The sequence below is a fragment of the Rhinopithecus roxellana genome, chromosome 15 (genome assembly GCF_007565055.1).
Source record: "Rhinopithecus roxellana isolate Shanxi Qingling chromosome 15, ASM756505v1, whole genome shotgun sequence".
Lineage (NCBI taxonomy): Eukaryota > Metazoa > Chordata > Mammalia > Primates > Cercopithecidae > Rhinopithecus > Rhinopithecus roxellana.
Window position 1 is genome coordinate 31,528,409 of NC_044563.1, and position 60,948 is coordinate 31,589,356.

A 60,948-nucleotide genomic window follows, 5' to 3' on the forward strand; every position below is an offset into this window, starting at 1 on the left:
CAAGAAATAAATTTCTATCAGGAGAACCATAAACCACTGCAGATAAAAGGAAATACAGAATGTAACAAAGGTAGGTAATTACATAAAAAACATTAAGGGCTGTTTGGCCTTGGGGAAAATGTGACTCACTTGTTAAACATAGAGCACAGAGTAGAGGGTAAGCATATTCTTAAAATTTTTTGGTTTTCAGGGCAGCACAAAGCTATTATGTTTGGAAATAGACTTCTTTAAATATTAACCTTCAGCCTCCACCATTTCAGTAAATATGAACACACGCATTATCTTTCTCGGTCCTCTCCATAGCCCTTAGGAGGTTAGTATTACCATCCCCATTTTGTGAATGAGGTTACCAGGTCTGGGTTTTGCAGGAGCCAAGGCAGGGAGAGAAGGTGAGAGGTGAGGCTCCATAGGTGGGTCAGCAACAGGAGCCATGAAAGAGTTTTAAGCAAGGGATGACAGGTTTGGCTTTGAGTCATTTTAATACATGGCATGAGGAGTGAATTGGAGGGGCAAGGCTGGCACTTGGAGGCCAGTTTGGAGACCATTGTGTTTTCCAGAGGGAGGCATAGTGGGTGCAAAAATTAGAGATGCTCATTCTCAGGGTTGTGCAAGTGTCTGCTTAAATTTGTGTTCTTTCGTGGGGTAGGGGGCTAGAGGAGGGATAGCACTAGGAGAAATACCTAATGAAGATGATGAGTTGATGGGTGCGGCAAACCACCATGGTACATGTATACCTTTGTACCAAACCTGCACGTTCTGCACATGTATCCCAGAACTTAAAGTATAATAAAAATAAATAAATAAAAATAAAATAAAAATTTGCTTCCTTGCACCTAACTTGCCTTACCAGTTCCAGCTCGCTGAGAATATGAACTGCTGAATTTGTAACTGATCGTTTTCCTGTTAGCTGAGGTATTCGCCCTTATGCAAACCCTCAAGCTGGAGGGGTAATTACTAAAAATGAGAGCCTGTAAAATGCTGCTATACCCAACATATAGCAGCATACATAAACACACTTATGAGTATGACAAAAAGAGCTCATTTCTGTGGTGAGCAAGATGGGGTTGACTGCTCAGGATGAGACACTTGGGAAAGTGTAATGACAATGGGGGAAACAGATATGCTTTTTCTTCTGATGTGGGAACAAGTTTATCAAGAGAGATGGTGGCTCCTCAGTGTGGGAGGTAGCTCAGTTTTAAGAGCCAAGATCATGCAAAGGAGGACAGTGTTCATCCATGTGCAAGGCAGCCTTAGAAAGGAATGGAGTTGAAGGTTCTTGATATCCACTCGCGTGCTTCACCAGTGGTCTTCAAACGTATTTCCTTGGATGTCCTCTAAACAAACAAATCGCCAACCATAACAAAATCCTCGAGGATGAGAACAAACGGAGGTGAAGAACAGGAAAATTAAAGCCTCAAGGGCTGTTGTGAAAATTAAGTGAGAAAATGAATGGAAAGCCCTGTTAGCACAATGCCCACTGTTTTAGTTCCCTTGATGTTCATTTATTTCATAATTTCATTCTGAGCTATTTAGGGAATCTGATAGGCGATAATAAGAGCTATCATTTGTTGAACAATTACAAAAGTATAAGCACTTTATCTGCATTATTTAATCCTTACAATGACCTGTTTTACAGATAATGAATTGAGGCTCAGAGAAGTTAATTTAGTTGCCCAAGGGCATGCAGTTGTAAATGGCTTTGATGGATTTGAGGCCCAGTTAGTCTGACCCTAGCAGAGCCATGACATTAACCACTGCATCCTACTGCCTCTCCTGGCTTCAGAGCCACTGGATGAGACAAACACCTTACAGAGGACCTCACACTGAGCCCTGTTTGCCAGACTAGCACCTCCAGGGAGAAATTTTTCAGCCTTCCTGAGGAAACAATTTCATGTCTTGAAGTCTCTCACTGGGACTACTCTGAGAACATCTCTCTTCTGTCAAAACCTAATTGTTTCTTGCTTTTATTTCAACTCTGTGCAGCTTATTTAGTTGAGCTGGAAAAGCTTGAAATAATATGAAATTAAAATGTTATTTCAAAATACTTATGTCACCACTCTTCATCACAAACAGCTCCATCCTTTGGACTCATGGGCAACAGTGATTCATTTCTGACTTTCAAGATCATGCCCCAGTTGGTAAAAATAAAATGCATTTTGGGAGTAACAAAATAAAATTATTCATTGCCAAGGGACTGAGGCTCAAAAATCATTTTTTCTTGAATAGAATTTATGAAAAAGAAACTAGCTTGCTTTCCTGACAATTGGACACCTCTTCTTCGTGCTTTGTTCCTATTGCTGTGCTTTTTATTCATGCTGAAGTTTGAGGGCGGCTTTACATCCCGCACCGCCTCAGATATGTCTATTTGTAGCACCATATGGAATGCCAAATATTCACCAAACAACATATACCCAACTTTCATTATTGTACCTTCAAAAGAAGAAAAAGCAAGCCAGTTGTAAACAGCTTAGCTGGAATTAAGGCCCAGTTAGTCTGACCCTAGCAGACTCACTGCTAGGGTCTCACTGACACAAGACAGCAGATCCTTGACATTTTCAAGAAGCATTCCAAGACTCTGACAAATCCCTCAGAATGACGTATATGAGAATGTTTATATTGGAACCTAATTGCCCTCCAAATTACATTTTTATCAAAAGTCACATGTTTCCTATATACAACCTTACAATGTAATTAAGTAGTCATTTTTCACTGAAGGTTTAGCCTCCTCTTAATAAGCAAATCGGGGCTGTCTGGGCACTCACTGAAAGTACCATAAAGTCCTCTTTTCTCTTTTTAAGTGTACGGATTGTTCACATCAGACACCTGAGCCCTTTCTAACATTCCCTTCTTTAAAGTAACTTGAAGTTTGAATCTCTGGTCAACCACAATGACTTCTTCTTAGAAGTAAGCAGTCATTTTTCATGGTGACCATTTTTCATGGTGAGTAATCAAAGTAAGTGGTGTAAATGTGATAAAACAGAAATGGAAGTTTAAGAAAATAATTTATAATAATACTTGTTATAGACTGAATTGTATCCCCTCAACCAAAAAAAAAAAAAAAAAAATTCATGTGTTGAAGACTTAACCTGCAATGAGACTGTATTTGGAGGTAGGGTCTTTGGGGAAGTAATTAAGACTAAATGAAGTCATAAGGATGGGCCCTAACCTAATTGAACCAGTGTCCTCACAAAAAGGGGAAAAAATACCAGAGTTCTCGCTCTTTCTTTCTCTCTCTGTCTGCACACACACAGAAGAAAGCCCATGTGAGGACACAGCAAGAAGACAGATATTTACAAGCCAGAAAGAGGGCCCTCACTAGACATCCACCCTGATGTCACCTTGATCTTGAACTTCCAGACTCTAGAATTGTGAAAAAGTAAATTTCTATTGCCGGGGTGTCCAATCTTTTGGCTTCCCTGGGCCACACTGAAAGGAAAAGGGTGGTCTTGGACCACACATAAAATACACTAACGCTAATGACAGCTGATGTGCTTTTTAAAAATCTCATAATGGGCCGGGCGCGGTGGCTCAAGCCTGTAATCCCAGCACTTTGGGAGGCCGAGACGGGCAGATCACGAGGTCAGGAGATCGAGACCATCCTGGCTAACACGGTGAAACCCTGTCTCTACTAAAAATACAAAAAACTAGCCGGGCGAGGTGGCGGGCGCCTGTAGTCCCAGCTACTCGGGAGGCTGAGGCGGGAGAATGGCGTAAACCCGGGAGGCGGAGCTTGCAGTGAGCTGAGATCCGGCCACTGCACTCCAGCCTGGGCGACACAGCGAGACTCCGTCTCAAAAAAAAAAAAAAAAAAAAAAAAAAAAAAATCTCATAATGTTTTCAGAAAGTCTACAAATTTGTGTTGGGCTGCATTCAAAGCCATCCTGGGCCGCATGCAGCCTGCAGGCCGCGGGTTGGACAAGCTTGGATAAAGCCCTCTAGCCTGTGTTTGTTTTTTGTTTTTGTTTGTTTGTTTGTTTTTGCTGTGGCAGCTGTAGCAGACCAATACAATACCACTGGATAGACTTAAAATGATTATTTAACCAACAAAAGTAGGAAGTGGTGAGGGTTTGGAAGCAAAATCTGGGAGAAGTGAGGAAGTGGAGCATTGTAAGTGAGGTAATTACTCATGGGTTTTGGTGGTTGTTTTTAAAAAGCTTCATTTTTTAAATAGCAGTTTTAGGTATAGATTTCCCATATATCCTCTGCTTGCATACATGCACAGCCTCTCTCATGATCAACATCCCCCACCAGAGTGATACATTTGTTACAACTGATGAACCTAACAGACACATCATTGAGATCCCAAGTCCACAGTTTACATTAAAGTTCAATCTTGGTGTTGTACATTTGTGTAAACATTGGACATTGGACAAGTCATGTATCCACCATTATAGTATTATACATAGTAGTTTCGCTGCTCTGAAAATTCTCTATGTTCATTAAATCATTAATTAATTCATTATTCCCTCCCCCCAGCCCCTGGAAACCACTGATCTTTTTAATGTCTTTTTAGTTCTGCCTCTCTCAGAATGTCATATGGTTGGAATCCTACAGTATGTATGTAGCCTTTTCAGATTGACTTCTTTCATTTAGTAATATGTACTTAAGTTTTCCATCATGTCTTTTCATGGTTTGATAGCTCATTCATTTTAGCACTGAATAATATTACATTGTTTGCATGTACCACAGTTTGTCTATCCATTCACCCACTAAAGGACATTTTGTTAGCTTCTAGAATTTGGGAAGTATAAATAAAGCTTGCCAAAATAAACATTTATGTGCAGGAATTTGTGTGGACATAAATTTTCAAAATTTTTGGGTAAAAACCAAGATGTGCAGTTGCTGAATAGTATGGTTAGAGTATGTTTAATTTTGTAAGAGACCACCAAACTCTCTTCCAAAGTGGCTGTACCACTTTTTGCACACCCATCAACAATGAATGGGAGCTCCACATCCTCATCAGCACTTGGTGTTGTCATTGTTCAGGATTTGGGCCATTCTAGTAGGTGTGTAGTTGTCTCTCACTTTTTTTTTTGCTCCACATCCTCATCAGCACTTGGTGTTGTCATTGTTCAGGATTTGGGCCATTCTAGTAGGTGTGTAGTTGTCTCTCACTTTTTTTTTTTTGGAGACAGAGTCTCACTCTGTCGCCAGGCTGGAGTGCAGTGGTGCAGTCTCAGCTCACTGCAGCCTCTGCCTCCCAGGTTCAAGCAATTATCCTGCCTCAGCCTCCTGAGTAGCTGGGACTACAGGCGCACACTGCCACACCCAGCTAACTTTTTTGTATTGCTTTAGTGGAGACGGGGTTTCACCATGTTGGCCAGGATGGTCTTGATCTCCTGACCTCGTGATCCTCCCACCTCGGCCTCCCAAAGTGCTAGGATTACAGGCGTGGGCTACCATGCCTGGCCTGAATATGCTTTCATTTCTTTAAATTGCAAATTCTCTTGGAATACACATCATGTCTGAAATGTGTGCATTTTTTCTGTTTGATTTTCTGTTTATGGTAACACCTAAGTAAGCTTTTAAGTTGACTAAATGGCACACCATGTCTTAAATAATTAACACATAAGAGAAGGTGGATTTTAAAAACTTCCTCAAGGAATACTTATGCAAAGTGAATTATGAGATTTTTGTTAAAGATGTATGATGAGGCAGATGCAAGATGCTCTGTGACTACTACAAACAGATAGAAAAGTTCTTTAAAACTAAGAAACGGGCGGATCATGAGGTCAGGAGATCGAGACCATCCTGGCGAACACGGTGAAACCCCATCTCTACTAAAAAATACAAAAAACTAGCCGGGCGAGGTGGCGGGCACCTGTAGTCCCAGCTACTCGGGAGGCTGAGGCAGGAGAATGGCGTAAACCCGGGAGGCGGAGGTTGCAGTGAGCTGAGATCCGGCCACTGTACTCCAGCCTGGGCGGCAGAGAGAGACTCCGTCTCAAAAAAAAAAAAAAAAAAAAAAAAAAAAACAAAAACTAAGAAACGGAAAGGCCCAGATGTCATCCACAAGAAGTAAACTAACAGCTAAATGGGGAGTAGGAATTGATGTGATAACTGCTCATGATGATATCAGGATTGAATATACACTTTAGATGCTGAATTTATATTGCCTTTGTGAATATGGAGGCTACATTCATCGGTAGGGAAGGGGAAGTTGGAACTCCCTGCCTAAAGGTAGAAGCCTGCATATGTGCTATCAGAGTGAATGGTGGAAGGCAGACTAGTGGCATGAGTAATGATATAGAAGCTGCTCATTCATCCGGCACCATGGATGGAAAAATAGAGTTACTGACAAGAAACTGGAAATCAAGGACAGCTCATGTTTGGATGTAAGGCCAAATTCACAATAATCGCAGGGTATGGAAAGCCTAAGCTGAGAAACAAATTTAAAACTCATAAGAATGGTAATGGCCAAATATCTTGGTCAGATTCTCTAGTAACAACTAAATATGTGAAAAAAAATACTAAAACAACTATATGAAGGCCCTGTAGAAATTGAATAGGGGTCCACCCTAAAAATACAGCAATTACAATTGGTGTGATTTGGGAGTTTGAGACATTTCCAATATACATGAAACTCAAGGGACAAATGTCAGGGCTTCCATCAAAAGGAACAAGATGATGTCCTTTGTAGGGGTATGGATGGAGCTGGAAGCAGTTATTCTCAGCAAACTAAGGCAGGAACAGAAAACCAAACACTGCACGTTCTCACTTACAAGTAGGAGCTGAATGATGAGAACACATGGACACATGGTGGGGAACAACACACACTGGGGCCTGTTAGGAGTGGGGTTGGGGAAGGGGGAGCATCAGGAAAAATAGCTAATGGGTGCTGGGCTTAATACCTAGGTGATGGGATGATCTGTGCAACAAACCACCAAGACACACATTTATCTATGTAACAAACCTGCACATCTTGCACAGGTTATCCTCAGAACTTAAAATAAAAGTTGAAGAGAAAAAAAAAAGCTCAGGGCTTGTAGAGTGACAAGAAAGTTAGGGGGGAAATTGCAGGGGAGAGAGAGGTGCAGAAGGGATGAATCCTAAAATATGAATATACACCGAGCCAAAATCCTGTGCAGACAACTGAAGTGTGCATGTGTTGGAGGCCTCAGAGAGTCCAGCTAAAAAGCAGCAGGAGAAAGTTGAAGAAAGTGGGTAGAGATTTCAGCTGATGCCCACCACAAGGGACATCAAGGCTAACTTCCTGAAAGACCAAAAAAAGAAAAACAAAACTCTTCAGGGAAACATAAAATCTCTCTCTAACATGCCACTATAATGTCCAGTAGGCAATCAATGAGCAATCACTAGACATACAAAGAAACGGATAAATATGACCCTCTACTCTACAGGAAAATCAGGCAATGAAAACCAGTCTGGAGATGACCTAGATGTTGCAATTTGCAGACAAGAGAATTTAAAGCACAACTATTGTAAATATTCTAATATTTTAAAGGAAAATATATTCAAAATGGAGGAACAGATGGAAAATCTCTGCAGAGAAATAGATGTTATTTTAAAAATCACACAAGGGATAGATGGGACTTCTGTAATGATGACATAAGAAGGCCAGGCGCGGTGGCTCAAGCCTGTAATCCCAGCACTTTGGGAGGCCGAGACGGGCGGATCACGAGGTCAGGAGATCGAGATCATCCTGGCTAACACTGTGAAACCCCGTCTCTACTACAAAATACAAAAAACTAGCCGGGCGAGGTGGCGGGCGCCTGCAGTCCCAGCTACTCCGGAGGCTGAGGCAGGAGAATGGCGTAAACCCAGGAGGTGGAGCTTGCAGTGAGCTGAGATCCGGCCACTACACTCCAGCCCGGGCGAAAAAAAAAAAAGAAGGTCACACAATTCCTCTTAAAGATAACAATTATAAAAACTGGACAAAATTATTAAAAACAACCATTTGAAGGTACTACAAAAAGTTCAAGTGACAGGCAGGCACTTGTGAAGAGTTTACTCTTGAATGACCAATAATGTATCAGGTAAGAAATGTGAGTTTATGGCTGTTTCTTCTTGGAGCTCCCCAACTTTCCAAGCTCTGGTGAGGAACTAACTATGGCAGCCTTGCTATGTGGGAGGGACACATAGGTTTCAGAGAGGTAGAACAGCTGAAAATTTAAGAGGGAAATTCTGGACACTAGAGCACTACAGAAAGACTGAGATTTAAAATCTGAATATAAATGTTGCCAAAATCCTTGGCTTACCACTAAATATGCAAATACAAGGCAGCCCTCGGGGAGGCGGGCTTAGCAAAGTAGAACCTGGGAGCCAAAATAATTGAGCGCAGAGGTCTGACCACCACGGCTGCTGAAGCCCGTGACAGCCTAACTCTCCCACTGATTACAACTAAAAACTCTAAACCAAATTCTAAAAGCAACTATTTAAGAACTCTCAAAAGTGAAAAAAAAAAAAGGCCGATTGTAGAGGTGAGTCAAAACTTGGAGAAGTGATACTCTAAGGAGTAGCACTCCTAGGTTCAGGGGTGCTTTTTCCTTTTTTCTCCAGGTTTTGCCCCAGTTGCCGAGCAGCATGGTACAGCAGTAGTGTAGATAGTTAAAATTTCAATCAAAACTCCATAATTCTGGCCAGAGAAACCTGATAAGGGGCCTCTGTGGGCTGGAGGAGTATAGTGTGTGTGTGTGTGTGTGTGTGTGTGTGTGTGTGTGTGTTGGTGGGGGGCGGGGGGACGTGCCCTGAGGAGGAGAGAGTCTGGAAAGGGGACTTATTTTTTCGAGACGGAGTGTCGCTCTGTCCCCCAGGCTGGAGTGCAGTGGCGCGATCTCGGCTCACTGCAAGCTCCGCCTCCCAGATTCAGGCCATTCTCCCGCCTCAGCCTCCCGAATAGCTGGGACTACAGGCGCCCGCCACCACGCCCGACTAATTGTTTGTATTTTTAGTGGAGAAGGGGTTTCACCGTGTTAGCCAGGATGGTCTCCATCTCCAGACCTCACGATCCGCCGCCTGCCTCGGCCTCCCAAAGTGCTGGGATTACAGGCGTGAGCCACCGCGCCCGGCGCAAGGGGATTTGATTCTGTATGTGAACCTGGTATTGGTCGGCTGAGGAAGGGTCCTAAATGCCGATAGGACCCCAACCCCAGCCCACGGTGTCCAGACTCTTGACAGCATCGCAAGAAGGAATTCAAGGATGAGTCTGAAAATAATGAAAGTGTGGAGAGTTACTGCAAAGTAAAAAGTACACACTTAAGAAAGGGGAGCGTGGGTGTACTCGAGAGAGAGAGAGAGATGCACAGTTGGGTTTGAGGTTTCTACCTTTATGGATTTCTTTAACTAAGAAGTGGAATATTCATGAAGATTCCTGGACAAAGGTGAAGATTTCTCGAATTGTGGTGTCACCCATTTTATACCAAATGTGAGTGTTCCTGGAACTGTCATGATGCTGGTGGTTGTGTGATTTAGTTTGTTAATGAGCATATAATGAGGTCCTGGGAGAAAACTAGGTCAATCCAGTACCATACTGGGTATAGCTGATCTTAGCCAGCTTGGCCCACACCCTGATTTTCAGGATCTTATTGGCCCCTACCTTAGGCAGCTATTTCAACAAGTTCCCTTTTTGTTAGTTATCCGAAACTGCTGTCTGGAATTTTCTGTTCTCCTGCGACCACCATGTATTATTCCTGTCTCAAATCAGCATAGGTCCTGGGCTTTCCCAGAGCTTCACATGCGTGGAACAGACTCATAGAAACACAGCAAAGTCGCCCCGCGCAGTGGCTCATGCCTGTAATCCCAGCACTTTGGGAGGCTGAGGCGGGCGGATCACCTGAGGTTGGGAGTTCGAGACCAGCCTGACCAACATGAGAAACTCCGTCTCTACTAAAAGTACAAATTAGCCAGGCGTGGTGGCGGGCGTCTGTAATCCCAGCTACTAGGGAGGCCGAGGCAGGAGAATCGCTTGAACCTGAGAGACGGAGGTTGCAGTGAGCCGAGATCGTGCCATTGCACTCCAGCCTGGGCAACAAGAGGGAAACTCCATCTCAAAATTAAAAAAAAAAAAAACACAGCAAAGTCATTGAGAACTAAATTAAAAATTTAAACCAACACTCAAGTCTCAGACTGGCCACTGAGTGGCACATACATGAGATAAACCTGAAAGAGCAGAGCAAAGATTTGAAAACTGAACTGTTATTGATACCGCTGGTCAAAATAGAAGAGACAGAACTTGTAGTCTAAACTGAAGTGGATCAATTTCCTGCTAAAATGAAAAATCAACATTCTTTACAGAATTATAAAGGGGTTCAAGTCTAAGCAACACAATATTCAAAATGGTTAGGATACAATCCAAAATTATATGACGAACAAGGAACCAAGAAAATGTGACAGATTTTTCAAGGAAAATTGACAGTCAGGAGATGCCAACCCAAGGAGGGCCCAGATATTAAAATTATCAGGCTTTAAGTAAGCTGTTATCACTATGCTTCATGAGATAAACATGGTCTCACTTGAAGTAAATGGAAAAGTAGATGTGCTCATCAAATAAAAACTATGAAAAAAATGGAAAATTTCAAAAATGAAAAATAAAACATGTGAAATAGGATATTCACTGGATAGGCTAAAGAGCAGAATGCTTATGACAGAGTAACAAGTTAGTAAACTTAAAAATAGATTTTTTAAAAAATTATTTAATTAGAAGAACAAAAAGGAAAACCTTGACAAAAAATAGCGATATAGGAACTTACAGGACGACATCGAAAGGTCTGATATACATCTCATTGGAGTCTAAAAAGTACAGAAGAAAGAGAACATGACAGAAAAATACTTGAAGAAAAAATACACCTGAAAACTTCTCAAATCTGGTAAAAAACGTCAACATTCAGGTTAAAGGAGTTCAGTGAAATTCAGACAGATGATATTCAAAGAGGAAAAAAGCCTGGGCATATCATAATGAAATTGCTGAAAACCAAATATTTGAAAAAAAAAATCTTGAAGTAGCTACAGAAAAACAACAATTCAAATGAATGAAGATTTCTCTTAGAAATCATGGAGGTCAGAACACAGTAGAATAACAATCTTTTTTTTTTTTTTTTTTTTTTTGAGACAGAGTCTTGCTTGCTCTGTTGCCCAGGCTGGAGTGCAGTGGTGCAATCTCTGCTCACTGCAACCTTTACCTCCCAGGTTCAAGCCATTCTCCTGCCTCAGCCTCCCGAGTAGCTGGGACTACAGGGACATGCCACCACGCCCAGCTAATTTTTGTATTTTTAGTAGAGACAGGGTTTCACCATGTTGGCCAGGATGCTCTCTATCTTTTGACCTTGTGATCTTCCTGCCTTGTCCTCCCAAAGTGCTAGGATTACAGGCGTGAGCCACCATGCCCAGCATCCCCCCCCCCCCCCGCTTTTCTTTTCTTTTTAAGAGACAGAAGCTTGTTATGTCACCCAGGATGTAGGGCAGTGGTATAATCATGACTCATCAAAGCCTCTAACTCCTGAGCACAAGTGATCCTCCCACCTCAGCCTCCCGAGTAGCTGGGATTACAGCCATGTGCCACCACACCCAACTAATTTTTTAATTTTTTGTAGTGATGGTGTTTTTTCGTGTTGCCCAGGCTGGTCTCAAACTCCTGGCCTCAAGTGATCCTCCCACATCAGCTCCCAAAATGCTGGGATTACAGGTATGAGCCACCGTGCCCAGAATAGCTTTTTTTATTTTTTAAAACAGGGACTCATTCTGTCACCCAGGATCGTGTACAATGGCGTAATCATGACTCACTGCAGCCTTGACCTCCTGGGCTCAAGTGATTCTCCTGTAGCAGGACAAGCCACAGACGAAACCCCTCAGACACCGAGTTAAAGAAGGAAGGACTTTATTCGGCTGGGAGCTTCAGCAAGACTCACATTTCCAACAACCAAGCTCCCTGAGTGAGCAATTCCTGTCCCTTTTAAGGGCTCACAGTTCTAAGGGGGTCCGCGTGAGAGGGTCATGATCAATTGAGCAAGCAGGGAGTGAGTGACTGGGGGCTGCATGCACCGATAATTAGAACAGAACAGAACAGGACAGGGATTTCCACAGTACTTTTCTATACAATGTCTGTAATCTATAGATAACATAACTGATTAGGTCGGAGGTCGATCTTTAACTACCAGGCTGAGGGTGTGGCGCTGGGCTGTTGCCTGTGGATTTCATTTCTGCCTTTTAGTTTTTACTTCTTCTTTCTTTGGAGGCAGAAAAGGGGCATAAGACAGTATGAGGGGTGGTCTCCTCCCTTATTCCCCCCACTTTGAGAATCTCACTCAATAGTGGGACTTCTCACTTTCATTCTCACTACCCATGTCTTCTTGCAAGATAGATTGATAGTGATTCATATAGTACACTTGCGCTAAAGCGTTTTGGTGACCTAAGGTAGTGATGAAGCTTTTTATCATTTGAAGAAGTACAGGTAGCAAACAAGGGAGCAGTCAGCAGGTTCCTATTACTATTATGACTCTTATTATAAGAGTTTTAAATCCTCCTAGCACTGGGAACCATTTTCTAAACATGGCCCCAGGATCAAATCCATGCCTAACTTGCACAGGCACATGTGCCAGTTTTGTCATATCTCTAAGTATGTCCTTAACTACTTGCCCTTGATCAATTTTGTATAAACAGCAATTAGTAAGGTTAAATTTCCTACAGACCCCTCCTTCAGCTGCTAGCAAGTAGTCGAAAGCCAGTCTGTTTTGATAGATAGCATTTCTCATCTGAGTTTCTTGCCAGGCCAGAATAGTCAAGGATCTGCCGTCCTTATTAGTGATTATTTCTAAGACAGCTTGTAACCATGTGGTTCGGTTGAGCATGTAAATGGGGGTCCAGTATCCCCACGAGCCGTCTTGTGCCTAAGTACCAGGCCTATAATATTGTATGATTCTCTTAGGGGGCCATTCATCATCTTTCCAATTTCCTATAGCTATGATTCTCTTTTCACGGGAAGCATAGACAGGGAAGCCCAGGAGTTCGCCTGTCTTTAAGGGCAGTAGGAAGAAAGATGGTTTAATAGTGCCAGTAACACAACTACCTGCCCACTGGTTGGGTAATTTGGCATAAGGTCTATGCCACCATATCCAGTATAATCCAGTGGGGGCTGTCCAGTCCCCGTGGGACTCCGGGTGGGTCCACATGGTTTGCAAATTTGGGAATTTACGAAATGAATTTTCCTCAGTGTGGTGTGAACTCCACTAGGTGGCTGTTTCTGTAGTGCTATTATACAGTTTTTGCCCAAGGCAGCTGAGTCTTCCCACAGGAAGGGTGAAGTCCTTCCCCACTCTTGCTATACAGTATTGTGTAATGATTGAGGCTTTTAGGACCTAGAAGTTATCAGGGTGATTCTTTTGAGCCAGGAATTCATCAGGAACTGGGTCTGTAGGTACTAATTTTCGGGCTTCCCATGGTCATTGATCTTCTGTTACAGTTCTTCCACACAGATAACATGAAGTGACATTGAGAGACTGGGCTACATGCTCGGCTAATTGCAAAAACAAATCTCTTATTTTTCCTGGAATTTCCGGTACTGGAACATTCAGTTCTTCATAGAAGGTTTGAAATACTGGCTCAAGAGAGCGTTTATAAACTTCTCAAACCACGATATTTACTCAAGGATCTAGTCCAGCCCCATCGATTTCTAGGGTTACATGCTCCTCTTTTTTCCAGCGAGGATCAAGGGGGTTGGTTATTACTAGTTCTAAGGGGTTACACTGACCACTGGTGCAGGAAGGGCCACTTTTCCTTTTCTGAAGGTGGACAGGATCCTTTTCATTTTTTATCCAAGTAGCCTAAATGACAGAAGACCAGTATCCACATTCATTTATTTCCATATAGGCCTAATTCATGACAAATGTACTTATTTTCTGCCATAGAGCCTCTTTCCTAATTAAGAGAACCACATCCTATTCCTGACTTACTACTATTAATGACAGCACAGGAATCAAACTTCAAGGTGACTTATTTGGGCACCCCTTTCTTGTTGTTTGTTTTAGCTAACACTTTACTCGTATCACTTATGAGCCCTTACCAGTCCTCAGTCCTTAATCTTATTTTAAAAACTGTGGTCATAGGAGGCTCAGATGGGTCATAACACACATCAGGTTGGCCAATTCCTGGGCTATATGCCTTTTATAGAATAACATTATACAAACAAGTTTTTTTTTTTAATTTTTTTTTTAAATTATACTTTAAGTTCTAGGGTACATATGCATAACGTGCAGGTTTGTTACATATGTATACTTGTGCCATGTTGGTGTGCTGCACCCATCAACTCGTCAGCACCCATCAATTCGTCATTTATATCAGGTATAACTTCCAATGCAATCCCTCCCCCCCCACCATGATAGGCCCCGATGTGTGATGTTCCCCTTCCTGAGTCCAAGTGATGTCATTGTTCAGTTCCCACCTATGAGTGAGAACATGTGGTGTTTGGTTTTCTCTTCTTGTGATAGTTTGCTAAGAATGATGGTTTCCAGCTGCATCCATGTCCCTACAAAGGACGCAAACTCATCCTTTTTTATGGCTGCATAATATTCCATGGTGTATATGTGCCACATTTTCTTAATCCAGTCTGTCATAGATGGACATTTGGGTTGATTCCAAGTCTTTGCTATTGTGAATAGTGCCGCAATAAACATACGTGTGCATATGTCTTTATAGCAGCATGATTTATAATCCTTTGGGTATATACCCAGTAGTGGGATGGCTGGGTCATATGGTACATCTAGTTCTAGATCCTTGAGGAATCTCCATACTGTTTTCCATAATGGTTGAACTAGTTTACAATCCCACCAACAGTGTAAAAGTGTTTCTATTTCTCCACATCCTCTCCAGCACCTGTTGTTTCCTGACTTTTTAATGATTGCCATTCTAACTGGTGTGAGATGGTATCTCATTGTGGTTTTGATTTGCATTTCTCTGATGGCCAGTGATGATGAGCATTTTTTCATGTGTCTGTTGGCTGTATGAATGTCTTCTTTTGAGAAATGTCTGTTCATATCCTTTGCCCACTTTTTGATGGGGTTGTTTTTTTCTTGTAAATTACAAACAAGTTCTTTTTAGAGTCCCGGTACACTTATAATAACCACAAAATAATAGGACTGTGGCAACTTTTTGTCCTACCTCAGTGACTTGATGTATACATTTTTTTTTTTTTTTCTGAGATGGAGTCTCGCTCTGTCGCCCAGGCTGGAGTGCAGTGGCCGGATCTCAGCTCACTGCAAGCTCCGCCTCCCAGGTTTGTGCCATTCTCCTGCCTCAGCCTCCAGAGTAGCTGGGACTGCAGGCGCCTGCCACCTCACCCAGCTAATTTTTTGTATTTTTAGTAGAGACGGGGTCTCACCGTGTTAGCCAGGATGGTCTTGATCTCCTGACCTCGTGATCCGCCCGTCTCGGCCTCCCAAAGTGCTGGGATTACAGGCTTGAGCCACCGCACCCGGCCTGATGTATACATTGAGAACAGCCCTCAGTCTGAGGAAGGTCAGTTGAAGTCCTTACTGTAAAAGTCCAAATTTTAAGGAAAATGAGTCCTGCGATAAGTTTTCTCATGCTTTGGCTGTACGTGGACCAGTCAGCTTCCCGGTGAGACTGGAGTAGGGCTTGTTGTCTTTTTCACACTTTGCAGGGGCTGGCAAAGCTGCTCCTGTCCACGTATAGCTCACAGTCTACTCATGTTCAAGGGTGGTCTCCTTGAACCTGTGGGTTGGGCCCACTGGAATAAACTGAGTCCAATACCTCTACACAGTTATGTTCAACTGGGCTCTCTGAAAACAGGAGCAAGGTGGCAGGGTTTAGGGTGTTGCAAACTTCAGTGGTTATGCAGGGATTTTCACATAGCGAGCTTTGGTACTTGGTTAATCTAGCATTTGTTAACCAATGATGTCCTTTGGTAGTCATTAAAGTTACCACAGCATGGGGGGGCCTTTACACTCAGGTTTTGCCTAAGGGTTAGTTTATTTGCTTCTTGTGCTAACAGGGCCGTTGCTGGCAGGGCCATTAGACATGGGGGCAAGCCTTTGGAAACCCTGTCTAGTTGTTTTGAGAGATAGGCCACTGGCCTTGGCCAGGGCCCCACAATCTGGTTAAAACTCCAACTGCCATTTTTTTTTCCTCTTTCTGATGCAGAGTGTAAAGGGTTTTGTCAGGTCAGGTAGCCCCAGGGTTGGGGCCGACATGAGTTTTTCTTTTAACTCACGAAAAGCTCTTTACTGTTGGTTGTAATAGATGTAGTTTATTCAATCTACATTTTTATTAACTGTTACCTACCAAAATATTGACTCAAATCCTGCAGCTGTTTGATTTCAAGCTTTAAATTGATCTGGTATTTCCCATGGGAATCCAATTGCATCTAAATAGACGTGAGAGTCGAAAGACCCATAAGGGTCTTCTCTCACTTTCCCTGTCTTATTTTTCCTCCCTCTGGTTGACGAAATGCCAGAGTGAAAGGGATAGCCAATTGGACTAAAGTATAAGTGCCACTCTGTTATTCGGCAGAATGCCCAGTAAAGGTCCACCACGATACTACCACGCATCCACTCAGGGATGAACAAGGGCTGACTGATTGATAAGCTGTTGAAAATTCTTAAGCTCACTCCATCCCTTCAGGTCTCCAAGGAATGCTAAGTTTCCTCCCTGTCATGAGAGACACGAAGTGAACTTAGTGTTGGGAGATGGAAGCTGGATGGCCCTTGGGGGCTGACCCCCAGGGTGCTGGACTTCGGGATATTGTAGAGAGAGAGCTTGGCACGACTTGTTAATCCAGGCTGTAGAATCCTGGAAAAGAGCTACTATGCAGCCCATGCCTGGTCGACTGGAGGACCACCCTCGTGGAAAGGGGACAGTCTGGGCCTCTGGCCTGCCGTGTGCACAAGCATAACAATTGCTTTTGTTTAACATGCGGATAGAATATTTGATCCCTTTCAACCAGGCATTTACATCTTGGTATCCTGTCTTAATTGCCAAAGTTTGTTTTAAGTCTTTAACTTTTATGATCCTCTAGTAAAATGAATGTATGATTTTAGGAAATTACAAAAACCAGTTGGTGCAGTCCATCCTTGCTCTTTAGTGGTCCACAGAACATTGGACCAACTACAGCATAAAAGCTCTACATTGAGGGGCAAGACTCCTGGTTGACACTGGAGCCCTTGTCAAAATTTCCCCAGATTAAATGGTCCTAATTTACTAATGCCCAGTCTGAGGAGAGTCAGGAGGGGCAGAGATGCTTTTCTGAAGTAGAGATCTCTCTTGACTTGGCAAGTCCCCACAGGGTATAACAAGGCAAGCATTAAATGCAGTAGTTTGAGGCAAAATTAACGTAGTTATGTTAATAACCAGATGGTCGGCAATAGAGTGAGGAAAGAGGAAAGAGTAATAGAATAGATGAAAGAGTTAAATTTTTCTTAGCTTTAGTTTGGTAGGGTTTTCCCCTGGGACTGTGGCCAACGACTCTGGAGGGGGTGGCACTTTGACTCGGGTGTGATGAGTTCGTCCCTTTCCTGCTGCACGAACAGCAGTCTCGGTGGGTAGCAGCACAAGATAGGGTCCTTCCTAGGCTGACTCGAGTTTTTCTTCTTTTCACCTTTTGATGAGAAGGTGATCTTCAGGCTGGTGCTGTTTTACTGGAAATTGTAGGGGTGGTGCATGTGCTAAAAGACTTTTAGTTTTGAGGGAAAGGAAAGTGGAAGATAAACTAAGTATACAATTTCTAAGAAATTGACCTTTTGTTTTAAATGTGGGGACATCGGCAGTAGACTTTATAGTCCTTGGTGCCTTTCTACTGAGAAATTTCCTTTAGCACCTATTTTTATTAGTTTTTAGGTCAAAGAAGCCAAACACCTTTTATATCTGACGATGCTTCCTGTATGATTTTTATACCAGATAAGCTAAAGTTCACCTTTATATTACTGTACTATTAATGTTAAACTTAATTTTAATAAAACTTTGTAGACATATTTATTCAATTTTTAATGTCAGACCATAAGGTAAGATTTTTATAGATTCTTTTTAACCTTTTATAATCTTTGTTAAAGAGCACATTAGTGCTTTGAGAAAAACCCGTTGTGTTTTTACTTTAATGTCCAGTTCACAGAAAAACTGGATGATACCCCTTTAACTTTAGCTAATATGGTTACACACAGAATGTTCTTTATAATTAATGTTTTAAAACTTGCTTAAACTTTCAAAACAATAATTTTTTTAACCTTTTAATTGTAGGTAAAAATTTACATTCTTATGCCTCCTTATAATCCTTTTACCAAAAGTATATTTTACTTTCCTCATACACCTTGCACATAAACTGTTTTTTCAATTGTTTTACATTCAGGAGGCCTAGTTACTTTTAAATTATACAACATTTCTTGCATAAATTCTTTTTTTATAATTTTTTTTCTCTTTCACGACTTTCATAGACAATTCTCTGACTTGCCTCAACTTTCTGACTTATTACAAACCTTTCTTTAAACAGTCAGTTAATTTATTTCAGGACAGGAATTTACCATATAACATTCTTTTTACATAAATTCTGCCCACTGCCCCTTTTTTTCCCTTTTTTTTTCTGAAGATAATAACCATTCTTTTCCAAAGCGAACTTCCTTTATGTCTGTGGACCTGTCCTGGCTTCCTTCTGATGGCCAACCCACCTCTAATGCTGGCCAGTCTATTTCCCACAAAGTTCTAAGTTTTCCTGGTGTCATAGTAACACTGTAATCTCCCTTAAATACTTTCTTGAAATTTTTCAACGTAGTTCCTAGTGGGGTGGGCTTACTTTGTGCCTGACCCATGCTTCTTTGAGACAAAACACCACGCTTATACCACACACCCCCCACAAAAGAAAGAACGGGTCAAAAGGGCACACACACACTTTTACAGTTTATACCAAACCAGAATCAACACCAAAATCAGAGTATCAAGAAATCCAAGCCAGGTCAAAACCAAAACGAAAGTATCAAGCAATCCAAATCAAGTCAAAAACAAAAACCAAAGTGACGGTATAGTCACACCGCGGGTGATCAAGCCATGCTTCCACTCAAATGGAGTGGGCAAGTTCCAAAGACCAGTCTTACCAAGTTTCAGATGTCCGGACTCCTAGTGCCAGTTCCTTCCTGGTGTTCAGCCACTGCGTTGATCCTCCATGGGGGCCTGCCACGCGCTGCTCTGGCGAGGTGTTCCACCAGGGCAATTGCCTACCCAGGAGCCCTCTCAGGATCAGCTCAAGCTGGCTGGAGTCCCCAGTAGGGATGCTCCACAGGGCAGGCCTAAGCCCCCTAAGGGGCTGCCTCCACCATCCGTTAATCACCTCGCTTCCTGGTTCGGGAACCAATAAATGTAGCAGGACAAGCTGCAGACAAAACCCCTCAGACCCTGAGTTGAAGAAGGAAGGGCTTTATTTGGCCAGGAGCTTTGGCAAGACTTACATCTCCAACAACCGAGCTCCCTGAGTGCACAATTCCAGTCCCTTTTAAGGGCTCACAACTGTAAGGCGGTCTGCGTGAGAGGGTCGTGATCCATTGAGCAAGTTGGGGGTATGTGAAATCCCTGTCCCTCTAATTACCAGTGCAGCGGTAATTGGGGCTGCCTGCACCGGTAATTAGAACAGAACAGACAGGACAGGGATTTTCATAGTGCTTTTCTATACAATGTCTGTAATCTATAGATAACACAACCGATGAGGTCAGGGGTCAATCTATAACTACCAGGCCCAGGATATGGCACCGGGCTGTCTGCCTGTGGATTTCATTTCTGCCTTTTAGTTTTTACTTCTTCTTTCTTTGGAGGCAGAAATTGGGCATAAGACATTATGAGGGGTGGTCTCCTCCCTTACTCCTCCCTTACTACCAGGTAGCTGGGACCACATGCATGTGCCACCACACCTGGTTAATTTTTTTATTTTTGTAGAGATGAGGTCTCCCTATGTTGCTCAGAGGTCTTCCTGTGTTGCTCAGGCAGGTCTCCAACTCTTGGGCTCAAGCAAACCTCCTGCCTTGGCCTCCCAAAGTGCTGGGATTACAGGCAAGAGCCACCATGCCCAGCCTAGGATAACATTTTTAAGATTCTAAAAGACTGTCAACCAAGAATTATATGCATTCTTCTAAAGTGAATTACTGAATTTAGTATGGTTGCAGGATAAGAATTGTGTGTATACAGATAAGATTTGTCTCAAGAATGCAAGGTTGTTTTAACATTTTAAAATTAATTAATATAATTTACCGTACTTGTAGAATAAAGAATAAAGGAAACCCACATTATCATCTCAATATATAAGAAAAAATCATTTGATAAAATTCAGCCACTCATTCATTAATACTGTAAGCAGTCTAAGAATAGAAAGAAATATGTACTACAGAAAATTTATGACAGACATGATACTTGACAGTGAAAGTCTGCATGTTTTCTGCTTAACATCCTAAACAAGGCAAACATATCCATGTTCACCACTTCTTTACTATCGTACACAAAAATATAATTAGTGTCCTAAAACAAGGAAAAGACATAAGTCATATATATTAGAAAGAAGTAAGACCATTTTTATTTGCAGATGACATAGTGATGTACATAGAAAATCCTAATAAATCTACAAAAGAAATCTACTAAAATGAATTACTGAATTCAGCATGGTTGCCGGATAAGAGTCCAATATATTTTTTTTAAGTTTTCTATATCTTGGATATACAAGAAGTAATGAGAAGTACCAGAAGCAATAACCTAGCAAATGCCCTTAGGGGCTGACAGAGGAAAGGAACTTTAATCAGACAGTAATTAAAGTGAGAAAAGGAGACTCAGCAAAACTTTGCATAAAAAGGGAGAGAAGAGTTTCCAGCTTCCACTAGAAAGAAAATCAAACATCTGGCTAATAAAATTGATTTGCATGTATAAGATCTAAAAATGCATACAGCATTTCTGAGAGACAGAGCTAGAAAGCTCTTCCTTTGAAGTGACTATGTCTGGGTAAATTACCTGTTTTCTACTAAGAGCTAGGTAGCTCTTCCTTTGAAGTGGCTATGTCTGGGTTAACTACCTGTTTCTCTACCCGAAAGCCTCTGATCTCTAGGATCTGGAAGTGTTACTTACCTAAGAGGGAAATTGGACTCTAGTTTCAGTTTCACTGAGGGACCAATTCTATGGCTATCAGAGTAACATCAAAGTATGAGACAGACTTCAAACCATGTCTTCTTTTCCTGAATTCCTCAGCCAAATCAAGAATATAAAAAGGGCTCAGATTTGGAGGAGAAAATTTTTTGAAAAAAAAAGTTTGTAGAGAGCTGTTACCTATTTATCTCCCACTCCCTCTGAGAGATGAGAAATGTGAGTTTCTGTTTTCTTAATTTCAAGTAATGAAGGAGCTTCCTTGAGATTCTCTGTCCCCTGGAGTCCAGGGACACTGTGGACTTGTGTCTGGTCCAGGTGCTCATAGGAGGTAGGATAAGGACTGACTCACTGCTTTGGTGGTATAGCAAAGAGAAGGCTGCCATGCTAGAACTGCCTGCATTGCTTTAGTGTGTCTGAGGAGAGAAGAATGCCTGAGTGTTCTCTGTGAACAAGATGTCAATCACATGGAGAGAGAATAGAACTAGAGAATAGACTCTAGCATGCAAACCACAGTGGAATGGATCAGTAGTAAAAAAGAGGCCAAGGGCAGAGTGTTCCTGGAACACTGATCAAATGCATCCCCTTTGTTTTGAGGATTATGGCAAGAGGTCCTTGGAGAGCCTCTGTAGAGCCACTGAAAATACCCATAAAACAAAGTTAGCTTTAACTATCTGCCCAAACCAGAAAGGATGAAGTCACCCCACCAAGTTAGGAACTCTTAACTCTCTTCCCTCTCTTTGACTCGTTTCTCATTGAAGATCCAAACAGAAGCCAAAGAGTTAAAGTTGTGATGAGGGATGTCAGAGTAGACACGAGTCCTACCCCTAATTCCGAGAGTAGGAAACTGCCACAAATGTTAGCAAAGTGGGGGAAGATTTCGCTTTAGATGAAGATTGAAGTACTGACTCTTGTACCTGACATTTTAATTTGTGAAATAAAAATTTGAAACATTTTTTGATGTAAAGTTCTATTTATTTAAAAGTAAGCAAAACAAATTGTCATAGACCTTACAACATGAAAAACATGATACATGAAAGAAAAAATTAATATATCAGACTTTATTAAAAGTGAAAACTTCTACTTTGCCAAAGAAACTGCTAAAAGAATAAAAACACAAGTCACAAATTGGGAAAAAGTATTTGCAAAACCCACCACTGATAAAGGACTTTTGTCCAAAGTATGCAAAGAACTCTGACAACTCAACAGTAAGAAAACAAACAATCCAACTAAAAAGTGGGCAAAAGATCTGAACAGCTCATCAGAAAAAATATGCAGATGGAAAATAAGCATATGAAAAGATGCTCAGCACCATCCATTATTAGGAAAATGTAAATTAAGACAAAAATGGGATACATTACATACCTATTAGGGTGGCTGAATTCAAAATATTGACCATGCCAATTGATGGTGAGGATGCAGAGCAACAGGAACACTCATTCATTGCTGGTAGGAATGCAAAAATGTAACACCCATTTTTGGAAGACAGTTTGACAGTTTCTTACAAAGCTGAACATAGTCTTACCACATGATTCAACACTTATGCCCCTAGGTATCTACCAAACAAATTTGAAAATTTATATTCACACAAAAAATAGCAAGTGAATATTTATAGGAGATTTATTTTAAAATGTCAAAAACTGGAAGCAATCACTATGTCCTTGAATAAACGTAAATGGGTAAACAAACTGTGGTACATTTATACATTAGAATACTATTCAGTCAAAAGAAAAAAAGAAGGAATGAGATGTCAACCTGCAATGATGGATGAATCTCAAATGCATATTGCTAAGTGAAGGAAGCCAGTTTGAAAAATCTATATACTACATTATTCCAACTATACAACGTTCTGGAAAAGTCAAAACTATATTGATAGTAAATAGATCAGCGGTTGCTAGGGGTTCAGAGTGGAGGAGTAAGGTGAGTGCTGAATAGATAAAGCACAGGAATATCTTTTAGGGTAGTGAAACTATTTTGTGTGATACTCTAATAGTGAATATAAGACACTATGCGTTTGTCAAAGCCCATGAAGCTTTACAAAACAAACCTTAAAGTATACAAATTTGAAACATCATTTTAGGAGGTCTCATTTAGGAGGTCCCTGGATGGATCTCAGGATAGATTGTAGATAGAACAAAATAATCTAACTGTATTATAATCATTTAAAACAATATCATTGAAGGGGATAGATGATGAAGTTGCTAAATTTGGAAATTATAACTTTCCAAAAGTAATTTTGGAAATGGAACCTGTAAGACTAAAAGCAAAAAGAACTGCACATATGCATAGTACTCTAGTTAACAAAGTTGTTTCTCACAGGAGTATGAGTTAACTGTTCTGCTATTGCTGTAGATGTATATTGGAAGTGAACAATTAAGTAAATGGATGGCAGATGATGTGAGCCATGTTTCTCACTGCCAGAGTGGGAGTTTAGAGGAGGTGACAATGATCCCTTGCCAATGGTGTAGAGTTGAAGATGTCAATATGAGCTCATAATTAATATATATATATATATAGATGGTTACATATACATACACAGAATATACACACATATATTTCCTTGATCTGCCAGCTGAGAGGTCCTAGAAGTAATGACACCCCAGTAGCAATGAACACAATCAGCACCCAGATCTTGATTTCTAAAGTCATTTTCCAACAAAAGAAACCAGTCTTCTTGGGGAAATAGCTGATTTTAGGACTAGAGCAAGAAATATATGAGATAAGCCTGGAGCATCTCATAGCTCAAGAAAGTACTGAAAAACCCCCCAAAACAAAAAACAAAACCCACATTGATGGAAGTATGTCAGCAGATACAGGAGCTAACTCAAGGAGCTCCTCACAGCCAAAGCTGGAACAAAATTAGCAAAATTCAGTAGTATTGAATTATAACCAACAGATAACATAAATATCCACTAGTGTCTACTGATACAAAAAGTGACTGAATAAATAAATGGGAGAAGAGACAAATCTGCTGTGTAGCAGAATTCCAAATAATTTGTGTAGCTACTTCACCTTCAAGAAGGTGGAGCATAACTCCACTCCTTAAATGTAGGCTGAACATAGTAACTTCCTTCCAAAGAGTACAGTGTGAAAACTGGAATTGGTGGGGAGAGTAACTTTACAATGTATGATGGTTAATATTAGGTGTCAATTTGATTGAGGGAAGGCTAGATGGCTGGTAAAGTATTTTCTCTGGGTATGCTTGTGAGAGTGTTTCCAGGGGAGATTGACATTTTAGTCAGTGGACTAGGAGGGGAAGACCCATGTGGGTACCATCCAATCAGCTGCAAGCATGGCTAGAACAAAGCTGGTGGAAGAAGGTGGGATGAGTTTGCTTCCTGAGGCTTCTGGCTCTCTTTCTTCTTCTTGAACTGGACACTTGCTTCTGTTCTTGGACATCAGATTCCAGGCTTTTCAGCCTTTGGACTCTGGAACGTGCACCAGTGGCTTCCTGGGGGCTCTCTAGCTTTTGGCCACAGACTAAAGGCTGCACTGTGGGCTTTCCTGGTTTTGAGATTTTCAAACTTGGACTGAGCCACTACCAGCTTCTTTCTTTCCCCATGCAGATGGCCTATCGTGGGATTTCACCTTGTAATAGTGTGAGCCAATTCTCCCTAATACACTCCCTTTTATATGTGCATATATCCTATAAGTTCTGTCCCTCTGGAGAACTCTGACGAATACATGGTGGAAAAACCTGAGAAACAGTAACTTAGCCAGATTTTAACATCAATAGTGACAATTCATGTTTTGATATAATGTGATAAAAATAGCACTTTACTTCTGTGGTCTTTTTCCCTAAAAAATCCAAAACCCCACCTAATCATGAGAAAAACATCACGCAAATCTCAGTTAGGGACATTCTTCAAAATACCTGACCAGTACTCATTCAGACTGTTGAGGTCATCAAAAGCAAGGAGAAGTGGAGAAACCATCACAGCTGAGAGGAGCTTAAGGAGACATGAAGATTGAAATGAAATGAAATGAAATGAAATGAAATGAAATAAAATAAAATAAAATAAAATAAAATAAAATAAAATAAAATAAAATAAAATGTGATGTACTAGAGGGAATCCTGAAACAGGAAAGGGACCTTAGGTAAAACCTAAGGAAATTTGAATAAAACATGGACTTTAGTTAATAGTAATGTATCAATATTGGTTCAATATTTTGACAAATATGTCATACCAATGTAAGATATTTATAATAAGAAAAATTAGGTATGGGATATAGGGAATTCTCTGAACTGCCTTTGCAACTTTTCTGTATGTCTAAAACTATTTTAAAAGATAGAAGCTTATTTTTAAAAGTCATTTAGTCTGTCCACCTTCATCTAGGTATGGGAAAAGATTACAGAATGAACACATTTTTAAATTATGATGCAGTCAAAAAATAAAGTTCAATAAAATCACAAAACAATTCATTTAAAATTCAGGGGCCCTGACAGGCAAATGTTAACTTATTCAGCATAATACCTGTGCATGCATACCACTTCCACAGTACTTCTATAAAAAACAATTCTTGCCAAATATGAGCTCATAGGCAAAAGTTACAAAACACACATGGAAATTCACACCATAAAAGAGATTTAACAATTACAACAAATTGGAAAATTTGTAGTCAAGAAATGATAGAAAATAGTTCAATCTCTGAAGGACTTAGAAAATGACTTACCTGTTCAAAGTCATAAGAAGAAGGAATAGTGTTCATAATACAAAGAGAGGATATTAAGAGAAAAAAGCAAACATATTTCAAAAAGAAATAAGCAGTCACACCAGGAATATAAGAAAATAGTCATTTGGGCCAGGGACAGTAGCTGACACCTGTAATCCCAGCACTTTAGGAAGCTGAATAAGGTGGTAAGTCACTTTAGCCCACGAGTTAGAGACCAGCCTGGGCAAAACGGCAAGACCCCATCTTTACAAGAAACACAAAAGTTAGGATTCCCTCCGAGATGGCCAAATAGGAACAGCTCCAGTCTACAGCTCCCAGCGTGAGTGACACAGAAGATGGGTGAATTCTGCATTTCCAAATGAGGTACCAGGTTCATCTCACTGGGACTTGTTGGACAGTGGGTGCAGCCCACGGAGTGTGAGCTGAAGCAGGGCAGGGCATCAGCTCACCTGGGAAACAAAAGGGATTGGGGAATTCCCTTTTCTAGCCAAGGGAAGCCATGACAGACAGTACCTGGAAAATTGGGACAATCCCACCCTAATACTGTGTTTTTCCAATGGTCTTAGCAAATGGCACACCAGGAGATTATATCCTGTGCCTGGCTCAGAGGGTCCCACGCCCATGGAGCCTTGCTCACTGCTAGCACAGCAGTCTGAGATCGAACTACAAGGTGGCAGTGAGGCTAGAGGAGGGGTGCCCACAATTGCTGAGGCTTAACTAGATAAACAAAGTGGCCAGGAAGCTTGAACTGAGTGGAGCCCACTATAGCTCAAGGATGCCTGCCTGCCTCTGTAGACTCCACCTCTGGGGGCAGGACATAACTGAACAAAAGGCAGCAGAAACTTCTGCAGACTTAAACATCCCTGTCTGACAGTTTTGAAGAGAGTAGTGGCTCTCCCAGCATGGGGTTTGAGATCTGAGGATGGACAGACTGCCTCCTCAAGTGGGTCCCAGAACCCCGAGTAGCCTAACTGGGAGACACCTCCCAGTAGGGACCAACTGACACCTCATACAGCTGGGTGCCCCTCTGAGACAAAGTTTCCAGAGGAAGGATCAGGCAGCAATATTTACTGTTCTGCAATATTCTCTGTCCTGCAGCCTCTGCTGGAGATACCCAGACAAACAGAGTCTGGAGTGGACATCCAGCAAACTCTAACAGACCTGCAGCTGAGGGTCCTGACTACTAGAAGGAAAACTAACAAACAGAAAGGCATAGCATCAACATAAACAAAAAGGACATCCACACTAAAACCACATCTGTAGGTCACCATCATCAAAGACCAAAGGTAGATAAAACAACAAAGATGGGGAGAAACCAGAGCAGAAAAGCTGAAAATTCTAAAAATCAGAGCACCTCTTCTCTTCCAAAGGAACACAGCTCCTCGCCAGCAACAGAACAAAGTTGGATGGAGAATAACATTGACGAGTTGACAGAAGTAGGTTTCAGAAGACGGGTAAAAACCAACTTCTCTGAGCTAAAGGAGGATGTTTGAACCCATTGCAAAGAAGCTAAAAACCTTCAAAAAAGATTAGATAAATGGTTAACTGGAATAAACAGCATAGAGAAGACCTTAAATGACCTGATGGAGCTGAAAACCATGGCACAAGAACTACATGATGCATGCACAAGCGTCAGTAGCCAATTCAATCAAGTGAAAGAAAGGGTATCAGCAGTTGAAGATCAAACAAATGAAATGAAGCGTGAGGAGAAGTTTAGAGAAAACAGAGTAAAAAGAAACGAACAAAGCCTCCAAGAAATATGGCACTGTGAAAAGACCAAATCTCCATCTGATTGGTGTACATGAAAGTGATGGGGAGAATGGAACCAAGCTAGAAAATACTCTTCAGAATATTATCCAGGAGAACTTCCCCAACCTAGCAAGGCAGGCCAACATTCAGATTCAGGAAATACAGAGAATGCCACAAAGATACTCCTCGAGTAGAGCAACTCCAAGACACATAATTGTCAGATTCACCAAGGTTGAAATGAAGGAAAAAATGTTAAGGGCAGACAGAGAGAAAGATCAAGTTCCCACAAAGGGAAGCCCATCAGATTAACAGCAGATCTCTTAGCAGAAACTCTACAAGCCAGAAGAGAGTGGGGGCCAATATTCAACATTCTTAAAGAGAAGGATTTTTCAACCCAGAATTTCATATCCAGCCAAACTAAGCTTCATAAGTGAAGGAGAAATAAAATCCTTTACAGACAAGCAAATGCTGAGAGATTTTGTCACCACCAGGCGTGCCTTACAAGAGTTCCTCAAGGAAGCACTAAACATGGAAAGGAACAACTGGTACCAGCCACTGCAAAAACATGCCAATTTGTAAAGATCATCAATGCTAGGAAGAAACTGCATCAACTAACAAGCAAAATAACCAGCTAATATCATAATGATAGGATCAAATTCACACATAACAATATTAACCTTAAATGTAAATGGGCAAAATGCCCCAATTAAAAGACACAGACTGGCAAATTGGATAAAGAGACAAGACCCATCAGTGTGCTGTATTCAGGAGACCCATCTCACATGCAGAGACACTCAAAATAAAGGGATGGAGGAAGATCTACCAAGCAAATGGAAATTGAAGAAAAGCAGAGATTGCAATTCTAGTCTTTGAGAAAACAGACTTTAAACCAACAAACATCAAAAGGGACAACCAAGGGCATTACATAATGGTAAAGGGATAAATTCAACAAGAAGAGCTAACTATCCTAAATAAATATGCACCCAATACAGGAGCACTCAGATTCATAAAGCAAGTCCTTAGAGACCACAAAGAGAATGAGACTCCCACACAATAATAATGGGAGACTTTAACACCCCACTGTCAACATTAGACAGATCAACAAGATAGAAAGTTAACAAGGATATCCAGGACTTGAACTCAGCTCTGCACCAAGCAGACCTAATAGACATCTACAGAACTCTCCACCCCAAATCAACAGAATATACATTCTTCTCAGCACCACATCTCACTTATTCCAAAATTGACCACATAGTTGTAAATAATGCACTCCTTAGCAAGTGTAAAAGAACAGAAAGTATAACAAACTGGCTCTCAGACCATAGTGCAATCAAATTAGAACTCAGGATTAAGAAACTCACTCAAAACCACACAACTATATGGAAACTGAACAACCGGCTCCTGAATGACTATGGGTAAATAACAAAATCAAGGCAGAAATAAATACATTCTTTGAAACCAATGAGAACAAAGACACAACATACCAGAAACTCTGGGACACATTTAAAGCAGTGTAAAGAGGGAAATTTATAGTACTAAATGCCCACAAGAGAAAGCAGGAAAGATCTAAAATCAACACCTTAACATCAATATTAAAAGAACTCGAGAAGCAACAGCAAACACATCCAAAAGTTAGCAGAAGTCAAGAAATAACTAAGATCAGAGCAGAACTGATGGAGATAGAGACACGAAAAACCCTTCAAAAAAATCAATGAACCCAGGAGCTGGTTTTTTTGAAAAGATCAACAAAATTCATAGACTGCTAGCAAGACTAATAAAGAAGAAAAGAGAGAAGAATCAAGTAGAAATAATAAAAAATTTAAAGGGGATATCACCATTGATCCCACAGAAATACGAACTACCATCAGAGAATATGATAAACACCTCTATGCAAATAAACTAGAAAATCTAGAAGAAATGGATAAATTCCTGGACGCATACACCCTCCCAAGACTAAACCAGGAAGAAGTTGAATCTCCGAATAGATCAATAACAGGCTCTGAAATTGAGGCAATAATTAATAGCCTACCAACCAAAAAAAGTCCAGGACCAGATGGATTCACAGCCAAATTCTACCAGAGGTACAAAGAAGAGCTGGTACCATTCTTTCTGAAACTATTTCTAATCAATAGAAAAAGAGGGAATCCTCCCTAACTCATTTTATGAGGCCAATATCATCCTGATACCAAAGCCTGGCAGACACACAACAAAAAAGAGAATTTTAGACCAATATCCCTGATGAATATTGATGCAAAAATCCTCAATAAAATACTGGCAAACCAAATCCGGCAGCACATCAAAAAGCTTATCCATCACAATCAAGTTGACTTCATCCCTGGGATGCAAGGCTGGTTCAACATACACACATCAATAAACGTAATCCATCACGTAAACAGAACCAAAGACAAAAACTGCATGATTATCTCAATAGACGCAGAAAAGGACTTTGACAAAATTCAACATCCCTTCACACTGAAAACTCAATAAACTACGTACTGATGGGACATATCTCAAAATAATAAGAGCTATTTTTGACAAACCCACAGCTGACATCATACAGAATGGGCAAAAACTGGAAGCATTCCCTTTGAAAACTGGCACAAGACAGGGTTGCCCTCTCTCACCACTCGTATTCAACATAGCATTGGAAGTTCTGGCCAGGGCAATCAGGCAGGAGAAAGAAATAAAGGGTGTTCAAATAGGAAGAGAGAAAGTCAAATCGTCTCTGTTGCAGATGACATGCTTGTATATGTAGAAAACCCCATCGTCTCAGCCCAAAAACTCCTTAAGCTGATAAGCAACTTCAGCAAAGTCTCAGAATACAAAATCAATGTGCAAAAATCACAAGCATTTCTATACACCAATAACAGACAAACAGAGAGCCAAATCATGAGTGAACTCCTATTCACAATTGCTTCAAAGAGAATAAAATACCTAGGAATCAAACTTACAAGAGATGTGAAGGACCTGTTCAAGCAGAACTACAAACCACTGCTCAATGAAATAAAAGAGGACAAAAACAAATGGAAGAACATACCATGCTCATGGATAGGAAGAATCAATATTATGAAAATGGCCATACTGCCCAAGGTAATTTATAGATTCAATGCCATCCCCATTAAGCTACCAATGACTTTCCTCAGAATTGGAAAAACCACTTTAAAGTTCATATGAAGCCAAAAAAGAGCCTGCATTGCCAAGACAATCCTAAGCCAAAAGAACAAAGCTGGAGGCATCATGCTACCTGACTTCAAACTATACTACAAGGCTGTAGTAACCAAAACAGCATGGTACTGGTACCAAAACAGAGATATAGACCAATGGAACAGAACAGAGCCCTCAGAAATAATACCACACATCTACAACTATCTGATCTTTGATAAATTTGACAAAAACAAGAAATGGGGAAAGGATTCCCTATTTAATCAATGGTGCTGAGAAAACTGGCTAGCCATATTCAAAAAGCTGAAACTGGATCCCTTCCTTACACCTTATACAAAAATTAATTCAAGATGGATTAAAGACTTAAATGTTAGACCTAAAACCATAAAAACCCTAGAAGAAAACCTAGGCAATACCATTCAGGACGTAGGCATGGGCAAGAGCTTCATGACTAAAACACAAAAAGCAATGGCAACAAAAGCCAAAATTGACAAATGGAATCTAATTAAATTAATAAGCATCTGCACAGCAAAAGAAACTACCATCAGAGTGAACAGGCAACTTACAGAATGGTAGAATATTTTTGCAATCTACCCATCCGACAAAGGGCTAATATCCAGAATCTACAAAGAACTTAAACTAATTTACAAGAAACAATCAAACAACCCCATTAAAAAGTGGGTGAAGGATATGAACAGACACTTCTCAAAAGAAGCCATTAATGCAGCCAACAGACACATGAAAAAATGCTCATCATCACTGGACATCAGAGAAATGCAAATCAAAACCACAATGTGATACCATTTCACACCAGTTAGAATGGCAATCATTAAAAAGTCAGGAAACAACAGGTGCTGGAGAGGATGTGGAGAAATAGGAACACTTTTACACTGTTGGTGGGACTGTAAACTAGTTCAACCATTGTGGAAGATAGTGAGTGATTCCTTAAGGATCTAGAACTAGAAATACCATTTGATGCAGTCATCCCATTACTGGGCATATACCCAAAGGATTATAAATCATGCTGCTAAAGACACATGCACATGTATGTTTATTGCGGCACTATTCCCAATAGCAAAGACTTGGAACCAACCCAAATGTCCATCAATGATAGACTGGATTAAGAACATGTGGCACATATACACCATGGAATACTATGCAGCCATAAAAAAGGATGAGTTCATGTCCTTTATAGGGACATGGATGAAGCTGGAAACCATCATTCTCAGCAAACTATCGCAAGGACAGAAAACCAAACACCACATGTTCTCACTCATAGGTGGGAATCGAACTATGAGAACACTTGGACACTGGGTGGGGAACATCACACACCGGGGCCTGTCATGGGGTTGGGGGAGGGGGAAGGGATAGCATTAGGAGAAATACCTAATGTAAATGATGAGTTAATGGGTACAGCACACCAACATGGCACATGTATACATATGTAACAAACCCACACGCTGTGCGCATGTACCCTAGAACTTAAAGTATAATAATTAAAAAATAAAAAACAGTAAGAAAAAAGAAAAGTTAGCTGGGTGTGGTGGTACGTGCCTGTAGTCCCAGCTACTCTGGAGGCTGAGGCAAGAGGATCGCTTGAACACAGGAGGTTGGGGCTATGGTGAGCCATGATTCCACCACTGCACTCCAGCCTGGGTGACAGAGCGAGACTCTGTCACAAAAAAAGGTGACTTGAATTTTTTAAAATGCAATAAGTAGTAGACTCGATTCAGCTAACGAGAGAAGAAATGGAATAAAAGATCTCCAGAAATTATGTGGATGTACCACAGAGACATAAAGAGATGAAAAATATGAAAGAGAAATTAAGAGTCAAAGGAGATCTAATAGGAAGCTCCCAAAAAATGACAGTGTTTCAGAGTGAGGAACAGAGAAAATGGGGATAGGCAATTTATATGGTTTGGATGTTTGTCCCCTCCAAATCCCATGCTGAAATGTGATTCCCAATGTTGGAGGTGGGGTGTGGTGGTAGGTGATTGTATCATGGGGATGAATCCCTCATGAATGGTTTAGCAACATCACGTTGGTGGTAAATGAGTTCTCTCTCCATTAGTTCATGCACGATCTGGTTGTTCAAAAAAAATCTGGGACCTCCCTGCCGCTCTCTTGCTCCCACTCTTGCCATGTGACATGCCTGCTGCCTGATCCCACTTCGTCTTCTACCATGAGTAAAAGCTCCCTGAGGCCCTCACCCCAAGCCAGGCAGATACCAGTGCTAAGTTTCTCATAAAGCCTGCAGAACCATGAGCCAATTAAACCTCTTTTCTTAATAAATTACCCAGTCTCGGATACTTCTGTAGAGAAACACAAAAATGGACTAATGCAGTGATATTCAATATGATAATGTCATTTTATTTTTCAGAACTGTAAAATCCATAAATCTTTAGAGGATTATAGAGTTCTAAACAGAATAAATAAAAACAAATGTACACCCAAATACTCAATAGTAGAAATTCAAAATGTCAAAGATAAAATCTTAAAAGCTACCTACAAATGAACCTGAAGAATTTTATGTCAAGTGAAATGAGCCAGGCACAGAAAGACAAATACTGCATGATTTCATTTATATGTGGAATCTAAAAAGTTGAACTCATAGAAGTAGAGAGTAGAATGGTGGTTACCAGGGGCTGGGTCATGCCAGGAGGGAGGTGAGAGAAATGGGGAGATGCTGGTCAAAGGGCACAAAGCTTCAGTTAGCTAGACAGGATGAATAAAGGCTGGAATCACAGGACAATGACTACAGTTAGTAATAATGTAGGATATACTTGAAAATTACTAAGAGTAGATCTTAAATGTTCTCCCCACTAGTAAAATGATTATTTTATGAGATGATGGGTATGTTGACTATTCTGATTTAATCATTTCACAATGGATATTTATGTCATAATGTTATACTGTACACCATAAGTCTATATAATTTTCATTTGTCAATTATGTCCTAATAAAGCTAGAAAATAAAAAATAAGATAAAATAAAAAGGAAATAATTTTTCCTACCAAGGAAAGATATTCCAACAGCAGATTCTGTATCACTAATAACAGATGCCACAAACAATAAAATAAGGTTCTAAAAGTGTGAAGGGAAAATGACAGTCAACTTGCTATTTATCACACAGCTTAACTAATATTCCAGAGTGAGTGCATAGTAAAGTGACTTTCAGACTTTCAAACTCTGAGAGTGATTACTTCCTATAATCTTTGCTATAACTAATACATCAGACTGGTTCCTTTTTGATATTCTTTCCAACGGCTTTCTTACATTGTAGAGGCTGGAATGCTTTTAAAAAATGACATATCCTGGCCAAGCGCGGTGGCTCAAGCCTGTAATCCCAGCACTTTGGGAGGCTGAGGCGGGCGGACCACAAGGTCAGGAGATCGAGGCCATCCTGGCTAGCACGGTGAAACCCCGTCTCTACTAAAAATACAAAAAATTGGCTGGGCGTGGTGGCGGGCGCCTGTGGTCCCAGCTACTCGGGAGGCTGAGGCAGGAGAGTGGCGTGGGCCCGGGAGGCGGAGCTTGCAGTGAGCCGAGATTGTGCTACTGCACTCCAGCCTGGGCGACAGAGCAAGACTCCGTCTAAAAAAAAAAAAAAACCCATACCCCTTCTCTCCCACCTGAGGTCACCAACATCCTGAATTCAGTGTTCAAGATTCATTTGTCTTCCTCATGTTTCAGCTGAAGATCTTAAATTCATGACTAGTCTGAAGACAGTGTCTCCAGTGGACTAGAAACAGAAACAAAGAAGGAGCTATTAATATCAAGCACTTGTCCTAGTGAAGTAGCAGATAGCTTCTTCTCTGCAAGAGAGGTTATAAAACCTCAGAGAGGAGACTGGGCCCCAGAGTTTTCTCACATTAAACATATCATTGTTTTTTTTATTCTTCCAAAAATGCATATAGCATTGCATGTATTCCATTTCTTCCTTCCCTAACTACTCCTTGAAATGAAAGAGAATTGGGGGGTGCACAGAGATGCAGAAGATGATGAAGTAAGATGCTAATGATCAGGACTAGGAGGCTGGCAGCATCCACCTGCCACCTTTAGGCTACACTCTAAGCCACGCATGTTTCACCAGTGGAAGCTCCAAGACCCCCAGTCTTCTCAGATTTCTCCCTGAATCCAGACACCCCAGAAGGACTCCTATCACCATAGAGGTCTGTGTAGCACATCACAGCAAGCTTAGTAGCAGTGAGGGTTTAGTGGCGTTCTACCTGTGCTACCTGAGGACCTTGAGGCCTAGGCTGGCTGTGGAATGGCAGTTTTCCTTGGCAACCTGCCACAATCAGTGATGTAGTTTAGATATTTGTCCCCTCCAAATCTCATGTTGAAATTTGATCCCCAATGTTGGAAGTGCGGCACGGTTGGAAGTGTTTGGGTCATGGGGACAGATCCCTCATGACCAACTTGGTGCCATCCTTGTGGTAACGCATGAGTTCTCACTCTGTTAGTTCCTAGGGGAAACTGATTGTTAAAAAGAACCAGGCACCTCCCTCTTCTCTCGTTTCCTTCCTCTCATCACGTGATGCCGGGTCCCTTCACCTTCTGCCATGAATGGAGCTCCCTGAGGTCCCTCACCAGGTGCTGGGGCCACGCTTCTTGTATAGCCTTCAGAACTGTGAGCCAAATAAATCTCTTTTCTTTATAAATTACCCAGTCTCAAGTATTCCTTTATAGCAAAATGGACTAAGACAGTCAAGCAGGCTTCAGCAACTTGGGAGTCACTTAGAAGCTTTTTTGGAAGACAATTTTAACGAGAATTGACCTCACAAAGCAGCCATAGATCTTGCCTGTACTAAAATGATGGATTCCTTGGCCACTGAGCTGCAAGAGGCTTTGGAGCTCATCTAGTCAAGCATTTCCCAAAGTATGTAACTCAAGCACTAGTTTTTTAGGATGGTTGATAGATTTTACCCAAAAAGGTGTCTCTTAATCAGGGAAATTTGGGGAATCCTAGATTTTTTAAAAATTAAGATTCTATTCTACATACCTTCTCAGAACCTAATCTCCAAGAGGATAGCCTTTTCCCAGTTTAGCTGTGCATGATCTTTAGCAGGTTGCTTAAGTTAGCTGAGCCTCTGCTTCCTCATCTGCAATAATAATGCCCACCTTGGAGGACTGCTGTGAAGGTGAGTGAGATAATGAGCTCTGAGGCATTTAGCACGATACTGCACATAGGCAGTGGTAACAAATTCTTAGTTCCTTCTCCTTCTCCTACGCCTTTCATTTTTCTTTCAAATTTTCCTCTAGGCTTAGCAAATTACCCCTATTTACACCCTTCTGTGAAATTGTTTGAAACTAATTTCCTGAACTCTGAATGGCATCAGGTAATTATGTATGTAATGAAGGCTTACCCAGCTTACCTCGTAGGATCATAGGATCCCAGGCTACAGTGGGTAGCATGGTAAACACAGGGAATGTGGTGTGCACTGCACACTGCCAAGTGGGAGAATTGCTCTCAAGGCTTGAGTGGTAGCTTTGCCTCATCCTGAGTCACTGAGGAACAGATGGAGTCCCAGGTTAAAACATGCAGCACAGATTTATAACTACAAAAGCGGGAACTTGGGCAGCTGATCAATGGAAGAAACACTAGACAAAGAGGCAGAGGTTTCTCAACTGGCTATTTAATTTCTCAGGGCTTGAATCTCAGCATCTGTAAAATGCAGGGTTGAGTAGATATTCTTCATGCTCCCTTCCTCTAATCCCTGCTGACCCCATTTTAAAGGTTACCAGTTGTGACATAATTGCAAGTCCAAGAGGCACAGTCCATACACCTGAAGTAAATTTTATTGGGATGAGCAATTTACAATAAAACACTTTACAGCACATTGGAAAAACTCAAGTTTCACAAATTTTACATTCACAAATACCAGTCACTTTTTGCTCAAAGGCACACAGGGACCTTTGGGAAGGGACAGACCTAATGAGCCATCAGTGGGTGCTCTTTTTCTCTGGGACTTGGCAGAACTGAAGGTCCCTGACTAACAGTGGTTCAACTTAGGTTTTTAAAAATTTTGTGGTGATGTGAAAGCAATACACATTCAGTAGAAACCATACTTCGCATATCCATACAACCATTCTGGTTTTCACTTTCAGTACAGTACTCAATAAATTACATGAGCTATTCAATATTTCATTACAAGATAGGCTTTGTATTAAATGATTTTTCCCAACTGTAGTCTCATATAAGTGTTCTCAGAACATTTAAAGTAGGCTTGGCTAAGCTACGATGTTCACTAGGTTGAGCGTATTCAATGCATTTTCAACTTCCAATATTTTGGACTTATGATGGGTTTACTGAGATGTAAGTCAAGGAGCTTCTGTATTCCTAGACACTCTCAGAGAGGAGTGAAGTGCAACATCCTCCATGCTTCCCAGAGCAGGACAAACCTTCTGTATCCCTGCTGTCTTGTCTCATTCTGGTTCATAGAATTTTGTTGTGTTTTTTTTTCGAGACAGAATCTTGCTCTGTCACCCTTGCTGTAGTGCAGTGGTATGATCTCGGCTCACTGCAAGCTCCGTCTCCTGGGTTCACACCATTCTCCTGCCTCAGCCTCTCTAGAAGCTGGGACTACAGGCACCGACCACCACGCCCGGCTAATTTTTTGTATTTTTAGTAGAGACGGGGTTTCACCGTGTTAGCCAGGATGGTCTCGATCTCCTGACCTCGTGATCCGCCCGCCTCGGCCTCCCTAAGTGCTGGGATTACAGGCGTGAGCAACCGTGCCTGGCCGGTTCATAGAATTTCTATGGTAGCTTTCAGGTGAAACCATTAGCTACTTCTCGACACACTACAGAGACAATAAGTACAGGCGCATGAGCCATTTGTCCTGAAAAGTCCATTTGGGGATCCCTGTGGGCTTAGAAGACGCTCTCTGCCCAATGAAAGTCACGGTTTTGCCCATAATTCAGTAAGTGAGTTTTCAAAATTTTGTGTCTTGAAAATTTTCAACCATCTTCATAAATAGAAACTAGGATAATGAACCCTCATAGTTCATTACAGGGAAGCAGATGATGTGACCAGGTTCAGTTTCAGTTAACAGCCAAGAGGTCTAAGTGACAAACTCTCCCTCAAACCTTAGTTTCCTACTGAGCTCATATCCATGCTTTGCTTTCAGAGTTTATCTGGTGCTCGAAGAAAACCTGAAAACAGTGTGTCAGTAGCAATTGTTTAGAGCAGGTGAATTAAGCTCGATTCTGCCTGACAGGTCTCTTTTCTGGGTGATACAGTGAGTCACTCAGGACCAGATGGAAGGTGATAAAAACAATCAGTCCCTGGAATGAGATTTCTCTGGCAAGTTAGACCTTTGAAGGATGCATAGGTTTCTGTAAGTCAAAGTGACACCTGAACCACTAAAATGATGTTGACAGTGAATCTCCTTTTGAGAAATGGTGTGAAAAAACTCCCATTATTCAGACAACACAGCAAAATGCCTTTCTAGACAGCTCCGGAGGATGAGGTGTCTAAGCACAATTACTTCCAGCATATTGGAAAGCCTGCTCCTCATCTTTTGTGAAAACAGAACAATGTTTCACCACCTCTTGTTTTTGCGCAATAGCAGGAGAGGAGGAATCATGCCTCCTGGTTGAGTTTGATTCCCTGGTTCATCGTGAGGCTGTCTCTAAGGAGGGGCATGTAAGCCAGGCCCTTCCCACCACTGTCTACGATAGGGGGCAGTTCTGTCTGCATGGTGACAGGCTTCACCTTGGGTTCTTCTCACCTCTTCTTCAACTCTTCTGGTGGACACCCCTGGGAAAGGTACCCCTGTTTCTGTTAATCGTTACAATCTAAATGAAAAAGTATAAATGAAAAAAAAAAAAGGTCATGCACACATGCACACAGTCACACACACAAAGGAAAACATTGCAAATAGAGCCACAGCATGTTCACAGATGTTATCACAAATGGATGGGATAAGAGAGTGATTGTGTGTGTGTGTGTGTGTGTGTGTGTGTGTGTATGCTTTTCTGAAGTTTTCTAAGTGGTAATAATAAGTGCCCTTTGTTTTAAGGAACCCAAGTTGGTCCTTTCTTGTCTGCATATTGCTAGACCACTGAAGACTTCTGATTCATCATGGCCCAGTGACTCCAGAAAGTGAGGCATAAAAATCTCCACACCCACTCTGGCTTGCTGGCATTTCCCTGGCCCGTGTACCTGTTTCAAGCAGAGCTCTGTGCATCTGGGTCACCACACCCAAAGTATGATGCAGGTCTCCTTTGGGATGCTTAGCAGTAGGAAGGGTTGTAAGGCAGCAGCTGCCCCACAGATGGAGGCAGTTGAATGATTCAGCCCCCATCTGGGCCAAAGTTGTCCTCGTTCCTCTTCCTCAGAGATCCAGACTGCTGTGCCTCCCAGTGTTTCTTAGATGGGAATTTATGAACACATGTCTAGTTGGTGGTGCCTTTTAGTTTTCACATCACATGGGGCTAGGAGGCTGGACAGTTTTCTAGCAATTCAAGAGTCCTACAGCTTCTGCAGGAGTGTGTTTCCAGCACTCTGAAGATCATGTGTGAGAATAGGTTCTCTTTCCCTGCCTCAGGTGGAGACAGACCCCTCCTACTCCCTCTTCCCAACCTCCTCTAACTCATTGTCACAATGGGTTCCACAGATGACAGATCTGTCTTACCAGACTGGAGTTGGGAGGTGGGCAGGAGGTTATTGGCGAGGGGAGCCCTCTGGCCATCATTCTTCTCTGTCCAGGCCACTCTGAAGGAAGGAACTGGGGAGGGTGGCCTGTCCTCCTGAGGCTTGGGAGGTCTTTGACACATGCTCAGTAATGCCTTTAGCTCAATCCTGAAATTCTCATTCAGCCAGCAGTATATGAAGGGGTTATAGCACGTGCTGCTCATGGCAAACCAGTGGAAGGCAAAGTAGAGGGCATTGTTGGTGCGGATGACTTTGCTGGACAGTAGGAGGACGTAGCAGTTGAGGGGGAACCAGCAGAGGGCAAAGAGGACCACCACCAGCATCAACATTTTGATGGTCTTCTTCTTTTTGCGCCGCAGGGCAAGGTACTGCTCTGTGGTTACATCGCCAATCATGTTACACAGCCACAGTTTCTTGGCCACACGAGCGTAGGCCACAGAGATGATAAGGAGGGGCAGGATGTAGAGCAGGATGAAGGTGGCCAAATCCAGGTACTTCCAGAAGAGGTCAGCTGGCTCAGGGAAGTCTGGCAGGCAGAGGGAGCGCACAATGTCCTCACTGGGGGCAGGAAGTGGGGAGGGGGACAGAGGTAACAGAAAGGAGATATTATGGAAATATATCTGGAATATATGTGGAAAGTCTTCATCCCAAGAAGCACTGGCCTCTCCTTCCACTGGGCTCCTGGTACATCCATCTAATATAGCACTTTTGATGCTGTAGCCTAATTATCTGATTACATTTCTGCCTTCCCTACTAGGCTGGGAATTGCATAGAGGTAAAGAATACACCTGAATTTCTCTGTGTTCTCTTAATCTTGTACAATTCTTAGCCCATAGTAGAGACCCAATAAATATTTCTTGAATAAATGAATGAAATGCTCATGTTCCCAGATTGAAAAGTAACTCATCCTTGAGGAAATCCTAGAATTTCCTATTGTGCTACTTCCCCATTTTAAAGGGAAAACTAAGGCATAAAGAAAAGAAATGATGGGTCTTGAGCATATGAGTGGTAAAGCCTGAACTAACATCTCTTCAGCCGTTCATAGAACAAGTATTTATTTTATATGGAATGTACCCCAGTCCTCTTCAGCCTTTTTAGGAATATCCATGTGGCTTGGTGCTCTAGTTCTATGTGCTGGTGGTCATCACTAACAAAAGAGAGAGGAAACTTCCTTTGCTTTTGTTAGGGGGAAATAAAAATAAGTCCTCTATGTGGAAAGGTAGAAGGGCAGCCTGGATGTTGGGGGCCTGGGCATGTGATTCATTTCAATGTCCTAGAATTCCTGGAGGGGGCCTTTATAAATTAGTTGAAATCCACCTTCTGGGCTTATTTCTTTTGACCTTGCTTTTGTCACAGGAGTGAGTGAGGGTGTGTGTGTGTGTGTGTGTGCGTGTGTGCGTGCTGCAGGTGGGGTGGAGCATGGCTCCTGTGACAGACACTCCCTGGATCCCTGCAGAGCCCCTTTGCCAGTCTGGAGAACCAACCCCCCAGCAAGAAACAGCTGGCACCTGTGATCTTCTAGGTGCCTAGGACTCCCCTAAGGGCACCCAAGGCCCTTCCCACGATTCAGTACAGCCATAATTGGCTGGGAGTTTCCAGTTTTTCTAGGAAACACCTGTAACAAAAGACTGAGAGATGGAGAAATAGGAAAGCCCAGTTACCTGGCCTCAAGTTGAGGCCAACTCTGCATTTTCAGTCAGCCCCAGAGCCTCCTGTGGGGCAGGGACAGCTTCCCCTGAAATCACACCCTTCCTTAGTCTCTCCCTGGTCCCTGTCCAGCCTCTGCCACTCTCTTTCCCATTGCTCTTGGGAGCACTGTCTCAATTAGCCACTTGCAGGTGTACCTGCCATTAAGGCAAAACCTGTCTCTAAGGAAGCTCATCTAACACAACAAATGAAGCCCGGCAGGGTGGCTCATGCCTGTAATCCCAGCACTTTGTGAGGCCGAGACGGGCGGATCACCTGAGGTTCAGGAGTTTGAGACCAGTCTGACCAACATGGAGAAACCCTGTCTCTACTAAAAATACAAAATTAGTCAGGCATGGTGGTGCATGCCTATAATCCCAGCTACTCGGGAGGCTGAGGCAGGAGAATCACTTGAACCTGGGGGCCAGAGGTTGTGCTGAGCCAAGATTGTGCCATTGCACTCCAGCCTGGGCAACAAGAGCGAAACTCCATCTCAATAAATAAATAAATAAATAAATAAATAAATAAATAAATAAATAAATAAAAAGCAGGAGTTACAATCCTAATCTCTGATAAAAGAGACTTTAAGCCAAAAAATATCAAAAGAGACAAAGAAGGGCATTACATGATGGTAAAGGGATCAATGCAGCAAGAAAAGCTAACTATCCTAAATATATACACACCCAATACAGGAGCACCCAGATTCATAAAGTAAGTTCTTAGAGACCTACAAAGAGACTCAGACTCCCACACAATAATAATGGGAGACTTTAACACCCCACTACCAATATTAGACAGATCAATGAGACAGAAAATTAACAAGCATATTCAGGACTTTAACTCAGCTCTGGAGCAAATGGACCTAATAGACATCTACAGAACTCTCTACCCCAAATCAACAGAATATACATTCTTCTCAGCAGCATATCACACTTATTCCAAAATTGACCACATAATTGGAACTAAAACACTCCTCAGCAAAAGCAAAAGAATGGACATAATAACAATCTCTCAGACCGCAGTGCAATCAAACCAGAACTCAGGATTAAGAAACTCACTCAAAACCACACAACTCCATGGAACTGAACAACCACATATGAAATGACTACTGAGTAAATAATGAAATGAAGGTAGAAATAAAGATGCTCTTTGAAACCGATGACAATGAAGACACAACATACCAGAATCTCTGGGACACATTTAAAGCAGTGTGTAGAGGGAAATGTATAGCACTAAATAAATCCCCATAAGAGAAAGCAGGAAAGATCTAAAATTGACACATTAACATCAAAATTAAAAGAACTCGAGAAGCAACAGCAAAAAAATTCAGAAGCTAGCAGAAGGCAAGAAATAACTAAGATCAGAGCGGAAATGACAGAGATAGAGACACGAAAAACCCTTAAAAAAAATCAATGAATCCAGGAGCTGTTTTTTTGAAAAGATCAACAACATAGATAGACCACTAGCCAGACTAATAAAGAAGAAAAGAGAGGAGAATCAAATAGATGCAAGAAAGAATGATATAGGGGATATCACCACTGATCCCACAGATATACAAACTCCCATCACAGAATACTATAAACACCTCTACACAAATAAACTAGAAAATCTAGAAGAAATGGATAATTCCTGGACACATACACCCTCACAAGACTAAACCAGGAAGAAGTCAAAAGCCATAATAAACCACTAATGAGTTCTGAAATTGAGGCAGTAAGTAATAGCCTACCAACCAAAAAAAGTCCAGGACCAGACGGATTTACAGCCAAATTCTACTAGAGGTACAAAGAGGAGCTGGTACCATTCCTTCTGAAACTATTCCAAACAATAGAAAATGAAGGAATCCTCCTTAACTCATTTTATTAGGCCAGCATCATGCTGATACCAAAACCTGGCAGAGACACCACAGAAAAAGAAAATTTCAGGGCAATATCCCTGATAAACATCAATACGAAAATCCTCAATAAAATAGTGGCAAACTGAATCCAGCAGAACATCAAAAACCTCATCCACCACGATCAAGTCGGCTTCGTCCCTGGGATGCGAGGCTGGTTCAACATATGCAAATCAATAAACATAATGCATCACATAAACAGAACCAATGACAAAAACCATGATTATCTCAATAGATGCAGAAAAGGCCTTCGACAAAATTCAGCACCCTTTCATGCTAAAAACTCTCAATAAACTAGGTATCAATGGAATGTATCTCAAAGTAATAAGAACTATATATGACAAACCCACAGCCAATATCATACTGAATGGACAAAAACTGGAAGCATTCCCTTTGAAAACCAGCATAAGACAAGGATGCCCTCTCTCACCACTCCTATTCAACATAGTATTGGAAGTTCTGGCCAGGGCAATCAGGCAGGAGAAAGAAAGAAAGGATATTCAAATAAGAAGAGAGGAAGTCAAACTGTGTCTGTTTGCAGATTGTATATTTAGAAAATCCCATCGTCTCAGCCCAAAATCTCCTTAAGCTGATAAGCAACTTCAGCAAAGTCTCAGGATACAAAATCAATGTGCAAAAATCACCAGCATTCCTATATACCAATAACAGATAAACAGAGAGCCAAATCATAAGTGAATTCCCATTCACAGTTGCTACTAAGAGAATAAAATACCTAGGAATACAACTTACAAGAGATGTGAAGGACCTTTTCAAGGAGAAATACAAACCACTGCTCAACAAAATAAAAGAGGACACAAACAAATGGAAAGACATTCCATGCTCAGGGATAGGAAGAAACAATATCATGAAAATGGCCATACTGCCCAAAGTAATTTATAGATTCAATGGTATCCCCATCAAGCTACCACTAAGTTTCTTCACAGAATTGGAAAAAACTACTTTAAACTTCATATGGAACCAAAACAGAGTCCACATAGCCAAGACAATCTTGGGCAGGAAGAACAAAGCTGGAGGCATCATGCTACCTGACTTCAAACTATACTACAAGGCTACAGTAACCAAAACAGCATGGTCCTGGTACCAAAACAGATATATAGACCAATAGAATAGAACACAGGCCTCAGAAATAACACCACACATCTACAACCATCTGATCTTTGACAAACCTGACACAAACACGCAAGGGGGAAAGATTCTTTATTTAATAACTGTTCTTGGAAACACTGGCTAGCCATATGCAGAAAACTGAAACTGGACCCCTTTTATACAAAAATCAACTCAAGATGGATCAAAGCCTTAAACTAAGACCTAGGATCATAAAAATCCTAGAAGAAAACATGGGCAATATCATTCAGGATGTACGCATGGGCAAAGACTTCGTGTCTAAAACACCAAAAGCAACAGCAACAAAAGCCAAAATTGATAAATGGGATCTAATTAAACTAAAAAGCTTCTGCATAGCAAAAAAAAAAAAAAACTATCATCAGAGTGAACAGGCAACCTACAGAATGGGAGAAAATTTTTGCAATCTATCTGTCTATCTGACAAAGGGCTAACATCCAGGATCTACAAAGAACTTAAATAAATTTACAAGAAAAAAAAAACCATCAAAAAGTGGGCAAAGGATATGAACAGACACTTCTCAAAAGAAGATATTTATGCAGCCAAGAGACATTTGAAAAAATGCTCGTCATCACTGGTCATCAGATAAATGAAATCAAAATTGCAATGAGATACCATCTCATGCCAGTTAGAATGGCAATCATTAAAAAGTCAGGAAACAATTGATGCTGAAGAGGATGTGGAGAAATAGGAATGCTTTTACATTGTTGGTGGGAGTGTAAATTAGTTCAACCATTGTGGAAGACAGTGTGGTGATTCCTCAAGGATCTAGAACTAGAAATACCATTTGACCCAGCGATCCCATTATTGGGTATGTACCCAAAGGATTATAAATCATTCTACTATAAAGACACATGCACACATATGTTTACTGCAGCACTATTCACAATAGCAAAGACTTGGACCAATCCAAATGTCCGTCAATGATAGACTGGATAAAGAAAACACGGCACACATACACCATGGAATACTATGCAGCCATAACAAAGGATGAGTTCATGTCCTTTGCAGGGACATGGATGAAGCTGGAAACTATCATTTTCAGCAAACTATGACAAGAACAGAAAATCAAATACCACATATTCTCGCTCGTGAGAGCTGAACAATGAGAACACATGGACATAGAGAGAGGAACATCATACACTGGGGCCTGTCAGGGGGTGGGAACTGGGGGAGGGACAACATTAGGAGAAATACCTAATGTAGGTGACGGGTTGATTGGTGCAGCAAACCACCAGGGCACGTGTATACTTATGTAACAAAACTGCATGTTCTGTACATGCATCCCATAATTTAAAGTATAATAAAAAAATTTAAACAAAAAGACAAACCAGTGACCAACAACAACAACAATAACAAATGATAAAAATCACTCTAAAAGGCTGGGCGCAGTGGCTCATGCCTGTAATCTTAGCACTTGGGGATCCCAAGGTAGGCGGATAACCTGAGGTCCGAAGTTCGAGACCAGCCTGGCCAACGTGGTGAAACCCCCGTCTCTACTAAAAATACAAAAAATTAGCCAGGCATGGTGGTATGTGCCTGTAATTCCAGCTACTTGGGAAGCTGAGGCAGGAGAATTGCTTGAACCCAGGTAGCGGAGGTTACAGTGATCTGAGATCCCGCTATTACACTCTAGTCTGGGCAACAGAATGAGACTTTGTCTCAAAAAAAAAAAAAAAAAAAAAAAAGTCACTCTAAGATCATTCATTCATTCAGTAAATACATACCAAGAGCTTGTTATGTGGAGACAGTAAGCTCAGTGTGGGGATCACCGAGATAACAAAGAAACAGGGCCAGTTCTTCCCAAATTGACACTGCAGCAGGGAGATCACCTAATGAACCAGTTGAAGTTTTAAAAAAACTGTGTGTTGAAAGAAAGACGTTCTCATTCAGTAGAGCATAAGATAAACATGTACAGGAGGTAGGGGAGATAGAGAAGCCTGCCTCAGGCTCAGAATTGCATGCAGGTTTTGTTTGTAGACAGTGTGAGCGGTTTACACCTTTTCAACAAGGCCTTAGTGATTGGGATCTCAGGCTGTGAGTATAGCACCCTGGTGACAGATGCTGATAATTATTGCTTTGTCCTTGCAGAGAACCCGGAAAGAGAATAAGTGAGAAGCTAAAGAAGAGAGAAGGCAGACAAAACGTAGAGGACAGGCATGGACCAGGAGGTAACAGGATGGGAGCGAGCCAGAGAAAGACTCAGTGAGGCAGGTACTAGTTACTCAGAGAGCTGTGAGCTCCTGGGGGCCTCAGGTATCCCTTGGTCGAGCCTGACTCGGGAGAAGACGCGAATCACCAGGCAGATCCCTGCGAATTCATCTCACCTGTATTTGAAGGTAAATAATTTCTGGCAGATAGCATGTGGGAGTGAAAAGAATGTAGCCATGGTCCAGATGACAGCGATGTAGATGACACCCTTTGTGATTGAGATCCGGGGTTTCAAGGGGTGCATAATGACCTGGAAAACAAGCAAACCGCATCATTAACTGAAGACGTTTTGAAACAAATCAGAAATCTGGGCCAGGTGCAGGAGCTCACGGCTGTAATCCCAGCACTTTGGGAGGCTGACGCAGAAGAATCACTTGAGTCCAGGAGTTCTAGACAAGACTGGGCAACAAAGTGAGACCCTGCCTCTATATATTTTAAAAAAATGAAAATACATAAATAAATAAAAAGAAATCTGGAGGCACAGCTCACTTGTCACATAAGGCAGGCCCTACTGATAAAGCCAAGCACCTTCATTATTGAGCTCCTGAGCTACACCAGGTAGCTGCTGGGGGAGAGGTAGGCCCAGCCATGTCCCACCCAACAGCCCACCTCCAGAGGAGGAAAGAAAGGGTCATCTGGATTCAGAGACCGGGGCAGGTCATCTGCCTCTTGCTGATCATACTCAGGCTGAACCAGGGTCCAGTGAGAGGACTGGGGAGGGGTTCAGGAGGAAGGCTGCTCACATGGCATCACAGCGAGGCTGGGAGAGGAGCAAGCCCATGGTCAGCTCCTATCTCCTCGGGACCTGAGCTCATCTTCCCATGATTCTAGACCCCTTAGGTTATGGTGGACTCTGAGAGGGTCTGACAGACAGGAAGAGACCGTACTCATCACTCATCCTGGGAAGCTACATGGGCACTACTTATGTGGGAACTCCCAACATGTTTATGAAAGCCATTACTAAAATTGCACCAGGGCCCAGCTCTCACACACCCATAATAAACTCAGTGTTGCAGGCTTCAGGCTGAAATGCATCTTGGAGTTGCTACTGTATATCAATCAATTCTCCTAAAAGGTTTAAATAAAGACTTAAGGATGTAAAACCATCCTCATTTTCAGATGAGAACATTATTTTTTGAAAAAAGCATTTGGGATAGGTTAGTCCAGGGTTAGGGGGAAGAGGTCAGGAAGAGGTGCCACCACCTCTAGATGTCATCCCAGAACACACTGGACATTCTGGCTGTGTCCTGAACTTTTTTTTATTCCTTCCAATGTTTTCAAGGTTTTATGGGAGGAAGCAATGAGGCTTCAGAAGCTGACAGCACATCTCTGTTCTGGATTCAGCCATCTCTGCCCTTCACACTCTTGTGTTCAGATTGCTGAAGGGAGTGGCAGCCTGGGGCAGAGGCTCCAAGCACTTCTCAAAGACTCTGTTGACCTTGGGACAGAGCCCCTTGTTGGGGTATATGTTGCAGTAACATGGTCAACATGAGCAAGGCTTTGCCGCTATTCCCCAGACCCACTCTTAGCCCATGGTCAATGCTCGGTTGCGTTAATCTGGGGTAAAGCATAGGCCAGGTAAAAGCAATCAGAAGTCCTTCTAGTTAAATTAAGGGAGACAGTTAAGAAAAGGCAGGAAATATTTATATGCAAGCTTTTCACACTTTACACTAAAGCATCTGCAACATACATTAAGAGTTGATTGTTAACAAAATTATGGCATTTCAGAGATAAAGAGATCTCAAAATTTGACTAGTTCCATTCCTTATCAGATGCAGGAATCTCCTCAAATACCTCCCCATCAAGTTGTCATCCTCACTTTGCTTAAATATGGCTGATGACATGAAACTCATTACCTCCCAGGCAGGTTTGTCTACGTTTAGACACTTCTACAAGAGAATTCTTCCCACATTGGACTGACTGTATCTTTGAAACTGCATCTTTGGGCCGGGCGCGGTGGCTCAAGTCTGTAATCCCAGCACTTTGGGAGGCCGAGACGGGCGGATCACGAGGTCAGGAGATTGAGTCCATCCTGGCTAACACGGTGAAACCCCGTCTCTACTAAAAAATACAAAAAACTAGCCGGGCGATGTGGCGGGCGCCTGTAGTCCCAGATACGTGGGAGGCTGAGGCAGGAGAATGGCGTGAACCCAGGAGGCGGAGCTTGCAGTGAGCTGAGATCCGGCCACTGCACTCCAGCCTGGGCGGCAGAGCGAGACTCCGTCTCAAAAAAAAAAAAAAAAGAAACTGCATCTTTGAAGCCTCCTATCCCGTGGTCCTTGTTGCATCTCATGGTGCTACTCAGAATAAATCTCATCTTTCTGTGTCTGGTGGCCCTCATAATATTGGCCTTGTAGATTCCTTTGAGTCTTCTCAGAACAGCATGGTCTAGTGACTGGAACATGGGCTTGGAGCCAGACAGACCTCAGTCCTAATCCTAGCTTCACCATTCATAGGCACATGATCTTGGAAAAGCTACATATGCACTTTACTGAGCCTCCATTCTATAATTCAGCACAGGTCTAAGCATACAACATGAGTTCATTGAGTAAGCATGGAAAAGGCGCTTGGCATGAAGCTGTCCTACTTAGATGTCCTGGTCAGTTCCTTTCACCATATACACCTATGAGCTTCCCATGGGGGCAGAACTGTTAGAATACCTTCCTGACCCAGGGCTGCCATGCTCCACTGCAATGCCTGCTTCTGCCACCTAGACATCCTGGCTTGTTTTCTGCCTGAATAGCCTGAATTGGTAAATATTCATCTCTCACTCTGAAGCCTCGTCTCTGACCTGCAATTACTCCTCTCCTTTAATCTGTGATTTTCTGGTATTGCTTTTCTGTCCTCAAAACAAGCTCACTAATTTCTGAGACAGAAAATGCCAGCAATGGCCGGGCATGATGGCTCATGCCTGTAATCCCAGCACTTTGGGAGGCCGAGGTGGGTGTATTACCTGAGGTCAGGAATTCAAGACCAGCCTGGCCAATATGGCAAAACCCCATCTCTACTAAAAGTACAAAAATTAGCCGGGCATGGTGGCAGGTGCCTCTAATCCCAGCTACTCAGGAGGCTGAGGCAGGAGAATTCCTTGGACCCAGGAGGCAGAGGTTGAGTCAAGATGTCACCACTGCACTCCAGCCTGAGCGACAAGAGTGAGACTCTGTCTCAAAAAAAAAAAAAAAAAAAAAGAAAAGAAAAGAAAAAGAAAAAAGAAAATGCTAGCAATGAGTATTCATTGGATCAGCAAACTAAAAATAACTTTCTGTAATAATTAGGACAAAGGGTTTAATATCACTAACGTATGTGTTCATGTTGATCAATAAGAAGAGAAACACACTCATTGAAAACTGGGCTAAAACGCTGTCTTCAGAGCCCCTGCAACTTCTAGGGAAGGGAAGCAAGACAGGGAAGAGCAGAGCATTAGGGGTAGGTGCCCTTACCTGGTGGCGGTCCACCGCAATGGCTGTCAGCGTCAGTGCTGAGACGTGCAGGGAGCAGTACTGGGCAAAGCGGCTGACATGGCACATGCCCTTCCCAAATATCCATGTGCTGTTCACAAAGCGAACCTGGAGATGAGCCCAAAGATGTTAGGAGACAGACAGGCCTTGACTTTGACACCCATCCCTAGAGGTCTCTGAGGAGCATGCCCTTAGGAGGATTCCTCCAGCTCCTCCCTTCTTTCTGTCTATGATACTGAATTGTGGAGTAAACATGATTTTCTCCAGCACAACTCATTTTCATTCATTCAATTCAGCAAACCCTGATCATACTTCTGGGCCAGGCTCCATTAGGTGCCAGGAAGGATGTGGGCTTTGGAGTTGGACTTCCCACCTCTAACAGTTTCTTACTGTGAGGGCTTGGGCAAGATAGGTAACCTCTCTGAATCTGTTTCCTCATTTGCAAAAAAAAGCCATCAAAAATCTCTTCCTTATAGGCTTAGTATAAGGTTTAAATTTTTTAAATGTCTGTAAAGGGCAAAACACAATGTCTGGCAGACTGTTCAGCTATTATTAGAAGTAAATAGTAGCTATTTTTATGTGCAATAACAAAATTCACTCTTGGTCCACACAAGTTCAATCTAGTAGGGGAGACACATCTGAATTCACAACACAGCATGTAGGCTGTGCTGGCAAATCTTGGTTAAACTGGCCTTTCAGGTCATCATCTGGGGTGGAGACCCAGGGACCTGTAGAGGTGTTGACAGGTGTGGGGAGAGAAGACAAGCTCTCAAAACCGTGTAGGGACCTAGAAGCAGGCCTGGTCCTTATCCCACATCACCCAGCACTATTTACTCATTCAATTAGTACTTGAGCAACTCCTGTGAGTAACATCCCATGCCTGAGAGAGATTGAGCATTGATTCTGATTAAGGAGTTTGCAGCCAGGGCAGAGGAGGGTCAAGTCAAGTGCAAGACAGAAAGTAATCAATGCTTTGTAGAGACCCAGACAAAGGGCAATGGGGCCACCAGACAGGGATGGGAGTGGGCAGAGGCACAGAGGCATAGAAATAGGGCAAGTTAGCCCAAGAGAAGGAGTATAATGTAGTGACTTACAGCAGAGTGTTTGCCACTGATCACTGTGACCTTGGGCAAGGCATTGGGCCCTCTGAGCCCCACTTTCCTCATCTGTAAAATGGACTAACCCTTTTCACATGGTTGTTACATCAATCAAGATTGATAACACATGTAAAGTAGGTACAACAGTGCCTAGTACATTAATGCTATCAACTGCCATTATTACAATATATGAGACATTTGAACTGAGGAAGGATTCGTGCACATGGAGATGAGGACAAAAGTCATTGGCACTGGATCAGAAATCCCAGGACCTGTTTGGGGAATAAGGAGTGGATTGGTTTGTCTGGAGTGTGTGAATGAGAGTCATGACAAGTCTGGCCAGATCTTGAAACTAGGACAACAGACCAGGGATGTTACTTTCTTTGAGGAGGGCAGGGAGGAGCCATTGAGGCTTTTGAGCAGTTCAGTAACATTATAGAGCTAGAAATCTTCAGCTATTCCTACTTCCCACCCCCACACTGGAATTACCAAATCCAACCAGTTCTACCTCTCACTGGTTTTCAAAACTGTTCCCTCTTCTTCAGTCCCAAGTCCATGGGCCTTGTGGGGTACCCCATTATCTCTCCCTTGGACTATTATAACCTCTGAACAGCTTTCCCAGTTCTCCAGGTTTGTCACCTTAGAATTCAGCCTTCATACTCCTGACAGCATTTCTGCTAACCACAATCATATTATTGTCTCCCTTCTGCTTGGAGTCATCCTGGCTCTCAGGACAGAGTATCCAGGCCCCTTCACAACCTGGTCCCACCTTTCTTTCTGGCCACCTCCGCTTCTGCCTCCCCTGCCCACTCCTCCACTGTGCTTCCTGCTGCTCCAGCTTCATTGAGCCACTCAGTGTTCCCACAACACACCATGAACTTTGATGCTTCAATGCCTTTGTTCTCCCTGGTCCCTCTGTCTGCACTAAGTGTTCATCTCGACCTGGAAAATTCCTATTCAGCCAGGTCCTGTTGAAATGTCACATTCTTTGCAGTCTCCTTTGACCTTCTCGTGGGACTCTGATGGGTCAGAATGAAAGACTCCCTCCTCCAGGCTCCACTACATCCTGTGTGCATCTATCTCTATCTACCAGGGGAACTGTAAGTAATTGTCTGCTTTTCTCTCCATTATCAGAGCTGGGCTTCATGCTGACTGCAGTAGATGAAGTGGATAGGAAGGGAGACCAGGGAAGAAGGATATTGTTGCCAATCAGCCAAAGGCAGGGATGCCTTTCCCAGTAGGGGAGCCTGAGCTGAGTAGGCCGAGGGGTTGGAAGCCCCTCCCCATAACCTTCTCCCTTTCCTACCTACCAGCACCTTATAAGCTATAATCCAAGTTTGGATTGGGGCAGTTTGATGGGTCAGGTTCAAGGCTAAGCTGCTTTGGCTCATACTGGAGGGGGTGCTGGGTTCTGAGGACCTTGACATCCTGTAGATCTCTTGCAGGAGATCCTCTGGGGCAGGTATTGCCAGCTGTCAGGTGTAGCCTGTCCTTGAGTCTGTGGCCTCCCTACCCATTCTTGTGTCTGCTGTAGATCCAGCCCCGCATCCTGGCTCTGGGCAGCAGCAAAAAAGGCCATGTTCTGTGGCTTCCCAGTGCCCAACCTGGGTAGCCCAGCCCAACCACACCATTGTAGGTTCTCAGGTCAGAAACCAAGGAAGGGGCAAGGGGTGGCAGGGATGCTGTTGCCTTGTGCTTTGAGACACCCACGGAGGAGGGGAGTATTTGAAAGCCGGCTTATCCTTGGGTAATGCCCAGGGGATATTGAGCAGCCATCAATACGTTAGATGTAGGCTGACAGGAGATCAGAACAGGGTTTGGAGTAGCAGAAGCTAAACATGGTCCAAGAGTGTTCTTCACTCCCAGCTGGCTGGCTTAGTGGACCGACCTCTGGATTTGAGTTAGGGGATGGAATTCTCATCCTGGATCTGCCAACTACTGGCCAGGTGGCTTTGGACAAGGGATTGAACCTCCCTGTGCCCTAGTTTTCTCATCTGCAAAATGTGAGTAATATTCTAATTAGTGAGGATGAAAAAGAGAATGTGAGGGCACTTTTTCAATATAAGATTTGGAAGGACGTTCACACAGGTGATGGACTTGTGGGGGTTCCTCCTGTGTTTTTTTGCTTGTCTGTGATATCTGGTTGTGTGTGTACAAGAGATAGCGGGAAGAGAGACAGAGAGAGATTAATAGATACTGCTTTAGTAATCACTCAAATAACAGTTATTCCATAAAATGAAAAAAATATAACACACTAGAGAAACATGCAGTATAACTGTCACTATGGTTGCTCAGTCATCGCCCTTACAGTCCCAAAGCATCCATGAGAGCCACACTCCCTGGTCACAGCGAGACACCACCAGTGCTAAGTAGCCAGAGCTTGGGGGAGGAATCCCATCAGCTGCAATGTGCAAATGCCCCCAGCCTGCCCGATCTCTGCAGCGCAAGCCCACTCCCCTCATTTCTTCCTCAACACAGATCTCAAACACAGCCTCATGATCAACCCACAGAAGGGAAATGCACTTTAAATAAGTGGTCTGGGAAAATGCACTTAATGTTCCATTAAAAATTAGCAATTGTTTGATATTTCAGTTGTAGCACAAAGCAGCATCCCATGGGTACGGGTGGGCACTGAATAGGCTGCACTTCAGAGGGAGGGGGACCTAATCATCGCTGCTGACATTTCAGGGGCATTGATTTACTGCTCAATTATCAAGCAAGCCCAGACCCAGTGAGATTAAACAGGAAATGGTCGTTCATTTCCAGCTGGCTGCAGACACTCAAACTATTGACCCAATGCCACCTCTGCAGAAGCTCTGGCTTATAAAGTGATGAGATAGAAAGAAGTGGGGAGGAATCAGAGTGTGGCAGGGGAGAGAGAGGAAGAGAGGAGAGGAGGGGAGAGGAGAGGAGAGAGAATAGAAAAATAAAATCACAGAGAGACTGACAAGAAGAAAAAGAGATAAGAGGTGAGGAGACAGAGACAGACGAATAGGGAGACAGAAAGAGAGAGAGAAAAAAAAAGATGAGGACACACAGACAGAGACAGAGAAGAGAGACAGGAAGACTTCAGAAAGAGAGACAGAGACTGAAAGAAAGACTAAGAAAAACAGAAGAGAGAGTCAAGAACCGAGATGACAGAGGAGAGAGAAAAGAGACTAGGACAGGAAGATAGAGGCAGAGGAGAAATGAGGAGGAAGAGAGACGTGGAGAGAGAAGTGGGGACCCACAGAGAGACACAGAACGGCAGAGGGAGGCCGGAGAATTGAGATAGGAGAGGGAGATGAAGAGAGAAGGTGGGGCGGCAGGCAGCGGGCCCCTTACCAAAGTGAAGGGGGTGTTGAGCAGCGTGATCATTATGTCGGCAACTGCCAGGTTGACGATGAAGAGGCTGGTGGCCGAGTGCATTCGCTGGTTCTTAAAGATGACATGACAGACCAGGACGTTGCCAAAGAGTGAGAAGACAATGATGAAGGAGTAAGCCACGATGAGCAGGGCTTTCACCGTGGGGTTCTGGGACTCGGCGCCGTAGCGCCTCCTGCCCACAAAGTTCTGCCAGTCGGAGAAGGTGTAGTTGTTCCAGGAGAAGAAGTGCGAGGCATTGGGCACGACCAGGGCCGCCTCCAGGCTCTGCTCGTCGGCCCGGCCCTCGTGGGGCTCGGTGGCTCGCACCAAGGGGAGGAGACAGAGCAGCAAGAGGTGAGGGACCATTTTGCAGGAGCCACCCCTCCCTTGGGAGCCTGCGGGTCGGGCGTCCACTCTCGCCGGGCTCGGGGCGCGCAGCCGGGGTGCGGGACGAAGAGCTTGCAAGGCCGTCCCAAGGAGCCAGGTACCGACCCGCGGAGCACCGCGCAGCCGGCCACCAGCCCGCGATCGGCACCCCAGCTCCGGGTTTGTTGGAGCACTTTTATATCTCTGCTCCCACCAGGCTGGTAGGGAGCGCCTCTGCCTATTGGGCAGCGCGGCGTCTCTCGCGGCGACGGTGACGCGCTCCAGCTCTGACAAGCCTGGCTCCCCCCACCCTGCCGGTGGCGCCGTTGCTGCCCCCACACCCAGCCGTTCCCACTCCCGCCCGTAACTCCTCCGACAGGGCTTCGCTTCGGGGGCTCCTTCCCCAGCGCGTACACGCTCGCGTGGTGTCGGCTTAGCCTCTTGTAAAGGAAGCAGACAGGCGGGTGGGAAAAATGCCCACAGGGGCATTTGGGATGATGAGGGAGCATGCTGGCAAAGCCGGGTCAGTAACAAGGATATATTCCATTTGTTTCCACTTAAGCCTTAGCTTTGGCACAGTTTCAATATCGAAGTGGATGGCTGCGTCCCGGCGGTCCCAGGAAAAAGACAAACCAAAAATTAGAGACTTTAAGGATTCTCCAAGTCCCCCCAGATATCAGCGGTGCTGGAGGGCTTATTAAAGGTTTACGGTTCACTTTGATTCCCTTCTCATCATGCCCACCTTGTAAGTGTGAGGGCATTTACACCAGAAGCCTGAAACTTTCTCTCTGAAAGAGGTGAGGTGTTTCAGTTCTTCTTAGCTTTCCCCAAAAGCATCTCCTGAGCCAAATACTCTAGTGAGAGGGTTCATTTGGGAGATGAAGGCAAACACCAATAGGGAAGTGGAGAAGTGTGACAAGAAAGGGAAAGAAACCAATAAAGAGTATTGTCAAGCCAGCAACCACGGTGGGTGACAAGCTGAAGTCTGCTGGGAAGCCAGTGTAAGGTGTACACATCAGCTATCCAAGCCAAGGGGTGACAGAGCTGTGATATCTGTACTCCACCTCCTGTTAGTCACTGGCTGAAGGCTTCTCCCAGGGGTGTGCTCCTTCTCCCAGGATGCTCCTGAACTTCTGGCCTCCCATGTGGATAGTCAAAATGGGCTCCAGAGGCAAAAGGACTCATGCAAATAAATGCTACTGCTGGCAGTTACAAGTTGCACTGGTGTGCTCTGAAGGGGGAGGAGGTCCTGAGAAAATCCAAGGGTAGGCATGAGGTCTGGAATCACTTCCTCTTCCTCTTCCCCAGGCATTCAGCTCTCCACTCAGCCAGGCCTGGGCCTCCTGAGCCCTGCCAAGCCCTCCTCTCAGCCCAGCACCACTGCCCCAAACTTATCCTGAACTTCTGAAGTCACAGTCTTTAATGAAACAAGAATATCCCCCCACCTTACCCCACACAAAGGCTGAGTTATTAAAAGAGGTTCTTTTCTCAGAGGCATTATGGGTACTGTAAATCACTGTTGTTCTTACTAAGTGGTTACGGGAAGACACAAGCAGCTCTTACAGTGAACCAGCCTCTTGTTTTATATATTACAAATAAAACCAAGGACACTGAATAGTCAGTTTGTGCCAAATAGTAAGTATATTCCTAGATCTCTAATAATAGTCACACATAGTAAACATAGCAAATAGCAGAGGGTTTCACTCTCTCAAATGTACTTGCAACAACAACAAAAATAAAACACTTCACACTATTTTAATAAAAATGAGACCAAGAATTATAGGATATAGTAGTCCCCCCTTATTCATGGGGTAAACATTCCAAGATTCCCAGTGGATGCCCAAAACTGTGGATAGTACCAAACCATATACAGGCTACACATGAATTTCTTTTTCCCTCTTCACAATTTCATGGATAGAAGATTAATTCTTATTACAGATCTTAGCAGCCTCGGCTTACGATTTTTCCCCCCTTCCTTATTAAATCAAGAACTTTCAGCTTTTCACATAAGGAAGTATTTTACAGCTTCCAGCTGGCATATGCTAATTGCCAGCATTGCTACTCTTGCAGCTTTGGGCTATTATAAGTAAAATAAAGGTTAGTTGAACACAAGCACTGCAATACCTTTACGGGAGCTCTGACAACTGAGGTGGCTACTGAGTGACTGAGGAGCAGGTACTGCATGGATATGTTGAACAAAGGGAGGATTCACATCCTGAGTGGACAGAGTAGGGTGGTGCGAGATTTCTTCAGAAACTGGAAAACGAAACCTTGGATAAAGTGAGACTACTGTAACATCACAGAGGCCTAAGAAAGAGGTTTTGAGAGCCTCACCACATCAATATTCCTGACACTGCAAACAATGCCCTTTTAACTCCAATATTATTCTCTGAAAAAGCCCGACTTGAGTTAAAAACTCACCACACTCACAGTTCCTTAGGGTACTAATCACAGTGGCAGAAGCGAACAAACAGCAGTTCAACACAGTGCCAGGCACATGACAATCACTCCTAGTTTAATTGTACCAGTTGTATGTCATCATACTTGAATTACAAATGAACCAAGTAAGCCTCAAATACCAAGTACAGCTGAAGATATGCTCAAATGCAATAAAAATGCAAAGTGTGTAGGCAGGCTAAGCCAGGAATTGCTTTCCAAGTTCCAGCACACTGAGCCATAGAGTAAAAAGGTATATTTAGGGTATGTAAAAAGAAGCACAACCAAGCTCCAACTTCAGTTTGTGGCCCCAAATTAAATTGTAAGTTGCTTGAACTTACTCTGCACTTCTATATAGAAACTTTTCTAAATGGTGGCTAGGGTCTTAAGCCAAATCCAACAACCCATTTAACCCATATATGGACAAATAGTACCACAGGATTGCTAGCTAAAGTTCAGGGCTCCAAGGTGTTATGCTCCATTATCTGCTCCTCTTGAATTAAATGTCCCCCTGGGTGATCTCAGCCACCTTCACTGGTTTAACCATCCATTAGTCACCAGTGGCTCCAAGATCTGTACCTCACTTACCACCTGTTAAAAGCTCCAAATCTGTATTATGTAACATTTCACTGTTGATTAGACATTTTGACCTGGAATACCCGCCCATTCAACAAGCTCCAAACTCAATTCATTATATCCTGCTCTTCCCTCACATTCTTGTACTTGCTCTTTTTCCTGTTCACTTGTTCACCATGGTTAGAATCTTGTGGTCATCTCACACATCACCAATTACATGACACTGTGTATTTGAGGATGCTGTTTCTCTGCCTACAGTCATCCTCTCCACCACCTTCGAGCCAGAAAAACTCCTTATTCAAGACCCAGCTGAAATGTTATCTCCCCTCTGAAGACTGACTCCCTTGACTGCCACAACCCCAGAACAAGCAAAGTCAATGTTCCCAAATCTGCTCTTTTAAAAGTGCTCCCATAACATATGATTCATTCTCTGATACTGTACTTTCCTTGTTGGGGTCTCATGATTTGCTACACGTGTATTTCCTATGAAATTGTCAGCATTACCAGGCCAGGAACTACTGTCTTCCTAATGTTGTCTCCTACAGCCTAGTACTAAGACAGGGAAAACTGGCAGTACTGAGGTTGAGATACTGGCTCTGGAATCAGAAAACCCAGGAGGCAGGTCTTTCTCTCTCTAAATACTCTATATGTCTAGTAAGTTCCTGGGACATATCTAATTTAATTATTTTTGTATTTTATTTTTCCATAAGCTATTGGGGCACAGGTGGTATTTGGTTACATGAGTAAGTTATTTAGTGGTGATGTGTGAGATTTTGGTGCACCCATCACCGAGCAGTATACACCTCACCATACTTGTAGTCGTTTATCCCTCACCCCCTGCCACTCTTTCCCCCAAGTTCCCAAAGTCCATTGTATCATTCTTATGCCTTTGCGTCCTCATAGCTTAGCTCCCACATATCAGTGAGAACATACGCTGTTTGGTTTCCCATTCCTGAGTTACTTCACTTAGAATAATAGTCTCCAATCTCATCCAGGTCACTGCAAATGCTCTTAATTCATTCCTTTTTATGGCTGAGTGGTATTTCATTGTATACATATACACCACAGCTTCTTTATTCACTTGTTGATTGATGGGCATTTGGGTTGGTTCCACGATTTCGCAATTGTGAATTGTGCTGCTATAAATATGCATGTGCAACTATCTTTTTCGAATAATGACTTCTTTTCCTCTGGGTAGATACTCAGTAGTGGAATTGCTGGATCAAACAGTAGTTCTATTTTTACTTCTTTAAGGAATCTCCACACTGTTTTCCATGGTAGCTGTATTAGTTTACATTCCCACCAGCAGTGTAGAAGTGTTCCCTGATCACTGCATCCATGCCAACATCTACTGTTTTTTGATTTTTTGATTATGGCCATTCTCGCAGGAGTAACCTGGTATCGCGTTGTGGTTTTGATGCATTTTCCTGATGATTAGCGATGGTGAACATTTTTTTTCATATGTTTGTTGGCCATTTGTGTATCTTCTTTTGAGAATTGTCCATTCAGGTCCTTAGCCAGCTTTTTGATGGGACTTTTTTTTCTTCTGACACGAGTTGGTTGTAGATTCTGGATATAAGTTCTTTGTCAGATGTATAGATTGTGAAGATTTTCTCCTACTCTGTGGGTTGTGTTTACTCTGCTGTTCCTTTTGCCATGCAAAAGCTCTTTAGTTTAATTAGGTCCCAGCTATTTATCTTTGTTTTAATTGCTTTTGCTTTTAGGTTCTTGGTCATGAAAGCCTTGCCTAAGTCAATGTCTTAAGAAAGGTTTTTCCAATGTTATCTTCTAGAATTAGTCCTTTCCCCACTTTGTTTTTGTTTGCTTTGTCAAAGATCAACTGGCTGTTAAGTATTTGGGTTTATTTCTGGGTTCTCTATTCTGTTCCACTAGTCTATGTTCCTGTTTTTATACCCATACCACACTGTTTTGGTGACTATGGCCTTATAGTATAGTTTGAAGTGAGGTAGTGTGATGCCTCCAGATTTTTTTTTTTTTTTTTTTTTTTTTTTTTTTTTTTTTTTTTTGCTTAGTCTTGCTTTGGCTATGCAGGCTCTCTTTTTTGGTTCTAAATGAATTTTAGAATTTTTTTTTTTTTCTAACTGTGAAGAGTGACGGTTGTACTTTGATGGTGATTGCATTGAATTTGTAGATTGCTTTTGGAAGTATGATCATTTTCACAATATTGATTCCACCCATCCATGAGCTTAGGATGTGTTTCCATTTGTTTGTGTCGTCTATGATTTCTTTCAGCAGTGTTTTGTAGTTTTCCTTGTAGAGGACTTTCAACTCCTTTGTTAGGTAAATTCCTAAGTATTTTACTTTATGTTTTTTTTGCAGCTGTTTAAAAGGGGTCGAGTTCTTGATTTGATTCTCCGCTTGGTCGCTCTTGATGCATAGAAGAGCTACCGATTTGTGTACAATAATCCTGTATGTTGAAACTTTGCTAAATTCTTTTATCAGTTCTAGTAGCTTTCTGGGGGAACCCTTAGGGTTTGGAAATTAAATAACCTGCTGCTGAAGGAGCTATGGGTCAAAAATGAAATCAAGATGGAAATTTAAAAATTCTTTGAACTGAAAGACAATAACGACCCAACCTATCTATGAAAACCTCTGGGATACAGCTAAGGTGGTGCTAAGAGGATAGTTCATTGCCCTAAATGCCTACATCAAAAATTCTGAAAGGGCACAAACAGACAATCTAAGGTCACAACTCAAAGAACTAGAGAACTAGAACAAACCAAACCCAAACCCAGCAGAAGAAAGGAAATAACCAAGATCAGAGCAGAACTAAATGAAACAAACAAAAACTACAAAAGATACATGAAACAACAAGCTGGTTCTTTCAAAAGATAAATAACATTGATAGACTATTAGCAAGATTAACCAAGAAAAGAAGAGAGAAAATCCAAATAACCTCACTAAGAAACAAAACAGGAGATATTACAACTGACACCACCAAAATACAAAAGATCATTCAAGGCTACAATGAACACCTTTATGCACATAAACTAGAAAACCTTGAAGAGATGGATAAATTCCTGGAAAAATACAACCCTCCTAGCTTAAATCAGGAAGAATTAGATACCCTGAACAGACCAATAACAAGGAGTGAGATTGAAATGGTAATTTAAAAATCACCAACACAAAAAAGTCCAGAACCAGACAGATTCACATCAGAATTCTACCAGGCATTCAAAGAAGAACTGGTACCAATTCTTTTGACACTATTCCACAAGACAGAGAAAGAAGGAACTTTCCCTAATTCATCCTATGAAGCCAGCATCATCCTAATACTAAAACCAGGAAAGGATACAACCAAAAAAGAAAAATATAGACCAACATCCTTGATGAACACAGACGCTAAAATCCTTAACAAAACACTAGCTAAGTGGATCCAACAATATATCAAAAAGATAATCCACC

General features: G+C 42.4%; 1 protein-coding gene across 2 annotated transcripts; it reads right to left on the reverse strand.

Moving 5' to 3' along the window:
* Window positions 1-38,791: 38,791 nt before the first annotated feature.
* Window positions 38,792-54,673, reverse strand: GPR83 (G protein-coupled receptor 83). Of its 2 annotated transcripts, XM_010360560.2 has the most exons (4): window positions 54,124-54,673; window positions 49,685-49,810; window positions 46,361-46,494; window positions 38,792-39,868 (listed from the first exon to the last, which is right to left on the reverse strand). In XM_010360560.2, the coding sequence occupies exons 1-4, from the start codon at window positions 54,508-54,510 to the stop codon at window positions 39,244-39,246; spliced, it is 1,272 nt and encodes a 423-aa protein (XP_010358862.1). In that variant the 5' UTR covers window positions 54,511-54,673; the 3' UTR covers window positions 38,792-39,243. The 2 variants fall into 2 exon arrangements, with proteins under 2 accessions (XP_010358862.1, XP_030774258.1); XM_030918398.1 differs by lacking the exon at window positions 49,685-49,810 and having other exon boundaries at window positions 39,244-39,868; window positions 54,124-54,510.
* Between the last annotated feature and the right edge of the window lie 6,275 nt (window positions 54,674-60,948).

Coding starts and splice junctions, on each gene's coding strand:
- GPR83 (XM_010360560.2), bottom strand. CDS start 54,510: ATGGTCCCTCACCTCTTGCTGCTCTGTCTCCTCCCCTTGGTGCGAGCC. Junction 46,495..49,684: donor TTGCGGTGGACCGCCACCAG/GTAAGGGCACCT, acceptor CTTGTTTTCCAG/GTCATTATGCACCCCTTGAA. Junction 39,869..46,360: donor TTATTTACCTTCAAATACAG/GTGAGATGAATT, acceptor TCCTGCCCCCAG/TGAGGACATTGTGCGCTCCC.